Source organism: Thalassophryne amazonica, chromosome 6, assembly GCF_902500255.1.
Source record: "Thalassophryne amazonica chromosome 6, fThaAma1.1, whole genome shotgun sequence".
Classification (NCBI taxonomy): domain Eukaryota; kingdom Metazoa; phylum Chordata; class Actinopteri; order Batrachoidiformes; family Batrachoididae; genus Thalassophryne; species Thalassophryne amazonica.
The window spans coordinates 102,466,078-102,527,025 of record NC_047108.1 but is presented as its reverse complement, the minus strand read 5'-3'; the positions used below and the strand labels follow the sequence as shown (position 1 = coordinate 102,527,025).

At 41.2% G+C, this 60,948-nt stretch overlaps 2 protein-coding genes and 1 long non-coding RNA gene across 6 annotated transcripts in view; 2 read left to right on the top strand and 1 right to left on the bottom strand.

Annotated features, from left to right (window-relative positions):
- Nucleotides 1-412: 412 nt before the first annotated feature.
- On the top strand, nt 413-41,141 carry si:dkey-70p6.1 (uncharacterized protein LOC570575 homolog). Of its 4 annotated transcripts, none has more exons than XM_034173005.1 (8): nt 413-699; nt 27,328-27,539; nt 27,875-27,932; nt 31,742-31,820; nt 32,744-33,294; nt 38,184-38,321; nt 39,638-40,748; nt 40,840-41,141. In XM_034173005.1, exons 2-7 carry the CDS (start codon nt 27,406-27,408, stop codon nt 40,169-40,171), a joined length of 1,494 nt encoding a protein of 497 aa, XP_034028896.1. In that variant the 5' UTR covers nt 413-699; nt 27,328-27,405; the 3' UTR covers nt 40,172-40,748; nt 40,840-41,141. The 4 variants fall into 4 exon arrangements, with proteins under 4 accessions (XP_034028896.1, XP_034028897.1, XP_034028898.1 ...); XM_034173006.1 differs by having other exon boundaries at nt 415-699; nt 32,828-33,294; XM_034173007.1 differs by having other exon boundaries at nt 418-699; nt 32,945-33,294.
- Nucleotides 41,142-43,562: 2,421 nt separating this feature from the next.
- On the top strand, nt 43,563-45,179 carry LOC117512790. The gene is made up of 3 exons (XR_004561383.1): nt 43,563-43,578; nt 43,844-43,845; nt 45,000-45,179. It is a non-coding gene; the product is annotated as an uncharacterized LOC117512790 (long non-coding RNA).
- A 4,586-nt stretch (nt 45,180-49,765) lies between these two features.
- The window catches only part of LOC117512787 (uridine-cytidine kinase-like 1), a 44,497-nt gene continuing 33,314 nt past the window's right edge, over nt 49,766-60,948 (bottom strand). Inside the window, exons 13-15 of the mRNA XM_034173002.1 lie at nt 51,108-51,215; nt 50,744-50,897; nt 49,766-49,850 (exon numbers count right to left, since the gene is read on the bottom strand). Of these exons, the coding sequence (XP_034028893.1) occupies nt 49,768-49,850; nt 50,744-50,897; nt 51,108-51,215 (345 nt within the window). The 3' untranslated portion in view covers nt 49,766-49,767. The remainder of the gene's footprint in view (nt 49,851-50,743; nt 50,898-51,107; nt 51,216-60,948) is intronic.

Here is a 60,948-nt window from a genome sequence, read left to right as displayed (position 1 = left end):
CATCACCATTTTAAGCATTTTTTTCAGTTATCCGCTGGACAAATATTTGATGGTAAAAATAGGACGTTACAGTAATCCACTACTTGAAGCCAGTTCTCCTGTTAACAGCTGTCTTTCTGTGCAAATTGCTCAACAGCAGTCACACCTCATAAAGGATTAAAGAAACAAAGGGATTCTGGTTGGAAAATGTCAAGTCATTTCGTGTTTTGGGGCTAAAGCCCCCTGTACCCCCACACCTAATGCCGCCTGTGTGCGGAGACCTGCACTTCTCCGTCCTTCCAAGCGATGGCGATAGAATCAAAAAGTAAATTCATAATTGGGGGGTCTCCAGCTCTGCCTGTGTCACATGGATCCACGGTACTGAGCCGAGGGGATGCCAGTGGAGATGGAGGGGGCATGAGGACCCGCGGAGGAGACGGCGGCAGAGAGACGGAGCATCGGATCATCGGGCTGCACTTCCCAGCGTGCCTTGTGGCTGCTGGGGAGCAGAGGAGCGTGGACAGGGCGCGCGAGGGGGGTCAGCGCGGCCGCCGGAGGATGTCACATGCAATATGCTGCATTCCTGGATGTTTTTTTTTTCTGAAGCCCGAGGAAAGCCGAGCTGTCAAGTTTGATTGATTATGTTTGCGGGGCGCGCCTGGTCCGAGCGGAACCCGAAGGAAGCGATTGACGCTGCGCCTCCCAAAATCTGCGAGCTGAGTGAGTACAAGGCTGCGCCATGTGTGACAGGCTGGAGGGGGGGGTTGGAGGGGGTCATTCATATATGTGCTATACCTGAAGGTGCACGCGCACTTGGCACAGATAGTAACTTGAATTCATCCTGTGCGTTTTTCTCTCTTTGTGCGTATTTAACACAGAGACACGTGCGCGCCCGCTCCTGTCTCACTGCATCGCCTTTTGTGGCTAAAGGCTACCCCCCCCCCCCCAAAAAAAAAAAAATAAAATAAAATAAAATAAAAATAAATGAACGGATTCATCAGAGAACATGATTGTGATCTGTCGGGAGGAAGGCGCGCGAACCCTCCAGTCACGCGTTTTTTCATGCGCACCGCGAACCATAAACATCATTAGACCCACGGCGCGCCCCCGCCCCCACCCGACGTCTCCTCCCTCAGTAAGGGTGGGGGGGCGGGGAAGTGGCTTAGCTGACCTCGGGGACACACAGCATCCCAAAAAATCCTCACTTTGATCTGGAAATGAAACAAATCCGGGAACGCGTGCCTGCGCGCCATGCGCCGGCCGCCTCTGTGGACCTGCGCGCTGATCACGTTCACACCCTGATTTTATCGCTGATTGGCGCTGGATTGGAACCTGTTGGCACCAGCACCACTGCGGTTGACAGTCCAGAGGCTCGGCACCCAAATGTGCGTGATGGATGCGGATGCCATGAAAGAGGATTATACCTTTAGGTCCAAGCACACACACCATTCGAGTCTTTCTAACCTCTAGCTGGCGTTGTGCAAAATCCAGTTGCAGGATCCTTTGTGAAATCTGCTGAGCAAATGATGTCTTACTTTATGATTATTTGTGTGCATTAAAATTAAACGCGGTTGCACATTGAAACATATAGCTTCTTCTTTTCCCACGCAGCCTTCTATCCCACATGGTTTGTCATTGTTGCAAGCAAACATTTGACCTAATTCACATTCTCACACAATAGCCCCCCCCCACACACACACACACACACACTCTTTCTCCCTCTTCTCTTTCTAATACACAAACGTTGCTGTTATTTGTGTCACGCAGAGGGTGAGGTTTTTACCCCACGTGATCTCCCAGGTGGTTTATCAAACAGAGGTGGGTGATACCGGGAATTTTGGTATTGATCCGATACCAAGTAAATACAGGCCCAGTATTGCCAATATCGATACCAATACCAATACTTTTTCATATTTAAGCTTCATAGATCCAAAGGATCCAAAAGACCTAGGATAGAATTTCGCCAAACATTGTATGTGACAACAAAATACTTTATTATCACAATCAACATTTTTGATAAAAAAAAAATCACTCAGCACAACTTAAAACAAAATCTCCTGAGGTACAGGGCTGACAAACCACAATACACGGGTGCGCTGCTCCGTGTTGTGTGACACAGCACTGCTCTTACAGACAGAGTAGACTTTGATGAATCTGCGTGCGCAGCAGTCAGTGCGTATCGATCTTTTTACATGAGGATCGTTCAGCATCGATACCAGCGTTGGTATCGATATTAGGATCGATCCGACCACCTCTATTATCAAAATCTGAGCAGACTGGCAGTGAGGTTGATGGCGACTCCCACTTCCGCTTTATGACGGATAAACCATCGTTTGTTTTGTTGACACGTGGCATGAAGGTGGAAAAACCTGCACGTCTTCTTTATCTTTGGAAATAGTTCAAAAACAATTATGGCTAAGTTTTGGGAATAAAAATAAGACCTGATGTATTTTGATTCATGATTCATCCTTTTTAATTAATTAGTTTGGCGCATCAACAGGTGCACAGGTTGCTGTCATTCACTGAGGCTGTTGTGAGTCAAACCTTCACCCATAATGTCCCACATCTGTCTCACCCCGTGGAAACATCTCTTTGTTTGCTTGTAAACAGGATAGCTTTACATCTTTGTGATGTCATCAAGAGATTTCTTGAAATCCTGTCTTTCATGTATAAAGAGAGAGATAAAAGGAAACATTTTATTGTTGGAATTGGGCTACCAATAAGTAGACCTGTGTTTGATTCCCTTTCATGCTGTCTCTGTATCAGTTCACCCAGCTGTAAATGGGTATCAGCCTTGGCTGGGAAGTAACCCGTGATGAACTGGCGTCCCATCCAGGGACAGTCATAATCTCACACTCTATGGTATCCGGAGATAAGCACCGGCACCAGTGGGCCTCAGAGAGTGCAGGATATATTTCTTCTTCAAGATTCAACAGTCTGTTTGCTTGTCAGCAGGATACCTGTACACCTTTATGATGTCATAAATGGAGTTCTTGAAATCACCTTGTCTTACCGTGTTAAAGGAAGGGATAAAAGGAAAAATTATGAGGTAGCTCAAGGTCCAACAGTTTTTTTTAATCAGCAGAATATCTATTCATATTTCTAATGTCATAAAGTAGTTTCTTGAAAAACATCCTATCTTACTGCATTAAAAGAGATTAAGATATTTTTTAAAAGTAACTTTGATCCAATGCTGTATTTGGTTATAAGCAGAATAATTACATCTTTATAACATTATGAAGCATTTCTTGATTGCTATGATCAAGAAATAAATGGAGTTTTTGTGGTACCTCAAGGTCCAACAGTTTGGTTGTTTCTCAGAAGGCTATAAAGACACCTATACATCTTTGTGATGGCATAAGGGGATTTCTTGAAAACACCACACCAGTCTATGCTAAAGAAATAGATAAAAGGAATTTGTGGAGGCTTTCTTAGGTTTTGGGGTCTTGAACACCAAGTTATAGGATTTCTCATAACAGCTACCATCTACTGGTGTTTTGTGCCAGTTATTAATTGGCTACTTGTTTCAGGTTTATTTTACATTAAACCTTCAGCACCACTTATTAATTAAAAAACAAACATAAAACAACAACAACTCATTTGTCCCTCAGGCCATCAGACTGTACAACTCCTCACTCGGTGGGGGGGGGGGGGGGGGGGTGAGAGGAGTAACAGGAAGACAGAGGACAGGAATGAGAATGAGAGGAACAGTAGTAGCCAGTAAACCAGGATTGGTCAGTATGTCTGGTATTTATATTGTGTATTTGTATTTGCATTTATATTTATATTTGCAAACTGTTCTTCTTTTTTTTCACTTCTGATATTCTGTGTGCTTCTTACCCTGTGTGCTGCTATACAATGCTTCTGGAACCTCAGTTTCCCTGATGGAGTCTTCCCAAGGGACCAATAAAGTTCTATCTGGCCTAATCTAATCAAAACAATGCATTTGAAATGAAACAACTGGGGCAACTGTTTGTTGTGATTTGGCGCTATATAAAAAAAAATTGATTGATTGATTGATTAATTGTTGATGTTTCATATTTTGGCCCTGTGTGGTGCAAGAATGTGCCACAACACCTGCCGCCTGCAGGTAACAGAGGGTGATTTGTAAGGCAGACAGAGGGGACCTCTGTGTCCGGGGAGAATCAGAAAAGCCGCTGGTGGAAGGCCCTCTTCCTGCTCTGCTCACAGCTTTACGTCCAATTGGTTGGCTGAGACAAGGCAGCTCCTGGGACAGAGAATACACTGCAGTGCTGAGGCGTCACTCTGACTAACACCGCAGGCGCGGGCAGGGGGACAGAGAGGGAGAAGAATGGGTGGGGAGCGTTGGACACAGCGCCAAAGGACGCAATCTGGAGATGGAAGGCTGGGAAGCCATGTGACTGCCTCCTGTCATCATCTGCTTTCAGCGTCTTTAAACACCTGCCAGACGACTCCTACGCAAGCCTCTGGATCCTGTCTTTTCCTCCCCACATGCACCTTTCCCGTTTCTTCCTTCTCATTACCCACTCCTCTGCTTAGTTGTCAAATCGGCGCAGATACAATTATGCCGACACTGTTGCAAGTGTGAATTAAATGAGTTTCCTCACAGGTGCTTGTGATTCTTTGCACTCAAGAAATTGTCTGGTTTAGGTGGAGAGGTAGAAACGGGGGTGTTACACAGGGTCACAACCTCCCAAATCCTTAAAGAGGTCATATTATGGACCGTTTTTACAGGTTCATATGGGCCAACAAAAAGGTTTAATACTTATATTTATGTATTCAGCCAAAAATACAAAATGACGCTGGCATTGCACAGCCCAGTGATATGATCTGTGTTTATCTGTCTATCTAGAAATCTATAGTTTTGATCTTTCTACAACAAACTTGGTGTGCTGATAGTTTGACATACATGTGGTCATATTTAAAATGTCATATTTGGTCATATTTGTTAAAGTTATTTACAAAACTGCTGCTCATACAGCTGTCAAGAAGAGGAAAATTAGCTATAGAGACCAAAACTGATTTTTTTTTTTTCTTTTTTGTACCAGGCTGTAAATATATTTATTTCTGCTCTAAAGTTTAACATGGGCTTCTATGAGAATCTGCTCCTTTTTAGACCCAGACTCAAGCAGCCGCTCAATGAAGTGCAACTTTTTTCATTTCTGGGTAGGCTTAAGTGTTGACGGGCAGAGGTTCAAGTTTGATGTATATCACTAATGCCTATGTCATCTCACACCCTGGTATTACCACTCAGGTATGTTGCTACTGATATATAATTGCATGTTACACCAGGATCACACATGAAGGCATCTGGTATCACAGTGTTAACACAGTGGTTGCTGTATGTACAGCAGTAGGAGCCTACATTTTGGAAAGCTGGAGTCTTATCACTTGATTTTGAACATCCTAAAACCTTCTGCAATGTGATCTTTGCTGTGTTTCAACATAATGGCAAATCACAAGGTTTTATACAAGCACATATGTACATGCTGCACATCTGCACTTGATCCACAGCCCTGCACTATATGTATGCATGACACACTCACCCATTATCAAATAGCTGGTCAGATACATGCTTTTTGTCTTTTTTGATGAGAGGGGTCCGCTTGGCAAGCAACCTCTCAAGGAACTCCAGGTGTACCCCCTGGAAGGATTGCTGTCTGGGTATATCCTCTGCCAGTTTACTCATGAGGGTATACATGACACCCCAGTGGTCTCCGCATCAACCAAAGATGGGACCGCAACCTCCTATGCTGCTCTTGGGTGTTTCCTTTTTGCTGTGAGGAGCAGGCTGCCCTATATAGGCTGTCAGGCCCATTGGTGCCAGTGCTTATAGATATATACTTTATTGATCTCACAGTGGAGAAATTATCTCCACTGTGAGATCAATAAAAACTATCAGTAAAAATTATCTCTGGATTCTGTAGCGTCAAGCATATGAGGGCCTACAACTCCCCCAGAGGCCAGTGCCTATTTACAGCTGGGTGGAAGGGAGAATATTTGTTTCACATTTTAAGTTGATGTGCTGTCAGATTGCTAGTTTGTGTTTTTGTGTATTTTTTAAAGAGATTAGTTGTTTTAAAACAGGTTAAACAGCATCAGTGTGGTGGTATCGCCAGAAACTCCAGTATCGGTTCCAGTATCGGTATTGTACTACCCCTAATTGTAACATATTGCGAAGTGTGAGGTTGGCTGTTTTTCAGCTCTCTTGTAAACACCTTGTTTTGGTGCCTGTCACTTTAACTCTCCTCAGTACACACCGTGAAAAGGACTAGTCTCCTGTGTGCTTGCTCTGGGGATTGGTAAGGTTCCACCTTGAGGCAATTTTGTTGTGATTTGGCTCTATATAAAATGAAATAAATTGAAATCAAAAACTAGTCTGTACATGTGGACCCCTCTAGAATGTCTTGTTTTTTTTAATCCTATGAACATGGATTGTTAATTTTTCTCTTTTTTTGAACATGACTTTTCAGTGTAAAAAATCAATACTTACCACTACTCACTGCAGTTGCCCGACTACTAATAACCTGAAGAAAAACTGCTCTGACAGTTCAGTAGTAATGAAAAAATTGACACGGAGCTCAAAGTTTTGCTGTGGAGGCTGAGCAGATACCCTTATATCAAACTGGGGTTCAAGTGGTCCCCATTTAAAAAAAATATAAAAATACTGATAGTATTTAGCCAAATTGGATCAAAATAAGTGAAATTGAAGTTAATTGTGTAGGTGACAGTTACAAAAAAATTTTAGCTCAAAAAGATTAACAGTTCAGCAAATATATCAATAAATATACCCCTGGGGTTTGCTTGGACACCAGGTGCACTGATTCAACCTGCTCTCACACCGGTTTGTGATGGTGTCATGAAAAGTGATTTAATCTATTAGTTTGTGATACCGTCATAAAATGTGCTACATTTTCGTGACGATATCATGAAAGTATTTTGTGGTGGTATCACGAAATTTGGGATGATATGGGGGGGGCAGTGGGTTATGATTAGGAATAGGAGTAGGGTTAAAAATACTGATTGAAACTCACCGTGTCACGAAAATGTGATGCAATTTGTGACGATATCACAGAAAAAAAAAACCATGAGGCTGGACTGACCGATTAGGGTTGAATAGAAAAGAGCTGCCACACCCCCTCTCTGAAGGTGGTGGTGGTGGGGGGGGGGGGGTGTCAGCGTTCTTTTATTCCTGCAAGTTGTGTGACATATGTCACAGAAATCTAAGACAACCAGTTTCAGGCAGAGTTTGCTTTCATCAGGCTCATTTCCACATGCACAGATGTATAACTGGATGATTTTTGAAGACATTTGACATGAAACTACAACCGCGAATAGCAGATAAAAAACTTATTTGCACAATGTGACCCCTTTTACATGTTATTGCCTCTTTTTTTTTCCAAGTACACCAAATAGTCTTGATGGACACGGTGGCCCATTGTGTTCCCTGCAGCATTCAGTTACATTCAAAGTAGTATGAAATGAACTTGATTATCCACAGTTGAAAAACATGATTTATTAATAGATTATGTTCATAATAATCAGAATGAAGTTAATCTCAATCTACAAGGAAAGCCGTTTATCTGCTCCGGACACTGAAATGACAATGATAAGGATGACTTTTTGGCACGCTGGGACCAATAAAAAGCAGGAGTGATGCTGATTGTGGTGGTAGATAGGCTGGTGTGTGAAGTTTGGTGCAGCAGTGTGAAATTTGGTACAAATTGGATTTTATGCCGAGAACAGTTGCGCTCGTGGCTGGATCTAAAATAAGAAATGCAAATTATTATTCAAATCTGTGGAAATATATTTAAAAGATGGCTCTGCACAGCTTGATAGCATTTAATAGAAAAACAAATATACAGATTGTCGTAAAATAAAACAAATCAGTTAAATGAGATACTTTAACACTTTTATGGAAAAGACAAAGTGCAGCAACAACACATAGCTGATAGAGAGAAGGAAGGATGATATCTTTTATAAATCATGAATAACACTAATTTATATCTTATGGGCACATGGTAACATGTTACTGTAGCGTCTCCCGTAATCCAAGAATCCCAACGTGTGGGCCACGCCCCCCTGCTGGTCTGGTTGAGATTTTCAATTTTATAATAAATTTTGAAATTATCCCAAAATATTTGATTGTTTAAAAAAACATAATTTTAAGTAACAAAGCAAAGCCTTTGGATTCAAATTCTGTGTTATTCTTCATGAGTCGGTACAATTGTGAATAAAGGTTTGGGTGGGCTGCAGAAGATTTTAAGATTCCAAAGTGGGCCACAGCTTTCTGAAGTTTTTGAATGGCTGCTTTGGAGATATTTTTAGCAAAGCAGTGTGGGGGCTAGTCTAGTTATTGGAGCAAATTTGGAGTCATTTGTACCATTTCAACCATAAATAATTTTCACTAGAGCAGAATAAGCGTAGTCGTTTATATATACGAGGTATCTTATAAAACTAACCGGCAGTTTTATAAAAAAACCAAACTATATGGATTTGATTGACATGCGATTACACCAGTCATGCTTGAACCGTCGTGCGCATGTGTGAGTTTTTTCACGTGTATCGGTGACGTCATTTCCCTGTGGGCAGGCCTTGAGTGAGATGTGGTCCCGCCCTCTCTGCTGAATTCCTTTGTTTCACACGCTGCTCGAGACGGCGCGCGTTACTTTATCAACCTTTTTTCTGGACCTGTGAGGAATATCCGAGTGGACACTATTCGAGAAATTCAGCTGGTTTTCGGTGAAAAGTTTAACGGCTGATGAGAGATTATGGGGTGTTTCTGTCGGTGTAAGGACTTCCCACAGAGCAGGACGTCCTGCAGCGCTTCCAGGCGCCGTCGTCGGCCTGTTTCAAGATGAAATCATCCTAATTTAAGGCTTAATTCACCCAGGACGTCGTGAGAGAACAGAGAAGATTCAGAAGAGGCCGGCATGAGGACTTTATGCGGACATTCCACTGTTTAAAGACATTTTTTAATGAAAGACGTGCGCGCAAATTCACAGAGTCGTTTCCGTGATGACTCGGTGAATCTGTGTGACAGGAAAAACACCTCCGTGTTGAAAACCATTTGTAAAATTCAGGCGGGTTTTGATGGCTTTCAACAAGTGAGTAACTGAGAAATTGTTTAACAGCTTGGGCATGTTCGAACTTGCCCGTTAAGGTTTCCAACGGAGGTGTTTTTCCTGTCGCGACCCCCCGCGGTCGGGTCCGGCCCGACATGTGACTCTGCCCGCACGTTCTTTCATTACAAAATGTCCGTTAACAATGGAATGTCCGAATAAACTCCTCATGCTGACTTCTTCTGAAAGTTCTCTGTTCTCTGACGACTTACTGGGTCAACAGAGCCTGAAATGTGGAAGTTTTCAACTTGAAACGGCGAGACGCTGCCGCCTCGAAGCGCAGATCTCTGTCAGGCGCCGTGGGCCGTCCTTACGGCGACACTACCAGACCAAAATCTCTCATCAGCCGTTAAAATTTTTACCGAAAACCAGCTGAATTTATCGAATGGTGTCCACTCAGTTGTGCCTTACAGTTTTGAAAAAATTTTGATCAAACAAAGCAGCAGTCTGAGCCATTCCTAAACAATGAAAAAATCGACGAGAGGGTGGGCCACTCCTCACTCAAAGACTGCCCACAGATGAATGATGTAACCGACAGGTGTGAAAAAACTCTTGCATGCCCACGAGGGTTCAAGCATGTCTGATGTAATCACACGTGTGTTGTATGGCTGGGGGGCCTGGCTGCCTTTTTGTTTCTGTCTTTTGTTTTTCCTTCCAGGTGGCTTGCATTTGGGACTGAGTGGCTGTGTAGCTGAGTTTATCAGGACCTCACCCTGATCACCTGCGGCTCGTCAGGACTCACAGCTGTGGTGCATCTACATGGATTGGAACATGGTGGCATTTAAGACTGGAGTACACAGTGTGTATTTGCCAGAGACTCGACCTTGTGACCAGACGGGTGAGATTGTGTCTCGAGAGCCATCTCATCATCAGTGGATGCAGAGAACGTCCAGGTTTGATGCATGGTCTGTGAAAGAGGAGGGGGTGAGGTCTCACGCTCGTCAGCACACTTCCTGAGGTACGTTAGATTTTGTGACTAACATTTATACAGTCAGTAAATATGGTGTCCCTCACACCTTATTATATTGAGCTGTATGTAGTCGTTTAATCAGCTTCCACTGCTGTGGAGTTTTGTGAACCGGATGTTCCATGCCTGCAGGGTGGGAAGCTGATTAGTAATTAAGCCAGGAAGTGTTTGCTGTTTGTGCACCTTTGAGTGGTCTCTCTGTGTGTTGAGTGTGGACTCACATAATGATTCCTTCTTTCACAGACTCGGTTTGTCGCGGCCACCTGGGGGGTGTCGGCGGGGTCCTTGGGTCCGAACCAGTTCTGGCTCCGGACCGTTAGCGCTGCTGGGAGCGCACCGCAATCCACCACGCCAGACCGCGCACTTTTATATTTTTCACAGCACTGTTATGTTCATTAAACTCTGTTATCCTTTGTACCGTGCTCTGCTTATTTTATACTGGGTCCTTCAAACGCTGGTCGGTTCTCCGGGCTGTGTCCGACACATAACAACGTGATTCAAATCCATATAGTTTTTGAAAAAAATAATAAGGTTGGATACTTTTCTAATAGACCTCATATATATATATATATATATATATATATATATATATATATATATATATATATATATATATATATATATATATATATATAAAAAGAAATGAGCGTATTTTCTTCAAACTGTGTAGGAATATTCTTTGGTTGGGTGTCTTCAGATGATTTCATTTTGGAGCAGATTGGTCAATGTCAGTGTCTTCAAAAATATACTGTTTGAAAAACATATTTTGTCAGGATATTGCCAAATCCAGTAGGGTTAAGGCACCTTGATACTTGGACAAATTTGATTCCTGCACTGGTACACAATCTGGCATGCCAGAGAGTAAACTCGTTGCAAACTGTTGTAAACTATTGTGAACTGCGCATGAGCTGTGCACAGCTGCGAGCCAGTGCGCAAAGAAAACTTTGAAATTGTCAAAATTTCTGGCACGCATTCATTTTGTGAACTACGTAGATGTGAACAATGTTACATCTATAATAAACATAATTTTACAGATACATTATCTAACACATAAGAAGGAATGACAATGCAACTGTTTTACCAATCCATTATAACATTATAAATAATTACCTTTGAGATGATTCCAAATATTAAAATATATAAAATATAAAATAATTTTTATAAAAATTAAAATTATATAAAATAATAAAATATTCTGTTGGATTTACATGAGAAAATTATTTTATTTGAACACATTCTGATCATGTGCAACTCATTTAAGTCATATTTCCTTTCTCAGTGTACACTGAAAAAAAGAGAATCGTTACCCCAACCTTCAACGCTGCTTCAATTGGTAACAAATAAAGTAATTAGTTGTGCCAGTTGAACTCATCACATAATATTTCTGTGAATTTGCTAATTTAATTTGGACAAACTAAATTCATTTAGGCTTTCTGTTTTTCCAGTGTAGTCCGCTCAAGGTCGCCAATGGTTTTCATTTTGTTATTATGTAGAAAACACCAGGATCTCAAATGGGAAATGTGACATCATGTGTTTACAGCATTCTACCACTGTAATGGTTGTGATGGGTACAGATGAATGAAACTACAGGTTGGTTCCTTATATGGCACCTTGGTTCTATGGCCTGGTATGAAGCTGGACATTAAGCAGTTATGAGAGTCATAAAACAAGACTTATTTCCAAATAATGTGCACGTGATCTGTCTCTGGCCCTGGTGGTTATGTGAAATGACTATTTGACCGTTATCCCTCATAGGTGTGAATATAATATGAACAGAAAACCACATAGCAGCCTTTCACATCTCCTGCAATGTTCCAACCCTTGATTAGGCCCTGATAGCCAGCAGGATTTGGATTTGTGACACGAGTCCTCTGGATAGATTATCTGCCCAATTGGCTACATGAATTATGGATAACCCACATTGTTGGAAAGGTCTCATTAAAAGTAACTTCAGATGAATACTCAATACTTTGCTTCCAAGTCTGAAAAATAACTGAAAAGGAAGCAAAAAATGAAGTTTTATGAGAAACCAGAGAAGAGTATGACTCTGTATAGTATCTCAGATAGCTTATGTGTTTCATATTCTGTCTTATTCAAGGTACAGTTGTGGTAGGAAGTTTACATGCACTCATCATGGCCATGAGCGTCATGGTAATTTTGTGCTTTTAATGAAGTCTTTCAGCAGTTCTTTTTCCAGCATGGAATGATTGTGCAGTGTGCATCATCAGTGATTTTAATAATCAAGAATTGGGTGCCCAAGTTTGAATTCATTTTAGATCTTCTCTAATTCACACAGGGTCAAAACTATACATACAGGCTCAAATATATACATACATTCGCTTGCATCTTTTAATAAGTGGTGCTGAAGGTTCGTCAATGTCTTTTGATGTCCAATAAACTCCTTGTTAGTGATCATGATTGACTACAACTGGTAGTTTCTCTTTGCATTAAAAGGATGTGTTTGACAGCAATCGTTGGACTGACCAATACTCAGAACAATGGGAAAGTTGAAGGAACTCTGTGAAGATCTAAGAAGGAGAATTGTAGATTTGAAGTTTGGAAGGTCTCTTGGTGCCATTTATAAACAACTGCAGATTCTGAGATCATCAGTTCAAACAATTGTACAAAATTCCAAGTTAATCTGGCAAGGTCTGGAAGAAGATCCAAACTGTCACCCTCAGATGAAAGGAAACTGGTTAGGATGTTCAGGAACAACCCAGGAACCACCAAGGCTCAGAATTTGCAGCTTCCCACATGGACAAGCCAAAAATACCTTCTGGAGAAAGGTTGTATGGTCGGACAAGACAAAAATTGAGCTATTTGGCCACAATGACAAGAGGTATGTTTGGAGGTGTAAAGGTGAGGCTTTCAAACCTAAAAAGACTGTACCAGTTGTTAAGCATGGTGGTGGTAGCATCATGCTCTGGGGTTGTTTTGCTGCCAGTGGGACAGGTGCATTGTATAAAGTTCATTCATGTCCATGATGAGTGTGTACGTAAAAATCTGACTTCTACTTCGTCTTTCGGCTGTTCCCGTTAGAGGTCGCCACAGCAGATCAATCGTTTCCATCTCACCCTGTCCTCTGTATCTTCCTCTGTCACACCAACCACCTGCATGTCCTCTCTCAGCACATCCATGAACCTCCTCTTTGATCTCCCTCTTCTCCTCCTGCCTGGTGGCTCCATCCTCAGCATCCTTCTCCCTATATACTCTGGGTCTCTCCTCTGCACATGTCCAAACCATCTCAATCTCGCCTCTCTGACTTTGTCTCCAAACCAAAAAATGAGGTGGGCTTCATAGATAATTGGCAAAGCTTCTGGGGAAAACCTGGTCTTGTTAGGAGAGACGGCATCCATCCCACTTTGGATGGAGCAGCTCTCATTTCTAGAAATCTGGCCAATTTTCTTAAATCCTCCAAACCGTGACTATCCAGGGTTGGGACCAGGAAGCAGAGTTGTAGTCTTACACACCTCTCTGCAGCTTCTCTCCCCCTGCCATCCCCTGATTACCCCATCCCCGTAGAGACGGTGCCTGCTCCCAGACTACCAATAACCAGCAAAAATCTATTTAAGCATAAAAATTCAAAAAGAAAAAATAATATAGCACCTTCAACTGCACCACAGACTAAAACAGTTAAATGTGGTCTATTAAACATTAGGTCTCTCTCTTCTAAGTCCCTGTTGGTAAATGATATAATAATTGATCAACATATTGATTTATTCTGCCTTACAGAAACCTGGTTACAGCAGGATGAATATGTTAGATTAAATGAGTCAACACCCCCGAGTCACACTAACTGTCAGAATGCTCGTAGCACGGGCCGGGGCGGAGGATTAGCAGCAATCTTCCATTCCAGATTATTAATTAATCAAAAACCCAGACAGAGCTTTAATTCATTTGAAAGCTTGACTCTTAGTCTTGTCCATCCAAATTGGAAGTCCCAAAAACCAGTGTTATTTGTTATTATCTATCGTCCACCTGGTCATTACTGTGAGTTTCTCTGTGAATTTTCAGACCTTTTGTCTGACTTAGTGCTTAGCTCAGATAAGATAATTATAGTGGGCGATTTTAACATCCACACAGATGCTGAGAATGACAGCCTCAACACTGCATTTAATCTATTATTAGACTCTATTGGCTTTGCTCAAAAAGTAAATGAGTCCACCCACCACTTTAATCATATCTTAGATCTTGTTCTGACTGCGCTGTAACTAGGTTTAAGGATATGATTCCTTCTTTATGTTCTCTAATGCCATATACCAACACAGTGCAGAGTAGCTACCTAAACTCTGTAAGTGAGTTAGAGTATCTCGTCAATAGTTTTACAGCCTCATTCAATCAATCAATCAATCATTTTTTTTTTTTTATATAGCGCCAAATCACAACAAACAGTTGCCCCAAGGCGCTTTATATTGTAAGGCAAGGCCATACAATAATGATGTAAAACCCCAACGGTCAAAACGACCCCCTGTGAGCAAGCACTTGGCTACAGTGGGAAGGAAAAACTCCCTTTTAACAGGAAGAAACCTCCAGCAGAACCAGGCTCAGGGAGGGGCAGTCTTCTGCTGGGACTGGTTGGGGCTGAGGGAGAGAACCAGGAAAAAGACATGCTGTGGAGGGGAGCAGAGATCGATCACTAATGATTAAATGCAGAGTTGGAGTATAAGGAAGCCCTACCATTATTTAATGCTTCGATCTTAAATATGATCAATCTATCTTTGTTAGTTGGCTATGTACCACAGGCTTTTAAGGTGGCAGTAATTAAACCATTACTTAAAAAGCCATCACTTGACCCAGCTATCTTAGCTAATTATAGGCCAATCTCCAACCTTCCTTTTCTCTCAAAAATTCTTGAAAGGGTAGTTGTAAAACAGCTAACTGATCATCTGCAGAGGAATGGTCTATTTGAAGAGTTTCAGTCAGGTTTTAGAATTCATCATAGTACAGAAACAGCATTAGTGAAGGTTACAAATGATCTTCTTATGGCCTCGGACAGTGGACTCATCTCTGTGCTTGTTCTGTTAGACCTCAGTGCTGCTTTTGATACTGTTTACCATAAAATTTTATTACAGAGATTAGAGCATGCCATAGGTATTAAAGGCACTGCGCTGCGGTGGTTTGAATCATATTTATCTAATAGATTACAATTTGTTCATATAAATGGGGAATCTTCTTCACAGACTAAGGTTAATTATGGAGTTCCACAAGGTTCTGTGCTAGGACCAATTTTATTCACTTTATACATGCTTCCCTTAGGCAGTATTATTAGACGGTATTGCTTAAATTTTCATTGTTACGCAGATGATACCCAGCTTTATCTATCCATGAAGCCAGAGGACACACACCAATTAGCTAAACTGCAGGATTGTCTTACAGACATAAAGACATGGATGACCTCTAATTTCCTGCTTTTAAACTCAGATAAAACTGAAGTTATTGTACTTGGCCCCACAAATCTTAGAAACATGGTGTCTAACCAGATCCTTACTCTGGATGGCATTACCCTGAGTTCTAGTAATACTGTGAGAAATCTTGGAGTCATTTTTGATCAGGATATGTCATTCAAAGCGCATATTAAACAAATATGTAGGACTGCTTTTTTGCATTTACGCAATATCTCTAAAATCAGAAAGGTCTTGTCTCAGAGTGATGCTGAAAAACTAATTCATGCATTTATTTCCTCTAGGCTGGACTATTGTAATTCATTATTATCAGGTTGTCCTAAAAGTTCCCTAAAAAGCCTTCAGTTAATTCAAAATGCTGCAGTTAGAGTACTGACGGGGACTAGAAGGAGAGAGCATATCTCACCCATATTGGCCTCTCTTCATTGGCTTCCTGTTAATTCTAGAATAGAATTTAAAATTCTTCTTCTTACTTATAAGGTTTTGAATAATCAGGTCCCATCTTATCTTAGGGACCTCGTAGTACCATATCACCCCAATAGAGCGCTTCGCTCTCAGACTGCAGGCTTACTTGTAGTTCCTAGGGTTTGTAAGAGTAGAATGGGAGGCAGAGCCTTCAGCTTTCAGGCTCCTCTCCTCTGGAACCAGCTCCCAATTCAGATCAGGGAGACAGACACCCTCTCTACTTTTAAGATTAGGCTTAAAACTTTCCTTTTTGCTAAAGCTTATAGTTAGGGCTGGATCAGGTGACCCTGAACCATCCCTTAGTTATGCTGCTATAGACGTAGACTGCTGGGGGGTTCCCATGATGCATTGTTTCTTTCTCTTTTTGCTCTGTATGCACCACTCTGCATTTAATCATTAGTGATCGATCTCTGCTCCCCTCCACAGCATGTCTTTTTCCTGGTTCTCTCCCTCAGCCCCAACCAGTCCCAGCAGAAGACTGCCCCTCCCTGAGCCTGGTTCTGCTGGAGGTTTCTTCCTGTTAAAAGGGAGTTTTTCCTTCCCACTGTAGCCAAGTGCTTGCTCACAGGGGGTCGTTTTGACCGTTGGGGTTTTACATAATTATTGTATGGCCTGCCTTACAATCAGTGATGCCGGTAACGCGTTACTTAGTAACGCGTTACTCTAATCTGACCACTTTTTTTTAGTAACGAGTAATCTAACGCGTTAATCTTTCCAAATCAGTAATCAGATTAAAGTTACTTCTCCATGTCACTGTGCGTTACTATTATTTTTCATTGTGGGTCGATAGCAGCATTAAACTTGGTCTGTGGGCAGGAGGTCGGGGTTCGACTGAACTGCCCACTTTAAGTGAGCTGTGAGCTTTTCATCCACGGTTTTTTGCAGCTGCTCGACTCGTCGTCTCCTCTTAAAGCGCGGTGATCAGCACACCTGCACTGAGCTTTACAAAGACATTTTTATACTTTTTTTCCTCCTTTATTTAGAGCTGAGCTGAGCCGCTCTGTATCTGCGCGTTAAAACAGCTGATCCTCCGCGACGCGTCAACAACTAACACTATTTTCCACTCAAATGCACCTAAACTCTCTTTCTGAGGACCACATGATGTGAAAACGCAATAAAACTTTCTTACCTGTAAATCTGGTCACGTTTTCTGCATAAATAAATGTTATCCATTCTTTGTGCTCAAACGCCAAAGTAGGGGCGAATCCAGATGGAATGGGGGCGTGGGGGAGGGATGTGCCCCCCTCACAACACCCCTAGATTAAAGGTACAGTTTTGAAGCCTTTTTTTTACTACAACTACTAATACTACTTAAAATAATATTAATTTCGACAAGTAAAATATGTAGAGAGAATTTAAATGTTAGAAAAATGCTAGAATGAATTTAATAGTTACATTTATAAACAATGTAGGTTCGAAATTGCAAGTTTTACTGTTACAGTGCTGTCAACAGTTAAATATGAGGTCAAGAAAGAGGTCTTTATTTTACTTTTTAGAAAACAAGTATTTATTTCATTTAAGTCAAGAAAGGGTGACTATAAAGTAAGTTTTGGCAAAACAGGTATCATTGTCATGTTGAGGTGGCAGAGGGTTGTTGTCGGCAGCTGGGAAAAGTAACTAAAAAAGTAACTAGTAATCTAACTTAGTTACTTTTACAATTGAGTAATCAGTAAAGTAACTAAGTTACTTTTTCAAGAAGTAATCAGTAATCAGTAATTGGATTACTTTTTCAAAGTAACTGTGGCAACACTGCTTACAGTATAAAGCGCCTTGGGGCAACTGTTTGTTGTGATTTGGCGCTATATAAAAAAATTGATTGATTGATTGAAACCGTCCCACCTGAGCTGTCCCTCTGATATGTTCATTCCTAATCTTGTCCATTCTTGTCACTCCCAAAGAGAATCTCAACATCTTCAGCTCTGCCTCCTGTCTTTTTGTTAGTGCCACTGTCTCTAAGCCGTACAACATAGCTGGTCTCACTACTGTTTTGTAAACTTTCCCCTTCACTCTTGCTGATATTCTTCGGTCACAAATCACTCCTGCCACCTTTCTCCACCCACTCCACCCTGCCTGCACTCTCTTCTTCACCTCTCTACCACACTCTCCATTACTTTGAACAGTTGACCCCAAATATTTAAACTCATCTACTTTCACCACTTCTACTCCTTGTAACTGCACTATTCCACTGGACTCCCTCTCATTCACACACATGTACTCAGTCTTGCTTCTACTGACTTTCATTCCCCTTCTCTCCAAAGCATATCTCCACTTCTCCAGACTAGACTCAACTTGCTCTCTACTCTCACTACAGATCACAATGTCATCTGCAAACATCATAGTCCATGGGGACTCCTGTCTGATCTCATCTGTCAACCTGTCCATCACCACTACAAACAAGAAAGGACTCAGAGCTGATCCTTGGTGTAATCCCACCTCCACCTTGAATGAGTCTGTCATTCCGACTGCACATCTCACCGCTGTCACACTATTCTTGTACATGTCCTGCACTACCCTAACATACTTCTCTGCCACTCCAGACTTCCTCATACAATGCCACAACTCTTCTCTTGGCACCCTATCATAAGCTTTTTCTAAGTCCACAAACACACAATGTAACTCTTTCTGTCCTTCTCTGTACTTTTCCAACAGTATTCTCAGAGCAAACATTGCATCTGTAGTGCTCTTTCTCGGCATGAAACCATATTGCTGCTCACAGATCTTCAACTGTTTTCTAAGCCTAGCTTCTACTAGTCTTTCCCATAACTTCATGCTGTGGCTGATCAGCTTTATGCCTCTGTAGTTACTGCAGCTCTGCACATCACCCTTGTTCTTGAAAATAGGAACCAGCACACTTCGTCTCCACTCCTCAGGCATCCTCTCACTTTCTAAGATTTTATTAAACAATCTGGTTAGAAGCTCTACTGCCATCTCTCCTAGACATTTCCATGCCAAAGTATGTATTTGAGAATCACTATGACCTTGTTAAACATATTCATCGTCATAATGAACAGATGTTCCATATCCATTCATTTTAACATCCAGAAAATTTCTAAGTTTGGGTTAAAATGCAGTGTTTGTGTGTGCTGACATCACACTACACACTCTGTGAAATCACATCTTGTGTTGTTTTGGTAGTTTTTAAATCTGCCATCTTTCACAGCTTTAAAAGCTGAATTGCTGACTTAATGTGTAGACTTCTATCAAATCAAATCAAAATCAAATCAAATCAATTTTATTTATATAGCGCCAAATCACAACAAACAGTTACCCCAAGGCGCTTTATATTGTAAGGCAAGGCCATACAATAATTATGTAAAAACCCCAACGGTCAAAACAACCCCCTGTGACAGTGGGAAGGAAAAACTCCCTTTTAACAGGAAGAAACCTCCAGCAGAACCAGGCTCAGGGAGGGGCAGTCTTCTGCTGGGACTGGTTGGGGCTGAGGGAGAGAATCAGGAAAAAGACATGCTGTGGAGGGGAGCAGAGATCAATCACTAATGATTAAATGCAGAGTGGTGCATACAGAGCAAAAAGAGAAAGAAACACAGTGCATCATGGGAACCCCCCAGCAGTCTAAGTCTATAGCAGCATAACTAAGGGATGGTTCAGGGTCACCTGATCCAGCCCTAACTATAAGCTTTAGCAAAAAGGAAAGTTTTAAGCCTAATCTTAAAAGTAGAGAGGGTGTCTGTCTCCCTGATCCGAATTGGGAGCTGGTTCCAGAGGAGAGGAGCCTGAAAGCTGAAGGCTCTGCCTCCCATTCTACTCTTACAAACCCTAGGAACTACAAGTAAGCCTGCAGTCTGAGAGCAAGCGCTCTATTGGGGTGATATGGTACTATGAGGTCCCTAAGATAAGATGGGACCTGATTATTCAAAACTTTATAAGAAGAACAATTTTAAATTCTATTCTAGAATTAACAGGAAGCCAATGAAGAGAGGCCAATATGGGTGAGATATGCTCTCTCCTTCTAGTCCCTGTCAGTACTCTAGCTGCAGCATTTTGAATTAACTGAAGGCTTTTCAGGGAACTTTTAGGACAACCTGATAATAATGAATTACAATAGTCCAGCCTAGAGGAAATAAATGCATGAATTAGTTTTTCAGTATCACTCTGAGACAAGACCTTTCTAATTTTAGAGATATTGCACAAATGCAAAAAAGCAGTCCTACATATTTGTTTAATATGCGCATTGAATGACATATCCTGATCAAAAATGACTCCAAGATTTCTCACAGTATTACTAGAGGTCAGGGTAATGCCATCCAGAGTAAGGATCTGGTTAGACACCATGTTTCTAAGATTTGTGGGGCCAAGTACAATAACTTCAGTTTTATCTGAGTTTAAAAGCAGGAAATTAAAGGTCATCCATGTCTTTATGTCTGTAAGACAATCCTGCAGTTTAGCTAATTGGGGTGTGTCGTCTGGCTTCATGGATAGATAAAGCTGGGTATCATCTGCGTAACAATGAAAATTTCATTGTTCATTGTCAAATATCAGTGTTTCACTTTCATTCTGACAGTGGCAGAAAGTACTGACCAACACAACAAGGGTTCAATTAGCCAAACTCTTTGTCCAACAGAAATTAGAACATATTTCTGCACTTTTGTCTTGGCAGATTAGTTTTTCAGGTCTCTAGAGACGAATGAAGCTGAAGAATCACAATGACATGATTAGTAGAAGAGCTGCATTTGCGAAACATTACATTTAGGATAAATGAATCTGATGCATGTTTCATTGTAAATCGGGATAGGTGGTTGCACACTTTTACCCATGCATGCTTGCACCCATGCACACATGCGCCCCCACCACCAGATATTATAGATTTTTTTCCCCCTTTATCTTGATCTCACCCAAAAAAGAAAAGAAAAGAAAAAAACCCAAGATGTTTTTACTTAGTTTTGATTGTAAAGTAAGTGTTAATGTGCATTTTTAATGGAAGTTCTCACTGATTCAAAGTCGGGGTGGAGGGTTAAAGGGACCCAGGGTTGGGACGCATGCCTCTAAAACACGCTTCAGTTTAAAATTATGTTGTGAGTGGAAATTATACCAAAACTGCAAGCACACACCTTAGTTTGGCCACGAAATCTGACATACAGATTTTTTTTTAATTTTATTTGGATGAAAATAAGCTAATATAATAAAGAAGGGCAGCATTTTCCCACCAGTCACATGTTCAAGACAAACACAGTGTGGCGTTTTTCCTGTATTCTGTGGCTGAAATGGTTTAACTGACACAAGGCAGCACAGCCAAGAAATACACATGGAAACATTCTCACACTGCACAAATGACGTGATATGGCAAGACCGCAACTGATTTGTTTGTTTGAACCTTGTGTGATAGCATCGTGTTTTTATTGTTCATCTGAAACATATTACACTGCTAAATGCGAAGCTGGAAACAGAAACTAGAGAGATCATCCCGCCTGCTTGTCCTCTTCAGCGCTTTGGGTGATGATGCCTTCTGGCATGTTCAGATTTGCTGTGACTCACTTTCTTAATATGTATGTTTTTATGCTAGAATGGTTTAAACAATGGACAGATTGTATTTACATGCACTCACCAATTGTGTGTCCCTTTATGGGGTTCAGCTACAGAAGATCATCATCTGTCTGTCACGGGTTAGAAAACAGGTGTTAAATGGATTACAAGACTGTGTTTATTGAACTCAGCCTGTTCTCATGAAGTGTTTGTAGTTAAACGTACTAAAAGTAACGCACAATCATTCTTACAGAACCCACATAATCATCAATCAGGAGGCTACAATCATGTGACCACAAAACAAGATGGTAGATCTTGTGTGTCTGTCTGTGAACAAGATAAGAAAACAGATTTTCACCAGAATTGGTGGGAATATTACTTGTGCAGGTATCTCAGATAACTTTTAGAGAGGATCAGACAAAGGTCAAGGTCAACCAAAACTTGATGCAAAAACAGGTTTGCTGCTATATCTCTGCAGCCAGTAGGGCTAGAGAGATTATCTGAGGTTTCTATACTAATTTGGTAACATGAAATATTGAACGTTTGTTCTGGAGTCCGTATCAAAAAGCAAAACTTGTGCTAAATGGGGCTTTGAGGGGTCACCAACTGATTCAACACAAAAGCTTTGAAACATTCCTTTGATTTGATGTTGCAACATTAAAACACAAGTTAATGAGGTTGGATTGTACTGTTTTTGAATTTCTTCTGTAATGGCTGCAGTCAGTAGCCACATACATTGTGGCCACATACGAGGTCTATTAGAAAAGTATCTGACCTTATTATTTTTTTAAAAACCATATGGATTTGAATCACGTGTGATTGCGTCAGACAAGCTTGAACCCTCGTGTGCATGCGTGCGTTTTTTCATGCCTGTCGGTTGCGTTATTCGCCTGTGAGCAGGCTTTGAGTGAGGTGTGGTCAACCCCTCTCGGCGGATTTTTATTGCAAATAAATGTCTGAACAATTTGGAGCTTTGCTGCATCAATTTTTTTCCAGAAACTGTGAGAGACCTCCAGGTGGACACCATTCGAAAAATTAATATAGCTTTCAGGGACGATTTTATGGGGATTATACAGATTAAGGAGTGTTACTGCCGCTTTAAGGACTGCCCACAACTCCTGAGAGCGCGACGCGCTCCCAGCCCCCATTGACAGGCTGACACCCCGCTGAAACAACCAGATCATTTCCAACGTGAAGGCTTTGCTGATCCGGGACCTCGTCTGACTTTCACAAAAAGGCAGAAGGCGTGGACATCAGTACATTTTCCGGCACATTCCACCGTTACAGGAGTTTTTTTCATGGAAAGAAAAGCGGAGGGACGCGCCACGGAGCCGTTCATTACGCGGGACAAAACCACCTTGGTGTTGGTCTCACAGGACGGGTTTCAGGTGGATTCAGACGGATTCCGGTTGCTTTCCAGTCGTGTGAATATCCGATTGTGATTGTACATGAGCGGGACATGCCCAAACATGTCCTGTGAGGCTTCATCACGGCATTTCTTTGCACCGAGCGGCTGGACCGCGACGCGTGTAACTCCTCCGCAAGTCTGTCTTAATGTGCCGATAAAGTGCTGATGTCCACATCTTTTCACAATTCCTGTGCTAGTCAGATGACATACCGGATCAAGACAGCATCCAGTTTAAAAATGATTGGCACATTTCACTGTTACAGGAGTTTTTGTCATGGATAGAGAAGTGGCTCCACCGCGCGTCGTGGCGGAGCTGCATGGCGCAAAGAAACGCCGTGATGAAGCTTACAGGACATGTTCTGGCATGTCCAGCTCATGCACAATCACAATCGGATATTCACACGACTGGAAAGCAACTTGAATCCATCTGAAATCCACCTGAAAGCCGTCCTGTGAGACCAACACCGAGGTGGTTTTGTCCTGCGTAATGAACGGCTCCGTGGTGCGTCCCTCCACTTTTCTTTCCATGAAAAAAAACTCCTTTAACGGTGGAATGTGCCGGAAAAAGTGCTGATGTCCACATCTTCTGCCTTTTTGTGAAAGTCAGATGAGGTCCCGGATCAACAAAGCCTTCACGTTGGAAATGATCTGGTTGTTTCAGCGGGGTGTGAGCCTGTCGATGGGGGCTGGGAGCGCGCCGCGCTCTCAGGAGTTGTGGGCAGTCCTTAAAGCGGCAGTAACACTCCTTAATCTGTTTAATCCCCATAAAATCGTCCCTGAAAGCCATATTAATTTTTCGAACGGTGTCCACCTGGAGGTCTCTCACAGTTTCTGGAAAAAAATTGATGCAGCAAAGCTCCAAAACGTTCAGACATTTATTCGCAATAAAAATCCGCCGAGAGGGGTGGACCACACCTCACTCAAAGCCTGCTCACAGGCGAATGACGCAACCGCCAGGCATGAAAAAACTCACGCATGCACACGAGGGTTCAAGCTTGTCTGACGCAATCACACGTGATTCAAATCCATATGGTTTTTAAAAAAAATAATAAGGTCGGATACTTTTCTAATAGACCTCGTACAGTAGTGTTCAGAATAATAGTAGTACTATGTGACTAAAAAGATTAATCCAGGTTTTGAGCATATTTCTTATTGTTACATGGGAAACAAGGTACCAGTAGATTCAGTAGATTCTCACAAACCCAACAAGACCAGAAATCACAATGTCATCTGCAAACATCATAGTCCATGGAGACTCCTGTCTGATCTCATTCATCAACCTTTCCATCACCATTGCGAACAAGAAAGGACTCAGAGTGGATCCTTGATCTAATCCCATCTCCACCTTGAATGAATTTGTCATTCCTTCTACGCATTTCACCACTGTCACACTATCCTTGTACATGTCCTGCACTACCCTCACATACTTCTCTGCCACTCCAGACTTCCTCATACAATATCACTGTTTTTCCTTTGGCACCCTCTCATAAGCTTTCTCTAAATCCATAAATACACAATGTAGCTCCTTCTGACCTTCTATATACTTCTCCATCAGTATTCTCAGAGCAAACATTGCATCTGTAGTGCTCTTTCTCGACAATGAAACCATACTGCTGCTCACAGATCTTCACCTGTTTTCTAAGCCTAGCTTCTACTAGTCTACTCATAACTTCATGCTGTGGCTGATCAACTTTATGCCTCTGTAGTTGCTGCAGCTCTGCACATCAACCTTCTTCGTAAAAATAGGAACCAGCACACTTCTCAGGCATCCTCTCACTGTCTAGTATTTTATTAAACAATCTGGTTAGAAACTTCACTGTCATCTCTCCTAAACATTTCGATGCCTCCACTGGAATGTCATCTGGACCAACTGCCTTTACATTCTTCATCTTTTTCATAGCTGCCCTCACTTCATCCTTACTAATCTCTTGTACTCCCCGATTTACTCTTGCCACATCATCCAGCCTTTTCTCTCTCTCATTTTCTTCATTCATCAGCTCCTCAAAATACTCCCTCCACCTTCTCAACACATTATCCTCACTTGTCAGCATATTACCATCTGCATCCTTTATCGCCCTAACCTGCTGCAGATCCTTTCCAGCTCTGTCCCATTTCCTGGCCAATCAGTACAAGTCCTTTCTCCTTCCATATTGTTCAGCTTCTTGTACAGCTCGCTATATGCCTTTTCCTTACACTCTAAAAATGAACTGCTGTCTCAATGAGAAAAATTGATGTTACAATTTGCATAGATTTTTAAAAGTTATTTCAACTTTCGACTGAGTTGATGCCACAAGACTTCTCTTGTTAAGTTCAAATAACTTTAATTAAGTTGAACTAACTTTTAAAAATCTATGGAAATTGTTACATCACTTTTTCTCATTGAGACAGCTGTTAATTTTTTAGAGTGAAGCTTTTGCCACTTCTCTTTTTGCCCTATGTCCCAAGTCTTTGTACTCCTGTCTACTTTCTTCTTCTCTACGACTATGCCAGTTCTTTTTCGTCAACCTCTTCTCCTTATGTTTTTTTGGACATCTTCATTCCATCACCAAGTCTCCTTGTCTTTCTTCCGCTGTCCAGATGTCACACCCAGTACTTTCCTAGCTGTCTCCCAAACCACATCTGCAGTACTTTTCCAGTTGTCCAAAACTGCTTCCCCTCCATCCAGTGCCTCTCGCACCTTCTCACCAAATTTGACACAAATTCTTACTACTTTATATTTTTATAAATTGAATGAAGCAGTTGTAATTAGTTGGTTAATTGTCTCGGCAGTACACAGAAGAATAACGGGCAACTATATTCTTACTTTAAAGCTGCAGTGTGTGGATTTAGGAGTGTTTATTAGCAATAATGGAATATAGCATTCTTAATCATCTGTTCATTAGTGTTACCTGCAATGAAGTATTACCTGCAACAATGGTCCCCCTCATGGATGCTGCCATGTTACTTCACCATGATGATACAGTCGCCCAAAATGAACACACTTACTCCGCTTTTCGCATTTTGAAGTGCAGTTAGAAGACTGAAGAAAAACGAAGATGAATCAGTGGTTTCAAGATTCAAGATTTAAACAACTTTATTGATCCCTAAAAGGACAATTCATATCACACCCAATTACCTCAGACAAAAATACAGCAATTAATCCATAAATATTACTAGCTGAACTTAATAATAATGGCACACGTCAGAATTAAAACAACTGTGCATATACATTTCATTGTTTATGTACGTTAAACTTTGAAACAGTCCGTCATCCAAATTGAGGCAATGTGAGTGTGGGCTGCAGCAGCTTCATGCCATGCAACTGAACTTGGGGGATGGAGGTGGCAAGTTGCTGCAGCTGTGCCCCAACGGGGAAGGGAGTGGCAAATGCGGAGGCCGGGGTGGTGGTGGTGGTGGGGTGACAGAAACACAAGGTGGGGGTGGGGTGGGGGGGGGCGTGAGTTCTTGTGTGCAGGTGGTTCATATCAGTCCCTGTCCGCGTGTGCGTAGAGTCTGTGGGGGAGGGCAGATGAGAAAGGGAGCCGAGTGCGTCATCAGGGCCGTTGAAATCTTCTGGAGGAAAAACAAGCGGGGCATTTTGACCTTCGGTAGCTGATAAGGCTGCCGTGTTTGGGTTAGGCAGAGAAGCACAGAGCCAAATATGGCTTCTCTTAACTGTCCAGATCCAGTTGTGTAAATGAATATTCACTGGTCTCCAACATCAATACCTTTGCAGGGCAGACAGCTGCCCCGAGATGCATTCCAGCTTGCGTTTCAGTTTAAGAGTCAGTGCAGTCTGAGACTTACAGCCTTGCTCCCCTGTACTCTGGCTCCTGTCTACAGGTTGCACAAGTTTAATAAACATCATTTTTATGAAATGGACAATCATGCATATTAATCACAGGAGAAGGCAAGGGAGCATGAATCTCCTAAGAAAATGTGAAGGGAAGCAAGTTTGTGACCAGCAATGGCAAATGCAATCTGCAACCTCACCAGCAGATAACACTAAATCCTGCACTCTGTATCTTTAAGTGATTCATAAAAAAATCTAAGAAATTTTGACTGGTTTTGCCTTCATTAATGTGATGATTTGCACATTTTTTTTTCTATTTTTATTGTTGTACAATGTATTTGTTTGACTTTGAAGATGTCAGCTTTCAATGTCTTAAAAAAATTGCACGGAAGTAAATCAATTAAAATTGAATGTCTTTGGGTGTGGGGCTGGTGGACAATATTTGAAGAAGATCTCTTTTTGCTTTTTGTGACTGATAGACAATTAACCAGCATAAGTAATCATGAGTTACAGCCTAACGCTGGTGTCATGTGACATCCAAATCTGTGTAATCCCTTAAAGGAGATGAAGCACAGGATATGTTTTCAGACTTTGTCTTTGTTTCTACGTTTAACCTGCTGCTCTCCTTCTTCCTCTCTAATGTGAATCACAATGTGTCTTCTGGCTCTGCTGCTTTGTTAACCAACTTAATATTTTGACAGTTTAAGCAGTTTTCTAATTAACCGCCGCTCTTCGCCTCCTCGCTGCAGATCCCAGTTGGACCGCTTGCATGCACGTTGGGGTGTAAGTGTGAGTGTTTGAGAGGAAGTGAGCGTCAGCGCTCCCACATGGCCTCCATGCAGGACGGGCTGAACTTCACGGCTCCTCCCTACGGCAAGGTCCTGCTGCTGGGCGCTATCGCTGCTGCTTCGGCCTTTGTTGTGACAATTCTCATTGTGGTGCTCTGCGTGGGCTGCCAGAGGTGAGGAGATCACACATGTGCATGCACACACACACACACACACGCGCACATACACACACACACACACACACACACACACACACACACACACACACACACACACACACACACACACACACACACACACACACACACACACACACACACACACACACACACACTCAGGTTGTTTGTTTGCACTCACAGGATGCATCAAGTGTGCAGCATGTGTACAAAGATGCAAATGCAAGGCATAAAATGACTCAGGCACACATGGAACGTGACTCAGATGCTGCACAGAAGTGCACTAATGTTGTCAGTGCCAGCTTGTATGACAGTGTGGTTGTTTATCACAGGAAGGGGAAGACGCACAATGTCCCCAGTGAAAGTGGAAAACACCGTCTTATGGACATGGTATGTATCGGGCGACAGACTCCTCTGTGTTTTGTTTGTTTATAGTGAAGCAGATAACTGAATATTTACAGAGGAATCTTTCAAATGGTGAAACAAGCATCAAATTTGGCACAAATACTCCTTAGACATCACTCTGTTGTAAAAGCACGTTAGCCACCTAAATTTTCAATAGGCAGCCAGGTAGGGGTCAATTGAAGGATTACAGAGAGGTTAAAATTTAAAAAGGCTCCAATCATATTGAAAACTATACCACATTATTTGCCTGATCACAAAGATTCGAAAAAGGTATAGTTTGGACTGTCTGTGATGGAATATTATGGAGTTATGGGTTAAAAACAGCAAGAATGGTGAGAAAGGTCAATTTCATTATGTACAGGGGTCAAAAGTTAAAGTTGCTCCAATTTTGGTTAAAAAGTGGTGCAAATTATTGGTTGAGCTAATAGATTAGATTAGATTAGATATACTTTATTGATCTCACAGTGGAGAAATTACGTTTACACTCCAGTTACCTCAGACAGCAATTAGTCCACAATTATTACTTGTTTACCGTAATAATGGCACACATCAGAATTAAAGACAGCACATACACATTTGACATTGTTTAGGTGCACTAAGTTTGAAGAAGTCCGTTATCTGAATTGAGGCAAGTGGGTGAAGGCCGCAGCAACCCTGAGATGCGCCGCCATCAGCTTGGGGGGAGGAACGGAGGCCAGCTGCAGCTAAAACTGCACCACCCCCGCAGAAGGGGAAAGGAATGACGTGAGCAGACACCGGAGTGGGGGGTGTTTGATAGGGGGTAGAAGGGGGGTGGGGGGAGGGAATGGAGCATGCTTCAGTCCTGTGAAAACAGTTTATTTTCTTTGTGAGTTGAGATAAGAAACAGCCAAATGTTCCCCAGGCCGAAGAAATTCCTCTGGAGGGAAAACAGTCGGGCAATTTGACCTTCAGGCGTGATAAGCCTGCCGTGTTGTGGTTTGAGCAGTGAAAAACACTTTTAATAGTTCCACTTAAACAACCAAATCCCAATTATGAATTAAGAATATTCACAATTATGAATTAAGAATATTCACCAGCCTCTGAAATCTTCACTTCAAATGCAAGGCACACATCTGCTCCAAGATGTCATCCAATTTGCGTCTGAGTTCAAGAGTCATCACAGTCTGAGAATGCACTGCCTTGCCAACCTCGTTAATCATGACGGACAAGCGAGGGGCCGTGGTTCTTGATACCGCTGTCTTGCCAATTTTCCGGTAGATCAGGGCAGCACATAAGCCAAAAAGTACCAGCCCTGCTACCATAAGACCAAAAATGAATAAATCCTTGACGTCCTCAACAGAGAAAGGCGCAAAGCATGCCACACGCCAGGAACTCCAGGAGTCGAGGACATAGCCTGCAGGATGCGTTCCATCTGGGCAGGTTGGATCCCCCGGTCTTGACCTTCTTGTAGAAAAAATGGTGTCAGAGACCAGCTGATCAATTCCATGGTTAATCCAATAGTAGTCCAATAGATCCAGTATCCAATATAATTTGAGGAATTCACAGTCTGGTGAAGTAGGGACTTGAAGGTTAAAACAGAGAACAGAGATAAGGGAGAGTGGAGGAGATGCGACCACCCTCGTCAGAGTCCCAAGCTGTAATAACTTAATAGGATTAATAAATGGAATAGTTTTGACTGTGTTGAATGTTTGGTCTCCAAAGTAAAGGTCAAACAAGATCAACGTCCATTGGATTCTATGACATGTGACATACACTCAACAAAAATATAAACGCAACACTTTTGGTTTTGCTCCCATTTTGTATGAGATGAACTCAAAGATCTAAAACCTTTTCCACATACACAATATCACCATTTCCCTCAATTATTGTTCACAAACCAGTCTAAATCTGTGATAGTGAGCACTTCTCCTTTGCTGAGATAATCCATCCCACCTCACAGGTGTGCCATATCAAGATGCTGATTAGACACCATGATTAGTGCACAGGTGTGCCTTAGACTGTCCACAATAAAAGGCCACTCTGAAAGGTGCAGTTTTGTTTTATTGGGGGGATACCAGTCAGTATCTGGTGTGACCACCATTTGCCTCATGCAGTGCAAGACATCTCCTTCGCATAGAGTTGTTCAGGTTGTCAATTGTGGCCTGTGGAATGTTGGTCCACTCCTCTTCAATGGCTGTGCGAAGTTGCTGGATATTGGCAGGAACTAGTACACGCTGTCGTATATGCCGGTCCAGAGCATCCCAAACATGCTCAATGGGTGACATGTCCGGTGAGTATGCCGGCCATGCAAGAACTGGGACATTTTCAGCTTCCAAGAATTGTGTACAGATCCTTGCAACATGGGGCCGTGCATTATCCTGCTGCAACATGAGGTGATGTTCTTGGATGTATGGCACAACAATGGGCCTCAGGATCTCATCACGGTATCTCTGTGCATTCAAAATGCCATCAATAAAATGCACCTGTGTTCTTCGTCCATAACAGACGCCTGCCCATACCATAACCCCACCGCCACCATGGGCCACTCGATCCACAACATTGACATCAGAAAACCGCTCACCCACACGACGCCACACACGCTGTCTGCCATCTGCCCTGAACAGTGTGAACCGGGATTCATCCATGAAGAGAACACCTCTCCAACGTGCCAAACGCCAGCGAATGTGAGCATTTGCCCACTCAAGTCGGTTACGACTACGAACTGGAGTCAGGTCGAGACCCCGATGAGGACAACGAGCATGCAGATGAGCTTCCCTGAGATGGTTTCTGACAGTTTGTGCAGAAATTCTTTGGTTATGCAAACCGATTGTTTCAGCAGCTGTCCGAGTGGCTGGTCTCAGACGATCTTGGAGGTGAACATGCTGGATGTGGAGGTCCTGGACTGGTGTGGTTACACGTGGTCTGCGGTTGTGAGGCTGGTTGGATGTACTGCCAAATTCTCTGAAACGCCTTTGAAGACGGCTTATGGTAGAGAAATGAACATTCAATACACAAGCAACAGCTCTGGTTGACATTCCTGCTGTCAGCATGCCAATTGCACGCTCCCTCAAATCTTGCGACATCTGTGGCATTGTGCTGTGTGATAAAACTGCACCTTTCAGAGTGGCCTTTTATTGTGGACAGTCTAAGGCACACCTGTGCACTAATCATGGTGTCTAATCAGCATCTTGATATGGCACACCTGTGAGGTGGGATGGATTATCTCAGCAAAGAAGTGCTCACTATCACAGATTTAGACTGGTTTGTGAACAATATTTGAGGGAAATGGTGATATTGTGTATGTGGAAAAAGTTTTAGATCTTTGAGTTCATCTCATACAAAATAGGAGCAAAACCAAAAGTGTTGCGTTTATATTTTTGTTGAGTGTATGTTACCCAGTAACATGATAACTAAGCATGGCACATGGTGCAAACTATTGCTTTTTAAAACCCTATTAATTCAACCAATAATTTGCATCACTTTTTACCAAAATTATAGCAAATTTAACTTTTGACCCCTGCACAAAATGAAATTCATCTTCGTCACCATTCTTGCTGTTTTTACCCCATAACTCCGTAACATTCAGTCACAGATAGTCCAAACTACACCTTTTTGTAATCTTTGTGATCAGACAATGTGCTGTAGTTTTCGATATGATGAAAACAAGCACCAAATTTGGTGCTTGTTGTCAGAAATGAACAATTGTTACAGTTATCTGCTCCACTATTTCTGCACAGGTAGCTAAAGCAACTCAATTCATTTGGGAGAAATATGCACACAACACTCATGCACGCTTAATGAATGTGTAACCGTCTGTGTTTGTGCGTTGTTAGGGTATACTCAGGCAGTCCAAACTGCGCTCCATCAGTAAATCAGACACTGAGATGAACAAGATGACCTGCAATGGCAAAAGTGAGTGCAGCCTTTACATGCAAATTCTCAGTGATCTTCAGGTGACAACCTTGATTCTGCAAAATGTCATCTTTTCAGGATCCAAACAGCCGTTGTTGTAGCAGGATGACAAAGCATTTTGTGGCATCATCCAAAGGGATTCTGGGGAGTTTTCTGAGCCAGAGGGGTTGGGAATTTATCTCAACCACAGGAGGAGCATGTAATCTTTCAATTTATTTGAAAGCATGAAAATCTTAAAAATAATAATAATAATTAAAAAAATAATATTAATAATATTTGGAGCTACAGTGGAAGCAGCAAATATACAACCTGAAACATTATCCCCAAACAAATTGAATTGTATTATACTTTGATTTGCCATCATTTTCAATAATTACTGCCAAATTTACCATCTGCAAAGACGAGTTTGGTCTCTGCTCAGTAGCTCATCTGGCCTTATTCGACTCGTAAATACAAAGATATGAGGAAATATCTGAAGGGGATATTTGCCATAAAACGGGATTCACGTGACATTTATACCTCAGCCTTATTTCACTGGACTGTTCCATCTTGATATTGGAACATGTGTCTCTCAAAGAGAAATCCTGGAGCTCCGTCGCTGACAGTGAAGTGGGAACTGTGTTTGTGGGCACTGTGACAGCAGGCTGAGACAGTTTGGAAGAAAAATGATCTAAGCATATGTCCTGCTTCATATTTGTCGTGCTTCCACTGCAGTGGAATAAAGCCAAACTCTCAAAGATCTCCATCAGTTCCCAGTTTACTGTCAGCTCCAGCTTTTCTCCTGCTCTTTCCAGGGAGAGATTTATTCATGTTCATGATCCATCCAGTACGTGAGGATTAACGTATGTGAATTCTGTTTTATGGCACACATTGGCTTACGTTGGCGGCATGGATAGTAATAGCGGCCTCTATGTGCCTTGCAGAGGCATCTAAAAAGAAACGTGCAACCAGCATGGACCTTCTGCTGCTGCCCAGCCGCTGGTCTAACTCTGACCTTCGTTCTCAAGGCAGGCAGCTTCCCCAGATTCCCTCTGGGACTGGAGAGGATGGAGAGCACACTTATTCTGAAGTGGGCCGACGGCCCTCCACTTCACGTACTGATGATGCCCTCTACGCCATGGTAGGCAGGGCTGGCCAGACGGACACTCCGGCACCTCCTGCTGTACCTGCCAACACCCCGGCACCCCCAGACCCAGATGGTGATGGAGAGGAAGGAGGGCTACCAGAATCTGAGGCCCAAGTCATGACTCCCCTGCACCCTCCGGAGACTGCAGAGTATGCCTGTGTCAGGAAGCTGAGGAAGGCCGACAAAGCACCACAAAAGAGGGACAGCGGCACGGATATGGGGGAGCCCCCGGTGCCCCCGCAGAGACATGCGCCGCCATCGCATCCCGCTCCTCCTCCACCACATCCTCACAGCACAAAGTTGCCCCGCAGAAATATTGAAGCCTTCAACGTGCCGTCGTTCCCAAAGGTTGGTAGAGCCAAGCGTTACAGTGCCATAAAACGTAACCACCGCTTTGGAAATTGAGACATTTTTGTTGCTTAATGGCATCAAATCAAAAGCAAAAAACAAACAAAAAAACAGTAAAAACAGTAAGTAAACAGTAATTTCTGGAAATACAAATATAAAATCAAGCAACTCCAGCAAATCATCACTTTTACAGCCGTTCTTCAAATTAATGGGTTAGTGTTTCAGCAAATCTTACAACATGAAGCCAGTAGAATAGAAACAAGGACGTTTCCAAGTCACAAAAATTTCTCTGAGATTTCAATTAAATTAATCATTAATAAAAGGACAAGGCACATCTGTAATCTTTGAGTGAGAATGACTAGGCTCAAAGAAAACATAACTCATCTCAACCTTTATTTCTAAAGCACGTGTAAAATGACCGCAGCTGTCCATAATTAAAAATTGTGCACCAAGTTACCCCCAATCATAAAATAAATAAATTAGAAATAATAATAAAATTACAAGCAATAAAACAAATAAAAGACAAAGTAAAATAATGTTTCTGTGAAGGTTCTCAGTTGTCCAGGTGGTTTCCATAGTAGAAAAGCTTGAATCTTCGACTGGACTGGGTTGCTTGACGAAAGGACGTTTTGCTTCAAATCGCAGAAGCTTCCTCAGCTAAAATTCTTGCTCTGGTAGTCTGACTCCTGTCTCTTGACCCTTGTAGAGAAGAACAAACAGAAGCCACAAAAGCTGGAGTTTTAAACCTAACCAGACCTCTTTCTTCTCTCTGGCCAGAGAGAAGAAATGGTTTGAGAGAGGGGTGAAGGAGGCATTGTATGTGAAACAGTTGAAACCCAGCCTTAACCAGGGAGGGGGGTCTGAGACACGCTTTGTCCCCTGTTTACAATGGGGTACTCAGGTCAAAGCAGTTTCAGTCTTTTGTTCATGGTAATGAGTCATTCACGTCATCAGGAGACTCGTCAGGAGAGCCGTCAGGAGAGGCGTCAGTCGCATCGTTAGGAGGGACAGCTACCCTGTCATTAGGAGGGTGCTAACTAGAGGACAATAGGTACTAATTAAAGCAATTGTTTAGTCACTAGCCAATAGCAGTCTGCCTCTCGGTAGGAGGGGTCACCCACTCCTACCTCTCACCAATATAATAAAATCAAGGTTCAGGTTTGTCAGAAGGCATGTAGAATACACTTACATCAGCTGATTAAAAAAAGTGTGAAAATGAGCTAATAACACTAAGACTGAGTGTAAGATTAAATGTCCTGTTTTGGCACAGGTCAAACACTGAACATCTTCAACATCTAACACACACACACACACACACACACACACACACACACACACACACACACACACACACACACACACACACACACACACACACACACACACACACACACACACACACACGTGGAGCTTGGTGGTATGTAGCATCATGCTGCGGTGATGCTTCTCTCTCTTGCAGGTCCTGGGAAACTTGTTAGGACAGAAGGAATCATGAATGCAGAAAAATGACATGAAAATAATGAATAAAAGCTGATACAGCCTGCAAGAAAGCCGAGTTGTGGGAGAAAATTTATTTGTATAGCAAGAGAACACGCAAAAAATAACAGAAAATAACAACTGTATGAATTTCCTGGAATTTCCACATCAGATTTCAGATTTCACATCTCAATCCTGCTGACGATTTGTAGCAGGAGCTGGGGGGGCAAAACAACTGCTGACTTGCAATTCCCACACACAGAATTCACACAGTTTTTCTATTCACTATTCAGATGTGCAAAACTGAATAAAGGCACTTATTGCTGCTAAAGGTGCACAAACAAGTTTGTGAGTTTGAGAGGGAGAGTATTTGTGCAATTCAATATTTTGTGTTTAATAGTTCAATTTAATTTAGATTCTGTTGGAATGATTTATGTGCATCATGTCTGGAAAATTTATTGAGCAAGGAGGCTTTACTTTAAAAAATGTTGATGTCATAAATCAACAAAAATATCTAAAGTTGATGGGGTGTTTTTTAAAATCACCATTTAAAACTGACAGTAGCTCTGATATGATCACTCAGTTAATCAGTTCAAATCAATAAAATTAAAAGAATTTCATAACAATAACATATATAACATATATTTTTTGATATTATTTTATTAGTATCATATGTTCATTCATTTAACATAAAGGTCAAATAAAAATGCCAACCATTAGCCTACCAGATGTAAACTAAACTAAACTAAACTGGTTCCACCTTCACAGATATGACAAATTAGTCCTTTATTCTTTTTTAAGTTGTGGAAAAAACATATACATTTAATATATTTGTATTTTAGACTGTTGGTGTGGCAACACAAATAATTCTAATCTATCATCTTGGACACTGGGGAACTCTGATGGAGTGATTGTTTTCTGTCATCTTATCAACCAAAAAATTATTAGACATATTAAATATTTCTTTTTATAGACAAAACAATTAATTATTTATTTATTATATATTTATTATATTATTATTTATATTATAATAATCAACAGATGAATTGGTAGTGAAAGCATTAATTACTGCACTAGTTTATCAGATTGACTGAAACTGTTGACATTTTATGTAGCCACAGTCTGGATTTATTTATTCATTTTTTTTCTTTAGTGTTTATTTATGAGCTGTTGCAACACTACGGCAGCTCTTTGTGTGAAAGCTAGAAAATGCTGTTGACCTTGTGTTTTTGCTGCTATTCAGGACGAGCACACATTATTTGTGTACTATTTGTGCATTGTGCACTATTAACTACGTCTTCCTCCACCTTTTGTGCTTTATTACATGCACAACTGTGCAATTCATCCTGTGCAATAATTTGACCATAGCTATACATACTTATACATATATATACTCATTTATATTTTATTTTTCACATAATCTTTTCACATCAGTATTTATGCACCCACCAGCAAACATTGCAATGTACTTTAGTCACCTTTCTTTAATGTAAGTATTTTTCTTTTCTTTACTACTGTACAACGCTTGCTGCTGCAACAAGTGATTTTACCCGCTGTGGGATCAGTAGTTTATCTTCTCTTATTTTTGTGGTAGGTCTGCAGAACATGAGCACTTTCAGGTAAACAACTTTTAGCCGTGTGTTGATTCCAGGTGAAGAGAACAGGTCTGACTGATGCAGGGGACCTGTTCTTCTGGTCCCACTGGATGACTAAAAAAGGAAACTGATGGCACATGAATGTTTTTGGCTAATGAGCTGTGAGGTCAACGCTTGCACTTCTGTTATCACCTGAGTATGTTCACACATAATCTTGTTTGTCAGCCTTAGTTTGAGATCTTGTCTCAGATTTGCAGAGAATCAGCTAAGGATTAGGCTTGGATATCGAGAACCGGTTATTTTCGAAAATGATCATTTCTCTACGTTGATTGCAGACCCTGCAGTCGGTTTGTAATCAACCACTTCTGCAGTGCTGCTTCGCTTTGAAACTTGAACCAATGAAGCAGTGCACCGATCCACTGCTTCGTTGGTTCTCTGCTTCGATGCTTTTCAGAAGTGGCAAGTTCGCTTCTTAACCCCTCTCAAAGCCATTTAAAGATGTCAATCATGAGTCACTTTTGGGTGGATTAAAGTCACTAACTGGGACTCTTGTCTTGTTGCAGACAAGAAACGAGAATCATCCTCCATTCCGTTGGCACAGCTCCAAACGCTTCTCCGCTCTCTGCCGAATCAAGTTAGAGTCCGGCCGGAATTAATAACTTCAAAGCGAATCGCTGCTTTAAATCAAATAACACCTCTTTCCAAATGTTGTAATACAGACAATGAACTATAATCAAACAAAACGTTTTTTTCCTCCCAAAATGAGACGTCCTGTATTTTTTATGAATTACATTGATGCTGACGTGCAGCTGGCTGAGCTCAGCTCAGAGGTATGGGGTGACATTCATGCCATTAATGTCTGAAAGGAAATGCTTTTGACAAAAACTACAGATTTTGTTTGTTTCTATTTATGTTCATAGATCAAGGAACCACCATGTAGAGTTTATTATGTCCAGAGTTTAAGGATCCAGTGATCAATTTCAGATTTATTTATTTTAAGACTTAATAAAATGTTGTTGACATAGGAAACCTGTAAAGCCTTCTTTTAGTACACAGAAAATTCACAAGAGGTATCGATAAGAGAATCGATAAGGATTCGATAATGGCATCGATGTTGATAAAATCTTATGGATACCCATCCCTACTCAGGACTAGTTGTGCTGATGTTGCATTTTTTTCCATGTGTTCTGCTGCACCGTGCAAGGTAGCACTTCTGTATTTCCAGCCCAGACGGTCTTTATTTGTCAGGAGGAGTTGCTGCATATTCGGGGGTATTTCTGCTCTCAGCAGTGTCGCCTCCTCCGTATGCTCGCAGCAGTGTGAGCGTGGGCAGACTGTCTGTTTTTTCTGTGGTTGTAGCACCGTGCGCTCCCTTCTATGTGACAGTGGGAGACCATTTGCTGTCCAGTTTGAGGTCACTGGGGTCACAGTTCGCGCTGTGACCTGAGGTGAGTATGCGCACAGTTCACAGACTTACACATGTATGCAGTCTGCTGCCGCGGCTGTTCACTGATTTTCTCGTGGATGACGCAACACACTGAAACTGACTCAACCAGAATATAAGCACATGGCTGTTTGCAAATGATGAGCCCCGCCTTCTAGGAAAAATCAATTCACTGCTGTATGAAAACCATCGACTGCTTTTCTAACACCGGCTTTGCGGTGCCAAACATATGAATGTGTTTAATTTGTCTTTAATGAGCGCTTTAGGGTCAATTTCGAAGCAGCAGCTTTTAATCATTCGGCAATCCGAGATCATGGAAATGTTGACCATGTGAGCACCTTCGCTCCAAGTGTACTTTGTTGTTCTGTTAACAGGAAGTGATGTTTATGGGTAACGGTGAGCAGTACATCTGGAAGCCTCCGGAGGATGATAACATCATCATGCTCCAAAACAAAGCCCTGGGCCCTTTGGGTGCTCACACAGTGGAGAACATACAACCATCTGCTGCTGCGGTGAGCCTGGATTAAGACCCCTTTTAAATTTCTTCATTAAGAGTATCAATGTTGGACCAATTATCATGACACATTTTATTATAGTCAAATCTATATACGATGCAGATCACAGATTTCATTAAAGTTTCTGGGTTAAATCAAATGCATGTAGTGTACATTATATCCATACAGATGGGTGACAAATTATGAAACAAAAAGTATGAGAGGGCTGATGCGTACCCTGTGCATGCTACACACCATAATATAAATGTGCAGTTAAATGTACACATCTGTAATGGTGGTTCTGACTACAGTTATGGTCAGACGTTTATATACACTCATCATGAATGTGCATATCGTGGTAATTTTGGGCTTTTAATGATTTCTTTGAATTGTTCTTTTGTCAGGGTGGAATGATTGTACGCCATTAATAACTTTAACAACAAGGTTGAATTTATTTTTGGTGGGTGCACAAGTTTGAATTTATTTTGGCTTTTCCTTTGTCTCATGTCTGTGTGGCAATGGACTTCAACTTGACATATTAAATATATGTACTTGTATATTTGGAGTGGTGTAGCTCCTTCAATTCAATTCAATGTATTTATATAGTGCCAGAGCACAAGGTTGGCTCATGTTGCTCCACAAGGGTAAGGTCTAACCTTAACAATCCAACACACCCCCTGAGCAAGCATATAGAGGACAATGTTAAGGGAAAAAGTCCCTCTGGCATTTTTCCTTTTTTTTAAGGAAGAAACCTCAAGCAGACCAGACTGAGAGGGGTGACCCACTGTTAAGGCCATTCTAACAATAACAGAATTTGTTAAAACAAAATATAATGCAGAAAAGAGAACATAAAAAAGTCTAAAACAGATCTAAATAAAAAGTCCCCAAAAAATTTAAGTCAATTTGAAGCACAGGTCCTCAGCAGCATCCATCAAGCAAGTCACCCCTAGAGGGTAGTTAGGCATCTGGTGGTCCAGCAGATGCTGACAGAAATCCTGGTCCAAGGTCCTTAATCTATCGATTTTGTTTCAGTGTCAGTTCTTCAAATTGCAGTGTGATACATCATGAAATTTCATATTTTGTCATGATTTGATTGTATATAATGTTTCCAGCTGATCCTTACAATAACTACCAATAAATGAATGAATAAATATTGAGTCATCAAAGGTAAATCATGTTACGTTCAACACAGGAGCAGGCAGGCAGTATGAATGGACATAAGTCTTTCTGCAAAAGACAGCTTGAATGATTAATTAGAATAAAAATAATAATAAAAATAGTAGAAAAGGAGAATCTTTGTTGTCAGTAATCACAGTAATGTTGTTTGTTTGCAGGTGGCTGAGATGTATTCAAAGGTATGTAAACCAGGAAAGAAGAAACGAGCCGTGCCGGGGTCTCCCCCAGTCAACCCTGGCTTCCGGACCTTGGGGCGTGGTAACCGGGACCGAGATCGAGATGGGGGGTTTAGTGTAGTGGTCAAACCCCAGACCTGGGCCCCTCAGGAGGGCAAAGCAATTGAAGGGCCCCTTGATGACCACTGCTATGAGTCCATAGGGACAGAAGAATGCGATCCAGCCTATGAGAACATGGAAGGCGCCTGGCGGCAAGAGAGGCCGCCCAACACATGTGCCACCCTGCGGCCAAGGAGGAAGAAGTCCCAGCAGCCTTTGCAGCAGCAGCAGCCCCCTCCGCCGCCACCGACACAGCAGAACCCCAAGCTGCAGCACCTTCCGGCCAAAGCTCTGCTGCTGCCGGGGGAGAACCTCTATGAGAGCATCGGAGACTTAAAACAGGGCTCCGCCACCTCCAGCACCACCACCATCTTCACTTTCAATGACGGCATGGAGATGTATGTGACAGGGCTCTGAGGCAGCAGCTGCACTGTGACCACTAACCTTCCAACAGAAGGAGCAGAGCCGGCACCATGAGGAGTGACCGCTAAGCTCCTGTCATGCACCTATACATACTGTTTACACACAAGTCATAACGTCATACCTGCCGCAGGCCCCTCGAGCCTCGCGGCAAGCTTTTCGATCTGTTATGACCTGGGCTGAACACAAAGTCCAATCTATAAACCTTATAAAGAATCCAAAGGTAGTGAAAAATAAATGAGCACAAGACCATTGCAGAGAAATCTGTAAGTAGAAGTAGCATTTCTATTTTCCTGAGACATATGTGCAAAGCACAAAGAAGTAAAAAGCTGAAATTCTTCCTTAAAGGGTAACTCTGGCATTTTTTGTCCTGGGCTCTATTATTTATTTATTTTACATTTTGGGTCTATCTTGCGACAACAATGACTTAATGAGTGCAGTATTGGTTTAAAATGCAAACATGTGCTAAATGACTAATGTAAGGCAATGGGCCAAGCTAAAAACAAACATATCTTCTTTTTGTTGCCATTGAATAGGTGAAAATATCATTAGATGTGCCTGATTACATACGAGGGTAGGCTGAAAAGTTCTAAGGCTCACTATAATGCAGTTAATGCATTACTCCTTCATGGGGAGCCTTAGAACTTTTCAGCCTACCCTCGTAGGCAGGACCCCTACAGAGGTAACGTGTATGTTTACCTCATTAAATGTAAAGGAAGTTTTTGAAACGATCTATGATACCATTAGCTGCTTACCTTAGCCCTCTGGCCTTTCAGTGGCACCACTCTCAACTGAGCCATAAAACGTTGGTTGTCACTGAGGGCCTCATTCAACAACTTAGAACAGAAATGAGCCCCTCATCGGCAATCTACTTATAATGACTTAATTCAGAGCAGCATCTCCACAACAGAAGTAGGCTAAGGTAAGCGGCTAACTATGAGTGTGCATCTCCCCATTTATAAAATGATACAATATGAGCTACAATATGATTAAAGAACAATACTTTTTGTTATGGAAAGATTCAATGTGATGTCTGTGGAGCTTCTCAGTTTTCCAGGTCATGGTATTCAGACAGGTTGTCTCAGGTCAGCTGGACTCATTTGGTTCCTTGAAAATGTTTCTCTTTTTATCCAACCTACTTGGATTCAGTGTGATATGATGCAATCTGATGCAATTATATGTTGAATGTAGACATTTTTCGTGATAAATTAGAATAAGCTAAGCAGACCTTCAAATAGGTATTTCATAAAAAAACAAAGACCTTCTTCAGGTTTTTATCTGTTGTGTTGCAGGACAGCTGTGATGGCTCTGTTCATCACTGGTGGCAGCACCACATACAGTAACAGAATGTGCAGCACAAAAGAAGCCAACTGTTGCTAGCTTAGCATAAATAACAGAGCGTAACTTTCCCATTCTGAACAGATAAGATAGTATTTACAAATTGTGATCTGAATGTAAAGTTTAAACGGGAACATTTATGCATTTAGTTTTTACCTTGCAAAGTTAAACATTCCTAAGACCAGTCTCGCGAGAGCATTTAACTTTTTCAAGAGTTTGAAAACACGGGAGTAGCAGCAAAACAAGCTTAACTCAACCAATTTATAATATTAAAATTGAACTATTGATTGATTCATAATACATTTGGATTGATTCAGATGTCAGTATATCCAACCTGGTCTCACGGCAAGTCGTGCTTCAGCAGCACGAAATATACATTAATCTATTGGTTCGTGATATTGTGACGAAAAGCGCCTCATTTTCGTCACGGCAGCACAAATTCATTCTAATTCATCCGTGATGGCTGCACAAAATTAAAAGTGACGCGGGGGGTCAGGGTAGTTATGGTTAGGGTGGGGGGAAGGAGTAAGATCAGGTTATGGTTAAGGTTAGGGTTGGGGGTGGGATTAGGGTTAGGAATAGTGAGTTAAAAAAAAGCTCCGTCATGAAAATTTGACTCATTTCGTCACGGGAGCACGAGAAAAAAACGTGAGACTGGGCTGGTATATCAGTGTAGTCATAAAAACTATTTTTGATTGATATCAGTTAATTGTTACACTCTAATGGTTAACTATATAATTGGCCCTTTGAAAAACTTTATTCACATTTAGTGAGATAAACATGGTACGTTATCTACATATGGATTGTCTCTGTGCTACCAGACACTTCTTCTTTTGCCTATTCGGGGATGTAAAGATGAAGTTTATTGTTTTTTTAGCTTGCCCCATGCAGTTACATTATGTAGCTGTGTAGCCTGTAAATACGTGGTGTGTCCATAAAGTAACGGTCCTTTTTATTTTTTTATAAACTATATGGATTTCATTCATATGTTTTTACGTCAGACATGCTTGAACCCTCGTGCGCATGCGTGAGTTTTTCCCACGACTGTCGGTGACGTCATTCGCCTGTGAGCACGCCTTGTGGAAGGAGTGGTCCCTCCCCTTCGTTGGATTTTCATTGTTTGGAAATGGCAGAATGAAAAGGACTTTTTTTCCATCAGAATTTTTTCAGAAGCTGTTAGAGACTGGCACCTGGAAACCATTCGAAAAATTTATCTGGCTTTTGGTGAAAATTTTACGGGCTTCACAGAGAATAAGGACTTTAACTACAGCTTTAAGGACCCCTTTAAGGACGCTCAGTGCGCCGCGCTCCGAGCTGCGACATCGTGGTACAAACCACTGGATCATTTCTAAGCTGATGGCTCTGTGGATACGAGACCGTCGTGTGCTCTTTCTCTGGTTATCACAAGAGCTGGACATCAGCCATTTTCCGGCAGATTTCACTTTTAACAAGAGATTTTGTCATGGAAAGCCGTGCGGAGGCTTCGCGCGTCACGACCGATTCGCTGATGAAGCGAGACAAAGTAACACCTCCGTTTCGGAGTGTTAGAGGACAAGTTTGGACATGCCTATCTCGGCTTTCATTGCTTACCAGTCGAGTGAGTATAAGAGAACTTGTGGAGAGCTGGACATGTCCCAACTTGTCCTCTAACACTCTGAATCAGCGAATCGGTTGTGACGCGCGAAGCCTCCGCGCGGCTTTCCATGACAAAATCTCTTGTTAAAAGTGAAATCTGCCGGAAAATGGCTGATGTCCAGCTCTTGTGATAACCAGAGAAAGAGCACATGACGGTCTCGTATCCACAGAGCCATCAGCTTAGAAATGATCCAGTGGTTTGTGCTGCGACGTCGCAGCTCGGAGCACGGCGCACTGAACATCCTTAAAGGGGTCCTTAAAGCTGTAGTTAAAGTCCTTATTCTCTGTGAAGCCCGTAAAATTTTCACCAAAAACCAGATAAATTTTTCGAATGGTTTCCAGGTGCCAGTCTCTAACAGCTTCTGAAAAAATTCTGATGGAATTCAAATCAAAATCAATTTCATTTATATAGTGCCAAATCACAACAAACAGTTGCCCCAAGGCTCTTCATATTGCAAGGCAAAGCCATACAATAATTACAGAAAAACCCCAACTGTCAAAACGACCCCCTGTGAGCAAGCACTTGGCTACAGTGGGAAGGAAAAACTCCCTTTTAACAGGAAGAATCCTCCAGCAGAACCAGGCTCAGGGAGGGGCAGTCTTCTGCTGGGACTGGCTGGGGCTGAGGGAGAGAACCAGGAAAAAGACATGCTGTGGAGGGGAGCAGAGATCAATCACTAATGATTAAATGCAGAGTGGTGCATACAGAGCAAAAAAGTGGAAAAAAAAGTCCTTTTCATTCCGCCATTTCCAGACAATGAAAATCCGACGAGGGGCGGGACCACTCCTTCCACAAGGTGTGCTCACAGGCGAATGACGTCACTGACAGGCGTGGAAAAACTCACGCATGCGCACGAGGGTTCAAGCATGTCTGATGTAAAAACATATGAATGAAATCCATAGAGTTTTTTAAAAAAAATAAAAAGGACCATTACTTTATGGACAGACCTCGTATGTTTGCATTCTAAATCAATTCTGGACCAATTAAAATAATTTTAGTCCTGAGTGAAAACATGAACCTAAAAATATCTAAAAATAGAGCACAAGTTGACAAATACCAGTGCCCCTTTAATTCTAGCGGGTAAAAATATAGTCGTCTATTTAGTCTCATGTTGGGAAATGATATAGTGATGCATGAAATCTTTTGGTAGCACTTAGTCTATCGTGAACACGTCTTCCCTGTAGTCAGTCAAGATGTGATTCAAGGATGAAATTGAAATTATTTAAATGAATGAATTACTAATAATCAAAATACTTGGAAGCTCAGGGACTAAGATTAACAAATGTGAGAGTATTCTAACAAAAAATTGCACACATTTTGCATTCCTCCAAAAAGCTTCAACTAATTTCTGACCATTTTTCATCTGGAAAAAGGCGACCAGATCGCTGCAGTTTCATCTCACATGGACTGAACACTGTCTCCACTGCCGTCTGTAAATGAAGTGTTTTACTTTGTTGATGCCATTTCTGCACTTTGCCTGCTACAAATTGCATGCTATAAAAAAACACAAGTTAAAAAACAAAAAAAATGAAGCACTGTTATGTGATACCTATATGAATGTTTTATTTTTTTCTATTGTTGTCGGTTGTTAATTTTTTATTTATTTTTTAGTGTGTTGCTTTATTCCTCTGTAGAGCACAAAGCGAGTCCTGTTCACAGTGTCTTTGGCTCAGTGGGACTGTGTTGCGGTGAGGAGGGTTATAGTTCTTTCCTCCAGCATCTGCAGGCTACAGTACAGATTGAAAAACCACAACAGAACTGCTGGGATCTTAAACGACCCCTCACTTATATTTGTGGCCCCGTGCATCAACAGAGTGGTCCTACAAGAACCCACCTGGGCGTCACCTGCAGAACTCCTCTCCCTCTGTTATCAGTGTTAAAAATAGATCAGAAAAATGTGAAGCAAATGATGCGGTGAGCTCAGCATCACCCTGACTATCACACCAAATCTCCCCGGCGACCAATGTGATTATATTGTATGTTGATGCAATGTGTATGTACATTACAAAAACATAAAGAATAATAAATATATCATCAGTGTCAATAAATCTATCCTTTTTCTATTACGTTTCTAACTGTGTTTTGGAATGAATATGTGACACAAACTGCAAAGCAGCTGCAATGTAAATTCCAGTGTTTTCTGTTTGTTGTTTCTTTGAAGCCATGAAGCTCCGGTGTGTTGTTGGAAAGCCCAGCTAAGTGACATGTGGCAGCTACTGTTGTGTGTTTGCTGTTCAGACTACAGGGTCTTGTACTCAAAGCGTGTAATTATAAGTGCTAAAGTGCAAAAGATTGTAATGTTTTATATCAAGATTACTATTCATGAAATGTCAGTCAAGTTTATACTTTTGTAATAAAGTCGCACTTTAAAAAAAGGTATGTTTTATCTTTTAGTGTCAGTTTAAAAAAAAAGCAGAATTGCACCTAAATTGAACGACACAACCACGTGACTAAATTACATTAAAGGCAATTGCGTCACACAGCAACAACAAAAAAAAAAGATCTTTTGATCTGAAAAGCTGCCTATAGATTCATGTCCTCATTCTTTCCGTGACTCAAACCACTAAAAGATTTTCTGTAACACGCTTATATTGTTTACAATTGTTATTTGAAAATGTTACTGTTTTAAAAGCTACCCTTTTCTATTGTTCTGAAGTTCTTTAATGCACCCCATTTCACGCGCGTGTCTGAGTACTCCACGCGTTTGCACGTGCACGTACGCCAGAGTAACAGGGGGGAAAAATAGGTCACCCCTTAAAACAAAAAGCTTGCAGTCAACGTTGCAACTGTCTGCCGAATTTTCATTGGCCGGCTTGTCTCCATGGTAACAGGTTAACCTTGAGGCAGTAGTCACATGGGCGAGTAAAGTCTTCTGCTGTCTTGGAGGATAGCGCGTGCGTCGCGTGACATCTGTGATCGCAGTGTCACCCACTCTGCGTGGAGCTGTCATATGTTAAAAAAACACACACAACTCAAAAATATATCCAGACAGACTCGAAAATACGCGTGTCGAGGAGTGTGACGAGCTTACGGCGTGCGTGTGATGTTGATGCTGTACAGTATGAATGGGTGAATATGAATGAGAGGAAATACTGACAATAAAAAGGAATCAGGAGGCATGTTTAGCCTTTTGAAATAAACTCAGCAATGAATAAACCCAAAATATCACCGATTAACACGTGTCTCCTCAAACATATTAAAAGAAAAAAAGACCATTCTGCACTAGATTCATTCACACCATGAACAACAAGGCTGCTTCACTTACTGCATTTCTACTTTTAATTACACTAAACCTCAATCGGCGATACGTTCGTTTCTCACACTGAAAAGCTAAACATGAGAAACACTGCCCCCTGTTGGCTTTAAAGTGCGTCACAGGGGAAGCCACGCAGCCTGAATTTGAACTCTGGAGGTCAGAGGAGCGTGGAAATTTTTACATCACAACTTGATTCATATAGAGTTTATGACACGTAAAGAGGCGGTGAAAATATTTATTATGTACAAATAACGCACATCTTTTTTTTAAATACCCTGATTTAATCTTTTAATGTAATTACTAATATTTTTACACACATGAAGCAAAACAGAAAGCATGTAGAGAATTTCAAAAGCTCATTCAGTGGCGGCACCAGGAAATTTTTGTTGGGGGGGGGCTGGGGTAAAAGTTGGAGGGGCTCCACAAAATGTCGTCAAAATGAACAATATATAGTAAATTGCTTTATAAATACCATGGTATATGTTTTAGTCACCCGTGCTCCTCTAAAATGTGGTATAAACACACAAACACACTTCACTTAGAATCACGTGCTTTGTGATCCACAAACACAAATTTCTGATTTGTGACTTGTGTGTGGGTTTTTACAAATAAATGTTTATTTACAAAACTGAAAATTCTGTTTTTGTGAAGGGTGATACAACATTGGTGGATCACCGAACACACACATTCATCACTTTACTCAGTTGGGCAATATTGAGACACTCTCAGTGCAAAACTGCAGTTGAGATCCACAAATATGTCAGTCGCTATTCACATTATTGGCAGAATTATTGGGGGAGCTGAGGGGGGCTTGGCTCATTATTGGGGGGGCTTAAGCTTCCCCAAGCCCCCCCTTGGCGCCGCCACTGAGCTCATTGATACACGCCCTGTGTTACTTATTTACTTTAAATCAATCTCATTTTTACCTTTGAATGCAAAAATTTTTTTTCTAGAAACACCTTCAGCTTTCAATCCAGCGCTTGACAGAAACAACAAATTACATGAAGTTCCATGACCTGCTTACAACCTGGAGATAATCACAAGCTACCCCCCAACACACACACACACACACACACACACACACACACACACACACACACACACACACACACACACACACACACACACACACACACACACACACACACACACACACACACACACACACACACTCACTCACTCCACTAATCCATAGCTGCCAACAAGAATGGTTACAAATTTTGTTGACAGTTGCATAATAACATTTTTAAGACTGTTGCTATTGATACGATACCATGAGCAAACCGTGAACTGCTGTTAGTACAACACTCATTCTTATCTAAAACTCCCCAAAGTCATGGTCCATACATCCAGCCCAACTTTCTACTTCTATGCTTTAATCCTACATTTTGAACTTGACATTCATCAGATGCCTCCTGGACAGTTTTGATGCCATGATGTCCCTCTGTAGCTGACGACAGTCTATTGTTGGATAGAGTACAATCATTGTGTTTTGTCACTGGATGCCATACGAAGTGGTGGTATATGGTACTGCATCAATAGCCAGTTCTTTTTTTGTAAATTGCTCAACAGATTTGAAGTCTGGCAAGTCACCAATACTGGTGCAACCCTGGTACAATGCAAAATGAGTTCACAAATAAAAGACAGTTTTGTTCTCAGATGTAGTGAAGATAAAGCAAACTTGTCATTTGCGCACAGTCGCTAAACTGCTACAGCTTGCTAAATGTAGGCTAGCAGTGCACTTTACACTGGTTAAAAACAAAACAATAAGGTACAATTCAGGGTGCACCTGTGCTTGGTAATAATCAAACATATTTGCTAGAAAGTGTTGGAACATGTAATGACTGATGGTAAGTGGGGAGTCATTCTGAAACAGCTACACAATTTTTATTCTTGCCTACTGCTCTTTGCTCTTTGCTACAGCGCATGTGCGCAAAATTGTTGGAGGAGTTCTGGTATGAATTCAACCGCTTCATTCCAAGTTGTTTGTCCTTTTCCTGAGTATTTCAGCAAAAATAAAGCACTAAATAAACGCTGACAATTGCAAATGGTCCCGCTGATAGTTCACCAAGTTTTGACAATCTTGGCGTAGCCACATTTGTGAAAGAGTTTGCAATATTTGTGGCTAAACTGAATCAATTTATATCAACAGAGGGACCCCATTAACCAGAACTGTGCCACTGATTTCACGCACACACATGCAGGCACACACACACCCATGCAAAAACAAATGCACAAATACCACCACATCACACTAATATCTCTGTATAGCAGCATAATATTCATGATAAAACACAAATTAGCAGAACACAATTGTCTGATTTCGAGTGCGCTACAGGCTAATTAGCCAGTAACCGGGCTAGGCTAGCCAGCTTGATTGTCACCAGAATAACAAAATTATGTTTTAAAAGGAATAAAACTGCACTGCCGACATGGTCTTGCAAGTGACTTCAAACTATATCAAACTGATTTTGGTACAATTTATACTTCAGCAGAAATATGTAAAATTGTGTTATGTTACTGTACAGTGATAGCTAATATGATAGCTGCTGTCTTTTTAGACACTTTTTTTGCTTTGTGTTTCTTCATCACTTCAGAGGTCTGCAGTAATAAGATTTCTTGTGATTGGGCACCAACACCGATCACAAGAATTTATAATGAAATCAGCTTTAAAATATGTGGCCGACTCTCAACTCAGTGACACTGTCAGACAAAAACAGTGCAGCTGGAAATAAAATAAAATAATTTGATTGGCTGTGTAAAAAACAGCCTCTTCAAACTAAATATAAAATCTAAATTTATCCTGTTCAGGCACTGATTCCCCCCCACTGAAAGTAAAGCTCATGACACATCAAATCTGTATTCTGCAGCTGGACGAAAATGAGGCGGAATTTCAACTGGCCTTTAATATTCATATTTTCAGTCATAATATTACATATATCTTTCTATTTTGTTTTGTATGAAGAAACCTTTGAAAAAAAGGGTTTGTTGTTAAGTGCTTATCTCTGAATGAATGAATATGATTTTTTTTTTTTTAATGGAACTACTAATCTACCTGAGATGCAAACTATGCACATTTTATATAAATGTGTTAATGCATTATTGTGTCTCTAAGGTAATGGCAGTGTTTCAGTTTGGTGGCGCTCAGAGTATCACATGAACAGTCTGAGAATCGCTGAGTCCTGTGTGCATATCTGCTGCAAAAAAACATACAAAATTTCAGTGTTGTACAGTCCACAAAAGTCAACATCACATTTTTTGTTGATCTACGTCTGAATAGAAGGACGTACAGTCACAGTCACATAGTTTACCCCCCCCCCCCCCCCACACACACACACACACACACTCTTACAGGTGTCTGTATCAACTTGATGGCTGGTTCTGGACATCTTCAACACTCCATGTGTCAGCTCGGTCTGTCCCAAAGTACCGGTCCCCAATGTCCCCTGAAAAACACGTACAAATTCAGTTTGACTGAACACACAAGTATTTCATTTAAAGATTCGGTCAAAAAGTTCAATGATGGATATTAAAAATACTTTATTCCCCACCAGAACTGGTTCTGCTCCTTCCTCAAAAGTCATCCTGTGTTTAATATTAGAATTGATTATGTACTTACAGTATTGTCCAGAGTACAAGTCAAGGTTTTGTTTTTTTTTACTAGTTTGCGGGGTGCTGTGGCTTGTACTCACTTGTAATCATGCATGTTATTATTAATAATAACTATGATAACTATTTATATCTGGATTTCCCAGGAAGCAAAACACTAAAAACAATAAACTTCAACAATAAAAGAATAAATGTCAATACAGAAAATACGATAGTGCACAAAAATCCCAAATGAAAGCACTCATAATACAGAAAAAATGTGCACATTATACTCTGGTGTGAGTTATACTCAGGAAAATATGATGTACTTTCATGTGATTATTTACTTTTACAAACACTATTCTATATAGCGTGCGTTGTTTCTAGTTTATGGTTAGATTTGAAATATTAATTTTATGTGCATTCTGCATGCAAAATTCTTTTATTTATTTATTTTATTTATTCAATGTTTTACCAGGTAAGTCAATTGAGAACACTTTCTCATTTACAATGACGACCTGGACAAGAGGCAACAGTTTTACCTATAAAACTCATATTATTCACTGAAAAATAAAAAAGAAATTACTATTTTCTGGATTAACAATAAATTATATCAGATACAATTAACATTTGACTGTTCTGAAACCGATCAACTCAAAAACCACAAATTGAGACCATAAAAATGAAACTCTTATTAGCACTATCAGCGTCACACAGAGTGAAAGAGTGAATGTGTCCATTAAATGCTTACCAATACCAGGAATAACATGTAAAAAATCATCCACACGCTTGTCCACAGCTGTAGTGATAATTTTGACTTTTGGGAAGGCGTAGGCCACAGAGTGCACGCCCAGCTCAGCCATCAGCAGTGACACCAACATGATATCCTCCTGCACCTCGTGATCCTATTAAAAAAATGTGTTTACTGCAGTATTAGCATTAGAAGCATAAAGAAAGGGAAACATAAGGTGAATAAAAAAAGTTCCAATAATTCTGTTACAACAATAAGAACCCATTTCATCAAGATCCACACTGATGAGTAATAAAACACCAGTTAACAGATCAAGCTGAGGGGGCTCCAAATGTTCTGAATAATGATGTCTAGCTTCACCCACCAGGCGGACTCGTACTGCCATCATAGCAGCAGCGCCGGTGGAGATGGTGCTGTCCATTAGGATGACATGATCTTCACTGATGTCTTTGGGCAGACGCAGGTAATGCAGCTGGAGAGGCCAGAGAGGAGGAGACAGGTTACCATGGTTACAAAAGCAGAAAGGGCAGTTACCAGGGAAACAGATCATGTGGAAGAAAAAAAAACAACAAAAACAAAACAAAACAGAGAGACAACTACAAAAGCAGTTATTAGAGTGCACACCTTTGCCAAGGCCTTCCACATTATTCCAAAATTAAAAATAAATTTAAAACTGAGTTGAGTGATGCTGCTAATAAATCAAAGGGTACACGTGTACAGGATATCAGCATGCAGTAATTAAAATCTGAAGAATCTCACTGAACGTAAATCACTTCTTAAAGGGGTAAAATTGTGCAAAATCAGTTTTTAATCTACCTTTTACATTCATTTAAGATCAAGGGTTTTGTGTCAGATGTCCTCAAAGCTCAATCTGCTCAACGTAAAATATCAGACGTCTGTGACATATATCATGAAATCAGTATCTAAAGTTCTGCTTGTTGCTGCTGCTCGGAACATTACTCCTGCCCCTCACTGTAAAAGGGGAGGGGCGTTGCGATCAACAGATCCTTTTCTTTTAAAGCAACAGGCACAGTACTCAGTATAAAAAACTGTTATTTAAAACCACAAATTACCTCAGCCTTGGTCCAACATTTACAATCAAGCTGTAATGGACCTGTAACATTCTTAATTAATCTCAGACATTTCTAAAAATAGAGACTCGGCATAAAAGTAACCTAAGGTTATTCAGATCGAGTGGTAGATACGTAATTAGCGGCTAAATGCATCTTTACATCCGCCAAAGATGTAATAAAATCATCTGCATTTATTTATTTGTCTGTCTGCCTGTTAGCAGGATTACATCTAAACTACTGCACAGATTTTGATGAAAATTTCACAACAGATAGATATTAGCCTATGGAAGAATCCATTCAATTTTGGAGGTCATCCGGCTCCGGCTCCGGATTAAGATAAATTTAAGATTAAGATTAAGATAAACTTTACTGATCTCACAGAGGAGAAATTCTCATGTTACGTCAGCTCTTAAAAAAACACACAAGATGGGTGCAAGTAGAGGAAAATGTTCATCAAACAGCATGTGCAAGGATAAGCACTAATAATACTACTTGTAACAGTACAAGACATAAGAAATGAGGAAGAAATAGAATATGTATATATATATATATATATGTATGAGGTCCGTTAGAAAAGTATCCGACCTTATTATTTTTTTTCAAAAACCATATGGATTTGAATCACGTGTGATTGCGTCAGCCAAGCTTGAACCCTCGTGCGCATGCGTGAGTTTTTTCATGCCTGTCGGTTGCTTCATTCGCCTGTGAGCAGGTTTTGAGTGAGGTGTGGTCCACCCCTCTCGTCTATTTTTTATTGCGAATAAATGTCTGAACGATTTGGATCTTTGTTGCATCAATTTTTTTCCAGAAACTGTAAGAGACCTCCAGGTGGACACCGTTCGAAAAATTAATATGGCTTTCAGGGACGATTTTATGGGGATTAAACAGATTACGGGGTGTTACTGCCCCTTTAAGGACGGCCCACAACTGCTGAGAGCCAGCGCCGATGGACAGGCTGACACCCCGCACAAGCAACCAGATCATTTCCAACGTGAAAGCTTTGTTGATCCGGGACCTTGTCTGACTTTCACAAAAAGGGAGAAGATGTGGACGTCAGCACTTTTTCCGGCACATTCCACCGTTACAGGAGTTTTTTTTCATGGAAAAAGAAGCCGAGGGACGCGCCACAGAGCCGTTCATTACGCGGGACAAAACCACCTCGGTGTTGGTCTCACAGGACGGCTTAAAGGTGGATTTCAGACGGATTCCGGTTGCTTTCCAGTCATGTGAATATCCGATTGTGATTGTGCATGAGCTGAACATGCCAGAGCATGTCTTGTGAGGCTTCATCACGGCGTTTCTTTTCGCCATGCAGCTCCGCCGCGACGCGCGGAATTCCTCCGCCTTTGTTCCTCTTTCCATGACAAAAACTCCTCTAACAGTGAAATGTGCCGTTCATTTCTAAACTGGACGCTGTCTTGATCCGGTATGTCTTCTGACTAGCACAGGAATTGTGAAAAGACATGTAAAAGATGTATAAAGTGGTCCTAGCACAGAACCTTGTGGAACTCCATAATTAACCTTAGTCTGTGAAGAAGATTCCCCATTTATATGAACAAATTGTAATCTATTAGATAAATATGATTCAAACCACCGCAGCGCAGTGCCTTTAATACCTATGGCATGCTCTAATCTCTGTAATAAAATTTTATGGTCAACAGTATCAAAAGCAGCACTGAGGTCTAACAGAACAAGCACAGAGATGAGTCCACTGTCTGAGGCCATAAGATGATCATTTGTAACCTTCACTAATGCTGTTTCTGTACTATGATGAATTCTAAACCCTGACTGAAACTCTTCAAATAAACCATTCCTCTACAGATGATCAGTTAGCTGTTTTACAACTACCCTTTCAAGAATTTTTGAGAGAAAAGGAAGGTTGGAGATTGGCCTATAATTAGCTAAGATAGCTGGGTCAAGTGATGGCTTTTTAAGTAATGGTTTAATTACTGCCACCTTAAAAGCCTGTGATACATAGCCAACTAATAAAGATAGATTGATCATATTTAAGATCGAAGCATTAATTAATTGTAGGGCTTCCTTGAGCAGCCTGGTAGGAATGGGGTCTAATAGACATGTTGATGCTTTGGAGGAAGTAACTAATGAAAATAACTCAGACAGAACAATCAGAGAGAAAGAGTCTAACCAAATACCGGCATCACTGAAAGCAGCCAAAGAGAACAATATGTCTTTGGGATGGTTATGAGTAATTTTTTCTCTAATAGTTAAAATTTTATTAGCAAAGAAAGTCATGAAGTCATTACTAGTTAAAGTTAAAGGAATACTCGGCTCAATAGACTCTGACTCTTAGTCAGCCTGGCTACAGTGCTGAAAGGAAACCTGGGGTTGTTCTGATTGTCTTCAATTAGACCTAGTTACAGCGCTTTCTGAAAGACTTCTAGTGTAATGAAACTTATTCCCCACTGCTGGGTAGTCCATCAGAGTAAATGTAAATGTTATTAAGAAATGATCAGACAGAAGGGGGTTTTCAGGGAATACTGTTAAGTCTTCAATTTCCATACCATAAATCAGAACAAGATCTAAGGTATGATTAAAGTGGTGGGTGGACTCATTTACATTTTGAGCAAAGCCAATCGAGTCTAACAATAGATTAAATGCAGTGTTGAGGCTGTCATTCTCAGCATCTGTGTGGATGTTAAAATCGCCCACTATAATTATCTTATCTGTGCTAAGCACTAAGTCAGACAAAAGGTCTGAAAATTCACAGAAAAACTCACAGTAACAACCAGGTGGACGAAAGATAACAACAAATAAAACTGGTTTTTGGGACTTCCAATTTGGATGGACAAGACTAAGAGTCAAGCTTTCAAATGAATTAAAGCTCTGTCTGGGTTTTTGATTAATTAATAAGCTGGAGTGGAAGATTGCTGCTAATCCTCCGCCTTGGCCCGTGCTACGAGCGTTCTGGCAGTTAGTGTGACTCGGGGGTGTTGACTCATTTAAACTAACATATTCATCCTGCTGTAACCAGGTTTCTGTAAGGCAGAATAAATCAATATGTTGATCAATTATTATATCATTTACTAACAGGGACTTAGAAGAGAGAGATCTAATGTTTAATCAAATCAAATCAATTTTATTTATATAGCGCCAAATCACAACAAACAGGTGCCCCAAGGCACTTTATATTGTAAGGCAAGGCCATACAATAATTACGGAAAAACCCCAACGGTCAAAACGACCCCCTGTGAGCAAGCACTTGGCAACAGTGAGAAGGAAAAACTCCCTTTAACAGGAAGAAACCTCCAGCAGAACCAGGCTCAGGGAGGGGCAGTCTTCTGCTGGGACTGGTTGGGGCTGAGGGAGAGAACCAGGAAAAAGACATGCTGTGGAGGGGAGCAGAGATCAATCACTAATGATTAAATGCAGAGTGGTGCATACAGAGCAAACAGAGAAAGAAACACTCACTCACAGCACTCTAGCTGCAGCATTTTGAATTAACTGAAGGCTTTTCAGGGAACTTTTAGGACAACCTGATAATAATGAATTACAATAGTCCAGCCTAGAGGAAATAAATGCATGCATTAGTGTTATGTGTCGACGCGGGTTGAGGAGCGAACCTGCGTCTGACAGAACCCAGCGCTAAAATAACCAGAAAGCGGTTCCAATAACAAAAACAATTTATTTTTCACCCTCTGGTGCATAATAAAGTGTAGAAACTAAAACAGCGTCATTTTGGTGGAGTGAAGGCTGGCACGCTCTCCAGCGCCCAAAAGGATCGAAGCCCGGCGCTTCTGGACTCACTATTACCGCCAAATACCCCCCAGGTGGACACGACAAACCGACTCTCTGCGAAGGATAGAAGAGGTGAGGTAAGTCAGCAGTTACAACTAATATCCTTCAAAAGACACACACTATCAGCAACACATTCAGGTCTGTATTTTAAGCTTTATGCAAATGAGCAGCTTCTCACAACAGGTGGAGGATCACTTGTCCGCACGCCACAGCAGTGAGAAGCAAGCTGCACAATTCTCATCACAATTCAAATATACTGCGTAACAAAATACCAAGTTATTATCAACAAGTAGTCAAACAATTAATCACCTCTGATGTGTGCTGACAGCATGTGTCCCTCACCCTTCCTGCTTCACAGGCTCGATGTGTCAAACCCAGGCGCAGTCCTCAGCGTCTCACAAACGAACATCACAAGGTCGAGTTCCTGGCAATTCTGCTTGAATCACACATGGCTTAAATGCAGAACGCCATCTAATTATCTGCTTCAGCTGAAAGTCTTTAAGGTTGCATGTGAGCACCATCCACAGGTGCTGCACATGATGTTGATGAGGGTGAAGGACTCTTCAGCCAGCACCTTCTCCACAGACAAATCAGTTTTCATACCACCTGGAGAGCAAAGAAAAGAAAAGAACACCAAAATGTCCAGCCACACACCCCCAACACACATTAGTTTTTCAGCATCACTCTGAGACAAGACCTTTCTAATTTTAGAGATATTGCACAAATGCAAAAAAGCAGTCCTACATATTTGTTTAATATGCACATTGAATGACATATCCTGATCAAAAATGACTCCAAGATTTCTCACAGTATTACTAGAGGTCAGGGTAATGCCATCCAGAGTAAGGATCTGGTTAGACACCATGTTTCTAAGATTTGTGGGGCCAAGTACAATAACTTCAGTTTTATCTGAGTTTAAAAGCAGGAAATTAGAGGTCATCCACGTCTTTATGTCTGTAAGACAATCCTGCAGTTTAGCTAATTGGTGTGTGTCCTCTGGCTTCATGGATAGATAAAGCTGGGTATCATCTGCGTAACAATGAAGATTTAAGCAATGCCGTCTAATAATACTGCCTAAGGGAAACATGTATAAAGTGAATAAAATTGGTCCTAGCACAGAACCTTGTGGAACTCCATAATTAACCTTAGTCTGTGAAGAAGATTCCCCATTTATATGAACAAATTGTAATCTATTAGATAAATATGATTCAAACCACCGCAGTGCAGTGCCTTTAATACCTATGGCATGCTCTAATCTCTGTAATAAAATTTTATGGTCAACAGTATCAAAAGCAGCACTGAGGTCTAACAGAACAAGCACAGAGATGAGTCCACTGTCTGAGGCCATAAGAAGATCATTTGTAACCTTCACTAATGCTGTTTCTGTACTATGATGAATTCTAAAACCTGACTGAAACTCTTCAAATAGGCCATTCCTCTGCAGATGATCAGTTAGCTGTTTTACAACTACCCTTTCAAGAATTTTTGAGAGAAAAGGAAGGTTGGAGATTGGCGTATAATTAGCTAAGACAGCTGGGTCAAGTGATGGCTTTTTAAGTAATGGTTTAATTACTGCCAGCTTAAAAGCCTGTGGTACATAGCCAACTAATAAAGACAGATTGATCATATTTAAGATCAAAGCATTAATTAATGGTAGGGCTTCCTTGAGCAGCCTGGTAACTTACGGGTTATCTGCTTTAAGCTGCGAGTTTGTGAGTTATATCACAGAGTCAGGCTTCTGATTTACTTCTGATTTAAAGCTCTCATTTTCAGAGGAGCTACAGCATCCAAAGTTGTCTTCAATGAGGATGTAAAACTACTGACGAGATACTCTATCTCACTTAAAGAGTTTAAGTAGCTACTCTGCACTGTGTTGGTATATGGCATTAGAGAACATAAAGAAGGAATCATATCCTTAAACCTAGTTACAGCGCTTTCTGAAAGACTTCTAGTGTAATGAAACTTATTCCCCACTGCTGGGTAGTCCATCAGAGTAAATGTAAATGTTATTAAGAAATGATCAGACAGAAGGGAGTTTTCAGGGAATACTGTTAAGTCTTCAATTTCCATACCATAAGTCAGAACAAGATCTAAGATATGATTAAAGTGGTGGGTGGACTCATTTACATTTTGAGCAAAGCCAATTGAGTCTAATAATAGATTAAATGCAGTGTTGAGGCTGTCATTCTCAGCATCTGTGTGGATGTTAAAATCGCCCACTATAATTATCTTATCTGAGCTAAGCACTAAGTCAGACAAAAGGTCTGAAAATTCACAGAGAAACTCACAGTAACGACCAGGTGGACGATAGATAACAACAAATAAAACTGGTTTTTGGGACTTCCAATTTGGATGGACAAGACTAAGAGTCAAGCTTTCAAATGAATTAAAGCTCTGTCTGGGTTTTTGATTAATTAATAAGATGGAATGGAAGATTGCTGCTAATCCTCCGCCTTGGCCCATGCTACGAGCATTCTGGCAGTTAGTGTGACTCGGGGGTGTTGACTCATTTAAACTAACATATTCATCCTGCTGTAACCAGGTTTCTGTAAGGCAGAATAAATCAATATGTTGATCAATTAATATATCATTTACTAACAGGGACTTAGAAGAGAGAGACCTAATGTTTAATAGACCACATTTAACTGTTTTAGTCTGTGGTGCAGTTTAAGGTGCTATATTATTTTTTTCTTTTTGAATTTTTATGCTTAAATAGATTTTTACTGGTTATTGGTGGTCTGGAAGCAGGCACCGTCTCTACGGGGATGGGGTAATGAGGGAATGGCAGGGGGAGAGAAGCTGCAGAGAGGTGTGTAAGACTACAACTCTGCTTCCTGGTCCCAACCCTGGATAGTCATGGTTTGGAGGATTTAAGAAAATTGGCCAGATTTCTAGAAATGAGAGCTGCTCCATCCAAAGTGGGATGGATGCCGTCTCTCCTAACAAGACCAGGTTTTCCCCAGAAGCTTTGCCAATTATCTATGAAGCCCACCTCATTTTTTGGACACCACTCAGACAGCCAGCAATTCAAGGAGATCATGCGGTTAAACATGTTACTCCTGGTCCGATTGGGGAGGGGCCCAGAGAAAACTACAGAGTCCGACATTGTTTTTGCAAAGTTACACACCGATTCAATGTTAATTTTAGTGACCTCCGATTGGCGTAACCGGGTGTCATTACTGCCGACGTGAATTACAATCTTACCATTTATGCTTAGCCTTAGCCAGCAGTTTCAAATTTCCTTCAATGTCACCTGCTCTGGCCCCCGGAAGACAATTGACTATGGTTGCTGGTGTCGCTAACTTCACATTTCTCAAAACAGAGTCGCCAATAACCAGAGTTTGATCTTCGGTGGGTGTGTCGCCGAGTGGGGAAAAACGGTTAGAAATGTGAACGGGTTGGCGGTGTACACGGGGCTTCTGTTTAGGGCTACGCTTCCTCCTCACAGTCACCCAGTCGGCCTGCTTTCCCGGCTGCTCGGGATCTGCTGGAAGGGAACTAACGGCGGCTAAGCTACCTTGGTCCGCACCGACTACAGGGGCCTGGCTAGCTGTAAAATTTTCCACGGTGCGGAGCCGAGTCTCCAATTCGCCCAGCCTGGCCTCCAAAGCTACGAATAAGCTACACTTATTACAAGTACAATTACTGCTAAAGGAGGCAGAGGAATAACTAAACATTTCACACCCAGAGCAGAAAAGTGCAGGAGAGACAGGAGAAGCCACCATGCTAAATCGGCTAAGAGCTAGTAGCTGCGCTAAGCTAGCGGATTCCTAAAAACACACAAAGTGAATAATGTGTAAATAATTTAGAGGTGATTCAGCAGAGGGAGTGCTTTAGTTAAGGCACGTGAAGATTACACTGTGAAACAAATCGTTATCTAGTTAACTAAATCAATCTAACTGCGCAGATTAAACAGCTAACAGATACAGCAAAACACCGCTGTGCTCCGCAACAGGAAGTGATAAAATACTGCAGTGAGAGCCAACCACCAGTAGAGGCCACATTTAATAGACCACATTTAACTGTTTTAGTCTGTTGTGCAGTTGAAGGTGCTATATTATTTTTTCTTTTTGAATTTTTATGCTTAAATATATTTTTGCTGGCTATTGGTGGTCTATGAAGCCCACCTCATTTTTTGGACACCACTCAGACAGCCAGCAATTCAAGGAGAACATGCGGCTAAACATGTCACTCCCGGTCCGATAATTTACTTGACTCTTTGTTGTTTGCTTAATTTGGGAGGGGGGTGGAGAACATAACAATTGATGGATGGCAAGTCGTCCAACATAGAGAAATACTGGATGAAGAAAAGTTATATTGGACTTGGCTGCGCCTCGTCCAATATAACTTTTCTTCATCCAATATTAATTTTATATAGGCTTTGAAGGATTACATCAGAACTACTTCATGGATTCTCACCAAATTTGCACCACAGATAGTTATTAGGGCATGGAAGACTCCACTGAATTTTGGAGGTGATCTGGATCCGGATTGGCAGATGTCATAAATCTCTGACTGTTCTTATATTTAAAATGCCGTCCACCAGAAAATAACTAGAATACAGAGAACATAGACACACAAATGCAGAAACTTTGTAATACGCCACTTGTTAACAAGTGGTGGCTATTAAAAGAGCAGCAACATAATGTCTGATATTACATTAGGTCAAAATCAGGAAATATTGTAAATAAACATAAATTTTGACATATTATGATGAAAATGTTAAATTATCCCCTGAGGTAGGCCCTGATAAAAATCAAACACTTTATTTTATCTCTCCTCACAGAAGCATACTCACAGTAATCCTGCAACATAAACACACATTCTAATGATGTCAAAATCCTGACAGACACAAAAGAATTCATGTATTCTCTGACGATTATCCTGAATATTACACGTATCACAACATGTATGTGGACATGGTGACGGCCAGAGAAGAAGAGTGTCACAACAAGTCGCATTAAGAAAAATCAATGACTTCTTCATAGGAGAGAATTTGTTCTACAACATTTGACAAAGTGGATCAACTATTGAGAGAAAGAGCTGAGAAGAATTGTGTTCTCTTTCTATGTGTTGTTCAAAACTTGTGCTGTTATCAAAATCTGTGATTACTGACACACCGTTAATATGTAATATTTCCTTCAGGTCAAGTTCAGTAGAAATTGGTTAATTTTTAAAAACTACAACCTCCTTGCAGGAGGCAACAATTACATAATTTAATTTTTGTGGGTGGTGCACATCGATTTCTATTTAATCCACTAGATGGTGGATGCAGCCTGTGAGCTGTTGCCAGGCAGCCGCCATCTTTCTTAGCTTTATTACACATCAGGCATTACATTAAATAGAAATAGATTATTCGCTGACTTAAACTTGGGT

Bases quoted from the DNA above. Each gene is read 5' to 3' on its own strand.
- si:dkey-70p6.1 (XM_034173005.1), top strand. From the start codon at position 27,406: ATGGCCTCCATGCAGGACGGGCTGAACTTCACGGCTCCTCCCTACGGC. The intron at 27,933-31,741 runs GTATGTATCGGG...GTGCGTTGTTAG, and splicing joins AACACCGTCTTATGGACATG to GGTATACTCAGGCAGTCCAA. The intron at 38,322-39,637 runs GTGAGCCTGGAT...GTTTGTTTGCAG, and splicing joins TACAACCATCTGCTGCTGCG to GTGGCTGAGATGTATTCAAA.